This window comes from Metarhizium album, assembly GCF_000804445.1.
Source record: "Metarhizium album ARSEF 1941 chromosome Unknown scaffold_7, whole genome shotgun sequence".
Taxonomy (NCBI): domain Eukaryota; kingdom Fungi; phylum Ascomycota; class Sordariomycetes; order Hypocreales; family Clavicipitaceae; genus Metarhizium; species Metarhizium album.
This window is the reverse complement of record NW_024467581.1, coordinates 759,071-811,693: the sequence shown is the minus strand read 5'-3', so window position 1 is coordinate 811,693 and position 52,623 is coordinate 759,071. Positions and strand designations below refer to the sequence as shown.

General features: G+C 47.9%; 13 protein-coding genes across 13 annotated transcripts in view; 8 read left to right on the top strand and 5 right to left on the bottom strand.

Moving 5' to 3' along the window:
• Window positions 1–10,732: 10,732 nt before the first annotated feature.
• Window positions 10,733–11,527, top strand: MAM_03700 (uncharacterized protein; the record flags this gene model as incomplete). Its single annotated transcript, XM_040822499.1, has 1 exon — window positions 10,733–11,527. The coding sequence occupies one exon, from the start codon at window positions 10,733–10,735 to the stop codon at window positions 11,525–11,527; it is 795 nt and encodes a 264-aa protein (XP_040679642.1).
• Window positions 11,528–12,468: 941 nt separating this feature from the next.
• Window positions 12,469–14,121, top strand: MAM_03699 (Diacylglycerol acyltransferase; the record flags this gene model as incomplete). Its single annotated transcript, XM_040822498.1, has 3 exons — window positions 12,469–12,511; window positions 12,697–12,800; window positions 12,874–14,121. 3 exons carry the CDS (start codon window positions 12,469–12,471, stop codon window positions 14,119–14,121), a joined length of 1,395 nt encoding a protein of 464 aa, XP_040679641.1.
• A 481-nt stretch (window positions 14,122–14,602) lies between these two features.
• MAM_03698 (DNA lyase) lies at window positions 14,603–16,149 on the top strand (the record flags this gene model as incomplete). Its single annotated transcript, XM_040822497.1, has 3 exons — window positions 14,603–14,918; window positions 15,043–15,654; window positions 15,734–16,149. 3 exons carry the CDS (start codon window positions 14,603–14,605, stop codon window positions 16,147–16,149), a joined length of 1,344 nt encoding a protein of 447 aa, XP_040679640.1.
• A 411-nt stretch (window positions 16,150–16,560) lies between these two features.
• On the bottom strand, window positions 16,561–20,207 carry MAM_03697 (Mitotic checkpoint serine/threonine protein kinase, Bub1; the record flags this gene model as incomplete). The annotated part of the gene is made up of 3 exons (XM_040822496.1): window positions 16,561–18,665; window positions 18,721–19,123; window positions 19,218–20,207. The coding sequence occupies 3 exons, from the start codon at window positions 20,205–20,207 to the stop codon at window positions 16,561–16,563; spliced, it is 3,498 nt and encodes a 1,165-aa protein (XP_040679639.1).
• A 558-nt stretch (window positions 20,208–20,765) lies between these two features.
• Window positions 20,766–22,314, bottom strand: MAM_03696 (Enolase; the record flags this gene model as incomplete). Its single annotated transcript, XM_040822495.1, has 5 exons — window positions 20,766–21,561; window positions 21,617–21,667; window positions 21,731–21,822; window positions 21,880–22,133; window positions 22,191–22,314. 5 exons carry the CDS (start codon window positions 22,312–22,314, stop codon window positions 20,766–20,768), a joined length of 1,317 nt encoding a protein of 438 aa, XP_040679638.1.
• Window positions 22,315–23,500: 1,186 nt separating this feature from the next.
• Window positions 23,501–24,394, bottom strand: MAM_03695 (KH domain containing protein; the record flags this gene model as incomplete). Its single annotated transcript, XM_040822494.1, has 3 exons — window positions 23,501–24,058; window positions 24,121–24,263; window positions 24,319–24,394. 3 exons carry the CDS (start codon window positions 24,392–24,394, stop codon window positions 23,501–23,503), a joined length of 777 nt encoding a protein of 258 aa, XP_040679637.1.
• A 407-nt stretch (window positions 24,395–24,801) lies between these two features.
• MAM_03694 (mitochondrial distribution and morphology protein) lies at window positions 24,802–26,998 on the top strand (the record flags this gene model as incomplete). The annotated part of the gene is made up of 2 exons (XM_040822493.1): window positions 24,802–25,546; window positions 25,659–26,998. 2 exons carry the CDS (start codon window positions 24,802–24,804, stop codon window positions 26,996–26,998), a joined length of 2,085 nt encoding a protein of 694 aa, XP_040679636.1.
• Window positions 26,999–27,884: 886 nt separating this feature from the next.
• MAM_03693 (Translation initiation factor eIF3 subunit) lies at window positions 27,885–29,046 on the bottom strand (the record flags this gene model as incomplete). Its single annotated transcript, XM_040822492.1, has 4 exons — window positions 27,885–27,900; window positions 27,960–28,654; window positions 28,736–28,830; window positions 29,025–29,046. The coding sequence occupies 4 exons, from the start codon at window positions 29,044–29,046 to the stop codon at window positions 27,885–27,887; spliced, it is 828 nt and encodes a 275-aa protein (XP_040679635.1).
• A 1,490-nt stretch (window positions 29,047–30,536) lies between these two features.
• On the top strand, window positions 30,537–33,186 carry MAM_03692 (arginyl-tRNA synthetase; the record flags this gene model as incomplete). The annotated part of the gene is made up of 12 exons (XM_040822491.1): window positions 30,537–30,809; window positions 30,883–31,009; window positions 31,060–31,121; window positions 31,175–31,301; window positions 31,376–31,614; window positions 31,687–31,756; window positions 31,875–31,916; window positions 31,972–32,125; window positions 32,183–32,240; window positions 32,318–32,496; window positions 32,562–32,711; window positions 32,769–33,186. The coding sequence occupies 12 exons, from the start codon at window positions 30,537–30,539 to the stop codon at window positions 33,184–33,186; spliced, it is 1,899 nt and encodes a 632-aa protein (XP_040679634.1).
• Window positions 33,187–34,062: 876 nt separating this feature from the next.
• Window positions 34,063–35,272, top strand: MAM_03691 (Alternative oxidase; the record flags this gene model as incomplete). Its single annotated transcript, XM_040822490.1, has 3 exons — window positions 34,063–34,485; window positions 34,545–34,976; window positions 35,063–35,272. The coding sequence occupies 3 exons, from the start codon at window positions 34,063–34,065 to the stop codon at window positions 35,270–35,272; spliced, it is 1,065 nt and encodes a 354-aa protein (XP_040679633.1).
• A 4,359-nt stretch (window positions 35,273–39,631) lies between these two features.
• MAM_03690 (C2H2 type zinc finger domain-containing protein) lies at window positions 39,632–41,883 on the top strand (the record flags this gene model as incomplete). The annotated part of the gene is made up of 2 exons (XM_040822489.1): window positions 39,632–40,844; window positions 40,922–41,883. 2 exons carry the CDS (start codon window positions 39,632–39,634, stop codon window positions 41,881–41,883), a joined length of 2,175 nt encoding a protein of 724 aa, XP_040679632.1.
• Window positions 41,884–42,579: 696 nt separating this feature from the next.
• MAM_03689 (uncharacterized protein) lies at window positions 42,580–44,317 on the bottom strand (the record flags this gene model as incomplete). Its single annotated transcript, XM_040822488.1, has 2 exons — window positions 42,580–43,493; window positions 43,561–44,317. The coding sequence occupies 2 exons, from the start codon at window positions 44,315–44,317 to the stop codon at window positions 42,580–42,582; spliced, it is 1,671 nt and encodes a 556-aa protein (XP_040679631.1).
• Window positions 44,318–49,130: 4,813 nt separating this feature from the next.
• MAM_03688 (uncharacterized protein) overlaps window positions 49,131–52,623 on the top strand; it is a gene marked incomplete at both ends in the record, with an annotated part of 5,803 nt that continues 2,310 nt past the window's right edge. Inside the window, 2 exons of the mRNA XM_040822487.1 lie at window positions 49,131–49,295; window positions 49,368–52,623. The exon at window positions 49,368–52,623 is cut by the window's right edge and continues 225 nt beyond it. Coding sequence (XP_040679630.1) covers window positions 49,131–49,295; window positions 49,368–52,623 — 3,421 coding nt within the window. The remainder of the gene's footprint in view (window positions 49,296–49,367) is intronic.

Sequence of the window (52,623 nt, the reverse complement as noted above, 5' to 3'; positions counted from 1 at the left end):
TAGGAGGGATAGAATAGTAAGTATTAGCTTTCTGCTATATTTATTGCTTTTATCTCTATTAATTCTAACTAACTAGACTTTATTATATCCCTTAAAAATTTTCTCCTACTTACTTATCTAGTTTACAACTATAGTTATAAATATAGATTATTAAAGCTCTACAACTATAGCTATAAATATAAATTATTAAAGCTTATTAATAAACAACTAAAGCATTACACTTAGTGTAGATTCTTTTAGGGGGAAAATAGAGGTACATAAAAAATAAGTTTGCTATACTATAATTAAGTAAGAAGAAGCTTAGAGCTTATTAAAGTAAGACTAATATAATTCTGCTATACTTATTAGCATAGAAGAGTAGAATATCTAGCAATATAATACTATAGTGTAATGCATTCTTATAGCACTAGTATATATACTAGGCTGCTTTAGACATCTTTTTATAAAGCAACTTAATTAGCTTAGAAGATAGATGCTATTAATAGTAAGTATTTATAGTGCATATAATAGTAAATACAATATAGATAACATTATAACAGAAGAACAATATAGTATTTTAAGAGTAAATATAACTTAAAAGAAAGACTAGTATATTCTTTTAATATATATTATTAAATTCCTTATGTTTTTTCTGATTATTTATATTAGTTTTAGTAGAATTTAGTGTAGTTTAAACATTATAGTTTTTTTGTAATACTATAATTTTGCATTATAAACATAAAATATAGCTTTATTTGCTAAAAAACTCTAGAGGTAAGTTTTAAGTATATACTATCTATCTAGTATATTTTTTACTAGACTTTTAGAAATCGCAAGATAAAATAAGCAATTTAGTGCTAATATAAGTATTATTTTCCTACTTTTAAACTTAACTATTTTTTAACACTAAAACTTTATTTAAAAACTATATTATAAAGCTTTACATCTATATTAATATAAGTACCTTAAAGTACTAAAAACTCTAACTCTTAGCTAATATAATTATATAATTAGCTATAGAATTATTTTAACTAATTTTACAAACGCTATAATAATATATTATTATTATTTATTAAAAAAAACTTTTCGGCCTTTAGTCTATAGTACTGCTGCGCTAGCTTAAGACTGCCTCTAAAATACAAACTAATATAAGGACCTTCTTTCTTGCACTTAATTGCCCCTACTTATAATGCTATATAGCAGCTACACTAGGGGTAAAGCAGTAGAGAAGATATGTAGAGAAGATACTAATAGTTATTAATAGTAGCAATAAAGAGCTTGCTTAGAGTTACTACTACTTAAATATAGAAAGAGAATAGTTTAATAAATAAGAACTAAGTAGTAATAAGCTGCTTATAACTTAAGACTAACTTAATAATACTTAAAAAGAAGTATATAATAAACTTATAGACTATATTTTAAAGAGTAATACTTTTAAGAGAGCTTAGGCAATACTCTAAGTATATACTAAGGTAGAGGTACGCTAAGCTATAACTAAAGCTATAATTAACTGCAATAATACTTTTATAACCTAAGGATAGTTATAAAAAGCTATAATAATAGCAGTAAAGAAAGCTATAAAGACAGCTAAAAGACTGTAATTATAAGCAAGCATTACAGCTAGAGTATATTTAGCTTAAGCTCTAGCCCCCTCCCTCTCTCTATTTTAATATAATAATATTATAAAGTGCTTATAAAGAGAGATACTATTATAAAAGTGTATAAAGAGTAGGCTGCTGCTAATATAGTATTAGCTATAAACTAGGCTATTAGCTATAATACTACTATTACTATAAGGCGCTTATTAAGTAGTAATACTATAGTAACTTTCTAAAGTAAGGCAAAATAATATTAAGAGGAAACTAGCTAGGTTTAGGCTGCTTTTAGCTTAAATATAACTATATATTAATAGTCTTTTAAGCTAAGATATTTAATACTAAACTATATAATAAGGCTCTCTACTTAAGGTAGTGCTTTAACTACTATAGCATTAAGTATATAGCTAAATATTATAAAGCAATACTAAAGTATAGCTAGTATACAGCTAGGCGCTATATAGATAGAGAATAATTATATTCTATAATTATAAGTAATATTAAGGAAAAGTGTGCTCTATATAATAAAGCATACTTAGCTTAGAATTAAGCCTACTTTATTCTAAAAAAGCACTAGAATAAAGCTAAAGAGAGATACCTAGAATACTTAATAAAGTTTGCAGACTACTAATACCTAGACTACTACTACTAGTAGATTATAATTAACTCTAACTTAAAGTTAGGCAGAGAATAGCCTGCCTAGAAGAGAGGCTATTTACTAGAGAGTAGAAATAGAACTAAGAATATAATACCTCTAGCTTAATAACTAGCTAGCATTCTACTATATATAAGCTGCCTTCTATTGCTAAGAGATGCTATAATGCTAAGAATTAATATTATTCTACTCTCTTAGAATACTTAAGATACTATATTAAAATGTTAATAAAAAGAATAACTTTATTTATATAGTACTTTACTACTAGCTTAATATTAACTTAATAGTAATATAAAAATAAGAATAAATAAAATAAAGCTAGCCTTCTAGCCTAGAGCTTAGTAGCTATAAACTAGTATATTACCAAGGTAGAAATATAGTATATATCTATACTTAGTATAAGCTTAGCTTATAGTTAGTTAAGAATAGTAGTAAAGACTAAGCTAATATAAGAATTAAGGGAATTAAAGTTATATTACTATACTTAGAGCTCTATAAAAGCAAGGAGTAGAATATACCTCTATATAATATAAAGGCTAGAGAGGCCTAGAATAAGTATATATTAGTTAAGGACTTTAACCTTAAGCACCTGCTTTAGAATAAGCTAGAGAGAACTAGCTAGAGCTATAAAGAACTATTAGCAATAGCAGCTTAGTAGCAGCTTAGCTTAATAATACTAAAAGAAGAACTTATAAAGTAAAAATATAAAGATAGAGATAGCACTATTAACCTAGCTTAAGCCTTATAAAGCCTTAGAGTTATATACTAAGAAGCTATAAATCTAGCTAAATCTAACTATATTCTATAGTTAATTTAGGTTAATATAGAGGCAGATAATAAGCCTCTAGTACCTATAAGGTACTTATAAAAAAAGCTTAATAAGAAATTAGCTAAGGCAGAGGCTAAAGTATAGTTTTAAGGCAAGGCAGTAATATAGCTGCTCTATACCTAGGCTAATATTAATAAATATATAGACTAAATAGTATAATAACTTTAGAAGATAGCAGATAATACTGCACTAAAGAGAGCGCTAAGGCCTTCTTACTAGAAATAGTAGTAGAGCTAGCGCATAATAAAGGCAGTATTAAATATAAGAAGAGCAAAATAAGTATAGCACTATAGATAAACAACAGCTAACTAGAAATACTGCCTAGAGGCTAACTTAGCATAGAGCTAGATTACTACTAAGAAATATAGAAGCACTTAGCGTAAGACTCTCTACTATATAAATATAAGAAATAATAAGATATAGTAGCTAGAAAGATAAGCCTACTTATATAGCTATATTCTACTTAAACTTATATAGCTTCTAGCTCTACTTTATAATAGAGAACTTAATACAGCTAACCTAGCTATATACTTAGAGGAGAAAGCAGACATTCTTGCTGCAAGATTCTTCCTAGAGCTAACTACTAATATTAGTAATATAGTAAACCTAGCCTTTTGCTAGCTTAATAGTATGCTTATACTAGTAGACTAATAGTTTATAAATACTAATATATATAAAGCTCTTATAAAGATAGCAAGCTAGAAAGCCTCTAGAGATAATAGAATACTAGCTAGCCTTCTAAAAGCTTATAAGGCTCTTTTTATAGATATTCTTACCTACTTACTAACTAGAGTAGCTAAATATACTTATTTTCTAGCTTAGTTCTAGACTGCTAAAGTAATTATTCTCTATAAGCCTAGGAAAACGCTTATAGACTTAAGGCAAGCTAGGAGGTAGTGCTCTATATTACTACTTAATATTATAGGCAAGGTATTAAAGGCTGCAATAGCAGCCTAAATTACAGCTGTTGCTAAGGTAGAAGGCATACTACTAGATATATAAATAAGTAATAAAGCTAATAAGTTAATAGAGGTTGCACCAAGAGTAGTTACTAAAGTAGTAAAGACAGCTTAGAGCTAGTATAGTATTGCCTTACTACTATAGCTAGATATTAGTAGAGTATTATCTACCTAAAGCTACTTGCTATACTACTTAAGGTAGAAGTACTAGAATAGCTTATAGCCTGCATTTAAGCTATTATTAACTTAAGGATAAGCTAGCTCTACTTTAATAAATAAATATTAAGAGTATACTAAATTCTAGCTAAAGTACTATAAAGCTTACCTCTATTGCCTATTCTCTTCCTTCTATATACTATACTACTATATGCCTAGCTCTAGGCAGCTAATATAACTATAGTAGTAGGCTTTACTAATAATATAAATATTCTAGTATTTAGGAGAAATATAGAGCAGACTTAAAGGCAGCTTAAGAGCGCTTAGAATATATATACAGCCTAGGTAAGGGCTAGAGTTAAATTTAACTTAGCAAAAAGCAAGTTGCTATACTTTAGCTACACTAGAGAGCTGCACTGTAAAATCTAGATATAGCTAGGCGCTAATAAGATTACACTAAAGAAAAGCTATAAGTTCCTAAGCGTTTAAATTAATAGAAAGCTAAAGTAGAACTATTATAAAGCTTAAATAAAGAAGAAATTAGCTATATAGCAGCTTGCTCTTACTATACTCTTAGCCTTAGCTTAGAGCAGTATATACTTTAGCAGATAAGCTCTTTATATAGCAGTAGTCTAGAGCATTATTGCTTATAGTATAGGTATATTCTATATACCTACTTAGGTTTAAAGCAAGCCTAGAGGGGTTGCTAAACAACTTACAGTAGAGTAATTATAGTGCCTTTAGGCTGTTACTAAAGTATATAAAGCTATACTAATTCTATACCTAGAGGCAGAGGCAGTAGTCCTCTTACTAAACCTCTATCTTAACTACTTAAAGTATAAGTTTAAAGATTAATTAAAGAAGATAGATATAGTAAGTTAAATCTAGACTACTTGTAATATAGTAGCAAGAGTCCTAAAGAAAAAGAAGAGGCTTTAGCAGAAACTAAACAAGAAAGACTAGTAGTAAATATAAGCCTAGAGCTTAGCTAGAGCTACTAAGGCTATAATATAGTAAGAATAGCAATAGCAATAAAATAACTAGCACTAAAACACTAGGCTAGCCTGCTAATAGTATAGCTAAGAGGCAACTAAGAATATACCTCTACTAAGCACACTAAAATAAATAACCTAGCTATATAAAGGCCTATATAAGCATAAAACTGCTATACTAATCTAGCTATAAATAAGCAAGATAGAGCTAAATAAGTTCCTCTACTATAAGCGCATACTAAGCGAAATAAGTTTCTTTACTATAGGTATATACTAAGCGTAGAGTTGCCTCTATATAGGTATAGAACTAAGAAAGAAGATATATACTATATTATTTTATTATGCCTACTTTATATAAATATAAAGCTACTAAATTAGCTGCAGAATAATAGAGAGGTTAGATAGGCTTTAGCCTGCTCTAGGCTAGCTGTAAAGCTAACTTAGTAGTTTATTAATATAGACTAAATAACTTATTACTAACTAGTAGTAAAACTAGCTAAAGAGTAGAAGGTATAACTGCCTAACTAGACGCTTAGAGTAGAATTATAGTAATGCTAATAGAACGCTAGCTTATAGGCATAATAATAAAGAAGCTAAAAGTTATTAAGTTTATTACTATAGAAAAAACAAAAAATAAGAAATACTAAGCCTATAGTATTACAGCTAGTAATACTACTAGAGGCAGCTTAATCTTAAGCTGCTCTTTATTTATCTATCTACTTTTCCCTCCTTAAATTTTCCCTTCTTTATCTTAAGAAGAGTTGCAACCTCTTTAGCGCCTCTTTACGCTAAGTCTAGCTGTAAGGCTCTCCTACTTTATTATAATAGTATAGGTACTTATAGTTTAAAGTATAACCTTTATAACTAATAAATAGCTTTTATATTATTTTAGAATCTAGACAGCCTCTACTTTAGACTTAGCTATAGTAGCTACTAATATAGTAATCTCTTTTAGCTGCTTTAGAATCTTCTTATAATAGTCTATACTATTATTAAAACCTCTAGCTAGTGCTAAGCTAGCTTAAGCCTAACTCTTCCCCTTCTAATTATTAGCCTTCTCTAAGGCCTTAAGATTCTTAAAAAATTAAGAAGTAAATTAAGACAACTAGTTAGCAATATTAAGCTAGAGATAAAGCAGACTACTTACTATAATATAAAATAGTATTATCTTAGTAACTACCTTTAGCTTCTTCTAGAGGCAGGGAAAAATAAAATAAGTCTTAAATATTATATTATACTATAGCTAAATTAAAGCTAGAGAAGGTTTAATATTAAGACTACTTATAGAAATATAATAATTATTATAGATATAATAGTTAAAGTATAATACTATCTTTAACTTAATAATTTTTTAGTATAAATAAGCTTAGAGCTTATTTAGCTCTAAGCTAGTAGTAGTAGTAGTAGCTAAGATCTAAGCAATATATAAAATATATATAACTTTATAGGCAGAACTAAGCTATATATAGAGTTAGAGCTAGAATAAAAGTAGAAATAGAGATATATATAGACTTACTAGCAACTTTTTAGGACTAGGACTTAGTTATTATTTTGCCCTTAAAGGCACTAGAGGTCTTTATAGTAGTTAGCCTCTAGGCAGAGAATAAGCTAGCGCTAGCTTAGACTTACTATAACTTTCTCTATATTATTAAATTAGAAAGTAGATATAATAATAGCTACTAATAATAATTAGTAATTTTCTAGAGTTAGGCTTAACATAAAGTAGATATAAAGTATATATATATAAATAATAAGTTCTAACTATATTTAAAGGCAATAGCAGCAGCAGTAGAGGCAATAAAAATAGTTCTAGCAAGAAGTTAGCTAGGATCTATATAGAGACTAGCTTAGGCTTAGCTAGATAGTAGGTAAGGCTAGTATATTAGCAAGATTTAGTATATATTAAGAGCAAGAGGTTAAAAGAGAAAGAAAAAAGAGAAGAAAGTTAGAGAGAGTCTAGCTAGCTTTATATTTAATAAAAGCCTAGATTTAGTGTAGCAGCTGCACTAGCTATAGCTAGCTATAAGGCTAAGAGGTAATTTATATATAAGATAAATATAAGGTAAATCTAAATATACAAGCTATTGCAGCTAAACACTAGATATTTACACTAGCAGCTATATAATAGTATAGAACTAGGCTAGCCTACCTCTAAGAGAGCAACAAACGTTATACTACACTAAGATAGTTTATATCTCTAAGAAGCAGGGATAATTAGAGACTAATAAGTAGAATAGAGAATTAAGCAGGCGGAGAGGACAATTAAAGGCTAGAGAATACAGCAGGAGAATAGACAGAAGTAGTATAGCTCTAGCATAAAGCTAGAGGCAGGCTTAGTTTTTAGGGGTTATTAGCCCCTCTAGAATACAGCTAGTAAAGCTAGCAATATTTATGCACGCGCAGAAGACAGGCAGATTCTAGCTAGCATAGAGCTAGAGCTGCTCTAGAGAGCGAAAACAGAAGTAGGCAGAGTTTTTCTTCCTACTAAAGAGTTTTCTAGGCCTAATATAAGAAGAAGATGTACTAGTTATATAGCTTTATAGCTATCTAGAGTATTTAATATAATATTATTATTTATTAATAATTAAGTCTAGGCGCAAATAGTTTAAATATTTCTATTATTAGTATTATAGTAGCAATATTATTCTATAGACAGCAGATAAGACTTATAATAGTATAAGAGTTTAGAAAGCAATAAGAATATATTTATAGTAATAAATTTTATAATAGAAAGTTTATTTCTTTATATTAAACTTATATATATTTATAACTATTACTATATCTAGTGCTACTATAAAGTATATAGCTTTAATAAGCGTAGAACTATTATAATAGTCTAGAGCAGTTATATTACTACTTAAATTGTAAATTAAAAAAGTGTATTATATATAATAGACTTACATACTACTATAATATAATTAATTTACAATAGAATAGTCGCTCTATTATAGCTGCAATATATAGTTATTATTATCTAGCTACCTTATTCTAGTTATATTATAACAGAAAGCAATTAGAATTAGTTAACTAATAATATTATAGTGCAACAAACACTAAGACTGCTGCCCCTATAAGTATTGCTACTGCAACAAGCTTAATACATTTAGTAGTCTTAAAATCACCCCTAGAGTTACGAACAAATATACTTTCTATTTAATTAGCTATTATAAGACTCTGCAATCTTAGCAACTATGTTTAGGGATTAACACAGTCACAGTAACTGTCACTATTAACAGGGGCCGCGCGCGAAGGTACTTAGAGGTACCTAGGTTATCTCAGGCCTTAGGGAATAATAGTAGGTCCAGGAACAGCAGGCGGTAAGCATAGCTCTGCGCTGACTCAGGAACCCATGCTGTTGATCACTACATGTACATATATAGATGCTCCCTCTACATGCAACCAGTAACGTTAAATAATTTAAAGAAGACATACAGAGTATTCCGCAAAGTCATCACTAATTCAATGGGTTGCCGTTTGGGGTTCATCATAGAATCATAGAGAGATGCGATTGAACGATTGAACTAGGTAGGGATGAGATCAAGTAAGCAGAATGGAACGATTGGAATTGTCTTCGTACTGACAAGGTTCAACTGGTAGTGGCGGACCAAAGTGGCTGGGAAGTAGCCTGGCAGCCCTTTTAGTTTGCCCAAGTACGATGGTCATAGAGCTAGAGCTGGCTGACCTCCTTGACGTGTGGCTGTTCGTCGTCCCCACATTGCGCACTCAACCCTCGGCCTCGTCTTTTTTCTTTTTACACTGTCCGCTAATGTTAATGCCTTCTTAGATACCTAGATAGGTAGCTTCCAGGTAGATGCCAATTGATCTTAGCTGCCAGCTGCCAGCTGCCTGTCCAATATGAAGAAAAGCCTTGTCAATTGTTAGCTGGCTACTGGCACCTGGCCGTGGAGCCGTGGAGGCACACGCCACATGCAACACTGGCGCCTTGCAACTAACTTAAGTAACTGCCTGCGCCGGCCACCCTGGCCCTGCTTGACCCGGCTCTGGCGCTCACCTCCTACTCCGTAGCACACTGGGTTTTGCCAGGCACTGGGCCTTTACGGAGTACTGCGCCCCGGCCACAGAAGCCCCAGGAGGTGTACGGAGTAGGCATGAACCAAGACGACCAAAACATCTCTGGTGGACTCTCGCTCTCATCGCCATCAACTCATCTTAACCATCACTCCACGCGACATTTTCCATCAGCCAGTAAATGACCCGGGAATTTCTTCGAAACCACCATCTCCTGACATTAAATCCCATTAGGTCGCAATCCCTACACTTAGCCGGTTTGCCATCGCTTGTCGTTCACGGACGTCCAAAACAGGACGAAAGAAAACTCAAGACTAAGAAGACAAAAAAAAAAAAACAAAAAAGAGGCTCCAGCTCTCGCCACGTTCTCCAGCCACACCTCGACAACGGCAGCCTCAACATGCTTCGATTATCTTAAATACGCAGAATTTCATCTGTAAGCATCATCTGGCATCGTCGAATCTATTCCTTCAATTCGTTACATACGACAATTTCGGACTTCTATGGCATCAAATGTGGCCAGTCTTGCAGCAGAAGCCCCGCCTCTCTGTCAACAGAATTCGATTTCTTCAACCAGCGCCCCATCCGACGACATCGTGAGACTAATTAAACGACAACGCGATTCCGAGTCCGTGTCACCGCGATCTGGTGCCGCGCGGCTTCCCAATCCATCCGGCTCCCCCTCCAAGGTCGCCCGACTGTCTTTTGCGAAGACGACCCGACCCGCCGTGCCTCTCACAGGTGCCGCGGCTCTAGAAGACGAGCGTCGACGAAGGGTCGAGGAGCAGGCTGACAATCCTTCTTCCATTAGCCCTAACCCGACTGGTTCATCTCTTGAATTCCTAATGTCTGGTGTCGCCCAAGCGATGAGCCGTCCTTCCGACGCTATTCAGTTTGCTCCGACCGCGAATATGGAGCCTGTGACGAAACCGGCGACTGAGCTCTCTATGACAGCCGGGAATGCTGTCCGTATAGGCGACAATGATCGTGAAGAAGGCAGCCCCCCTACAAGTGCGACTACAAACAAACACATGGTACCGCCTGCCCCGGTTGCAGAGAGCCCTGTCGCGATGGAGTTGGATTCCAAGAAGAATGACCAAGTACAAGCTCAACAGCTTATGTCATCAGAAGAGAGAGCTCAATCTGGCTCATTGTCGTACCCTGGATCTTTGCAAGCTGCGGCAAATCTCTCTGAACAATCGAGCAGAGGCATGAGCTTCTCAATGCCAGGTCAGATTCAGAGTTCACCCACATCATCTGGTGGTGGCAAAAAACACAAGTGTCCGTATTGCAGCACCGAGTTTACACGTCATCACAATCTCAAGAGTCATCTTTTGACACATAGTCAAGAGAAGCCATTCGTCTGTACGGAGTGTCAGATGCGATTCCGCCGGCTTCATGATCTAAAACGACATGGAAAGCTCCATACGGGAGAGAAGCCACATATTTGCCCAAAGTGTGACCGAAAATTTGCGCGTGGAGATGCTCTAGCGCGACATAGCAAAGGAGCAGGAGGTTGTGCTGGTCGACGAGCTAGCATGGGCAGCTTTGCTGACGGCGACGATTTGGATGGGACCATGGGCGAAGGAGATGACTCAACTATGTCAGGCGTGGCCTACGATGGCGTAGAAGATGAAGAGTTCAGACGTCAAAGTCTTCCAAGCATGGGTGTACAACAGTCTTCTGGCGACCATTACGACGCGCACTCTCGCACATACCCCCCCGCAGTTTCGCGGGCGGCAGCGAGCGGCCTATATCCGCCGAATGTGAATCCCAGCCAGGTTGGCACGGTTGGCACGGTTGGCTCATCCAGTGTTCCTGACAGCATGGCGAGCAGCCACACAGCAAACACCAGCGTTTCCTCTATCCCCGGCGGTACCGGAGGCTCGGGAATGTACTCGCAGGCAGGCATGACGGAGAGCCCGAAGCCCCTAAGCCCCGGTCTTCCAAGTCACGATTCCGCCAACCTGGCGAGACAACGATCACCGAGTATGTCTCAGCAATACCAACAGCAGCAGGTTGGCAGGGCCTCATCGGACCTGCAATCACCACACAGCAGCAGCCAGCCAAGACCAAAACTACCAGGTCTGTCACACACAGGATTTGTGGCACCGAATTCTGGCACATACTCTCACGACCGCACGTCAAGCGGACCCCAGCCTTCTGGAGATAGTGGCAATATGTTTGCTCAAAGCGACCCCAGCGTTTGGGAATATATACGTCTGCTAGAGGACAAGATCAAGTCTCTGTCGGATAAAGTTGTGTCACTAGACCAGGAGGTGGCTGGCCTGAAGAAGCATTTTGACACTCGGGAAGGTGCTTCGACGACGTGAGGTTCAGCCACTTGACCTTATCTACTTCCCTATTTGACCTCTATATGATCCGTTAGCTGGAGTGGACTGATGGAAAGGCTGAGCAAGTTGGGTCCTGTAAGAGAGGCACCCCTTTAGAATTGCTCATGAGTCGGCGTTTGGATTTTCTCGGATTCTGGGACGGGTATGGGATGACGAACCATTGTGACTAAAGGGGCGGCTATCGGATGTTACATTATGGGTTTGAGAGATGAACTGGTCTGGAAATTGTACACTGTGTACTTTTATAACACGGGCGTTTCTCACATATGCACTTGGGCTTATCCGTGACGCAGTGGAATCTACTCCATTTCCGTGCCGACCAAATGAGTGAACGCTTCCGTGGCTGTGCTAATATCACATTTGAGCATTTGAGGAGTACACAGCCCCCTTCCTCACTACTTAAGTACATAGTACGTAGTAGTGTTTGACGGGCCCCCGCGAACATGCGCAGGTAGCAGTTATAGTGGGCCACGCGTATCTGGGTACCAGGCGTAGCGGGTACCTTAACAGCAAACCCCCCAGGCGTTGCCGGGTACTCAAGTACGTGCCGGGTCCAGTACTCCATAATCGTGTCTCGTACGTCATTGGGTCAAAACGCATAATGGCACGTAAGCCTGCGAGGAGAGCAAGAAGAAGCGTTGACGTCTATCCGTGCCCGCAGCTGCGAGGCACACTTCTCTCAGCCGTCCACCAAGTCCAAAGTAGCCCGCCGGTGGAGATTCTCCGATCATTTGATTGTGAACCTCTTTCGAAGCAGGTGCGCATTCGTCCGTTGTGCCGCCTTCCTGCATCATTCCGCCGTGGCCAGAGGCGTCATTTCACACACATAGCAACTTTGGCGGGCCAGCAAGATTCTCCTCCCTACCAAGACGAGTACCGGTGGACTGTGTTGGAATTCAGTTAGGCAGGGTGGGAAAGCAATGTCCACCGTGGATGGCCTGCAAGGTGCCCTTCTGCCTGGGAGTAAGTCGTCTTTACATCGTCGTGCCGAGTAGTCCCGTCCAACTGCCGCTTTCAAAACGGGGAGCTTGCTCCTGACGTTTGAATAGCCTGGGAGTCGCCTGAATGCGACAGAAGCTGGGTAGCCAGACGAACTACTTCTTCTTCTTCTTCCTTTTTTTTTTTTTACTGACATAACTTTGCGGCAGTTGACCATGAAACGAACGAAAAGGTTGTCGTGGTGCCAAGTCCAGAGAATAAACCGGACTCTTCACTCCTTGATTTTAAAGATTCGGACATGACAGTTCCGACGGTGAGGAATATATAACATACTTTCTGCCTAATCTGAGCATTGTCTAATATTCAAGCTAATCCGACATTGTGAGGTCGGACAGGACCCGTTACGTGGTGATAGACTGATAGACCAGCTTGAAGCATCAGACTTCAACGTTGTGGCGCAGGACAATGACAAGTCATACGCGGCAGCTCTAAAAACCGACAAGCCCGAAGAGCGAAAAAAGGTCACCAACGGAAGTTACATGCCTTATCCTACCCTCAACAGTGGCAGATTGCGCGACGCGCACGCCAGAGAAGCTTGGAGAGCCGGGGGCATCCGATTCGCCCCCCTTCGTGTGCCATTCAAACGTCGAATGCAGACCGCAGCAGTGCTGTTCCATTCCATGTCGATTGTTGTGCTAGTGTCCTGTTTCTGGTTTAGCTGCGCGAACCCTTTGACCTGGCCCATCCTCGTTCCCTATCTTGTTCATCTGTCGTTCTCCAATGCAGCGGTAGATGGGAGACTTTCTTACAGATCAGAATGGCTTCGATCGTTGCCGCTTTGGAGGTTGTTTGCGGGATACTTTCCAGCCGAGCTTCATAAGACCTTTGACTTGCCTCCCAACAGAAGGTACATTTTTGGTTATCATCCGCATGGCATCATTTCCCATGGTGCCTGGTGTGCCTTTGCTACCAACGCATTGGGTTTCTCGGAGAAATTCCCTGGTATTACCAACAGCTTGTTAACACTGGATTCCAATTTTCACCTTCCTTTCTACCGCGACTGGATTTTGGCCATGGGAATTCGATCTGTTTCAAAAGAATCCATTCGAAATACCTTGTCGAAAGGAGGAGCTTTCAACGACGGGCAGGGGCGGGCAGTCACCATTGTTATTGGCGGCGCTCGTGAATCTCTACAAGCTCAACCCGGAACACTTCGCCTCATTCTCAAAGGGCGCAAAGGATTTGTCAAGATGGCCCTTAGATCTGGAGCAGATCTTGTGCCAGTGATTGGTTTTGGCGAGAATGATTTGTACGATCAACTGAGTCCAAAAACGCACCCCATGGTCCACAAGATGCAAATGACGCTCTTGAAGGTTTTCAAATTTACGATCCCGGCTCTTCATGGTCGTGGACTTCTCAACTATGACGTTGGTTTGATGCCTTACCGACGGGCCGTCAATATCGTGGTGGGGCGGCCAATTGAGATCAATGAGACAATTCAAGAGCAGCCGTCTCAAGAAGTTATCGATAAATACCACAAGTTGTACCTGGAGGAGGTCGAACAGCTTTATGACGCTTATAAGGAGGAATTTTCGAACTTGAATTCCGTCCCTGAATTGCGCATTCTGTCTTAGGAGCCACAAAAGCCATGACGCCTTTCAACGTTGTCATCTGTTGTGTGCTTGATAGTGTTTCGATGTAACCAAGTCAATACCACTCACTGCGTACTCTTTGGAGGATTCAACCCACCAACCATTCTTGTTATTATTAACTAGTAGTAGTTAACTTGATACGGAATATGTGCACACAAGTTAGACCCGTGAACCTATGACTAGCGCAATAAACACACTGCTGGAAAGTGTAAAAGATTGAGAGCACTGGATGAGTGTTTTCTCTTTCCTCCTTGCGTTTTATTCTGTTACCTGAAGTGGCTGCCAAACGAAACGGTGAAGCTAGTTTCACCCACGTGACCGCGCGTTGACGGTCTCAGGTTTGCGTCGCGTCAAGGACTGGGCAACGACGAAGTCTGCTGGTCTGCTCTGGCCGGATCTCGCCAGGGAACCTGGATTGGCTGCACCAAACCACTCAATCTATGCCAAGCTATTTACTGACGAGATGCCTCGTCTTTCGACTCGGAAGCGGCAAGTGGTAAGCTACGACAACGACACTAACGGGGCGGCTCCCAAAACCACCCACAACTTAAAGACAGACGTCAGGGAACTGGTAACGAAAACCGTCGGCAAGCGAAAGTTAGACTCCGCAACTGAAGGGGAAGAGGGCACGCAGAATAAAACACAAGCTAAGAGACCTAAGGCGAAGGCAAAGGCGAAGGCAACGGCTGAAGACAGCACAATGAAGTTGGCTGAAAGGACGACCGTATCTTCCCTAGCCAAGGCCATGTACATTGGCGCACATGTCAGTGCCGCTGGAGGTGAGTTATAGGCAGAGCTGGCGCGAGTCCATTCGTACTTAGTCTTTCCCATCTGCCGCCTTCTGCAGAATGTGAGAGATACTCCGTCGGGAACTAACCACCATGTCGCCATCTCTTCGTCTAGGGGTCCAAAACGCCGTCTCCAACGCCGTCCAGATTGGGGCCAACTCATTCGCCCTCTTTCTCAAGTCTCAACGGAAATGGGACAACCCCCCAATCTCCACCGAGGCCCGCGACCTGTTCATTGGCAACTGCAAAGAGCACGGTTACGCTGCCGCAGAGCATGCCCTGCCGCATGGGTCGTATCTCGTCAACCTGGCGCAAGCGGACGAGTCCAAGGCCGCACAAGCCTACAAGAGCTTCGTCGACGACCTCGAAAGATGTGAACAACTCGGGATCAAGTTGTACAACTTCCATCCTGGCTCAACCGGAGGGGGAGCCCGACCGGCGGCGATTGGCAGAATTGCCGCGCAACTAAACCGGTCCCACAAGGCGACAAAATCAGTGATTACAGTCCTGGAGAACATGGCTGGTGCGGGCAATGTCATAGGCTCGACGTGGGAAGATTTGAGAGACATCATCGCGCTGGTAGAGCAAAAGGATCGGGTGGGCGTCTGCATAGACACCTGCCATGCATTCGCAGCTGGCCACGACTTACGGACCGCCGAGGCGTTCGAAAAGACTATGAAGGCATTCGACGAGGCTGTCGGGTATGAATACCTCAAGGCGTTCCATCGTAAGCACGGCCTGTTTGCTCAATCACCGTCGGTAGCACTATGCGTTCCTCGCCGTGCAGAGCTAACATACTGTCCTAGTGAATGACAGCAAAGCCCCCTTCAAGTCCAATCGAGACCTGCACGCAAATATTGGAACGGGCTTTCTTGGCCTCCGCGCTTTTCATTGCATCATGAACTTCGATGGTTTTCGTGGCATGCCCATGGTCCTCGAGACGCCCATCGATAAGAAAGGCCCCGACGGAAAGACAGTCGAAGACAAGCAAATCTGGGCCGATGAAATCAAGCTACTAGAGAGCCTCATCGGAATGAACCCAGAGAGCAATGAGTTCAAGGAGAAGGAGCAAGAACTTCAGGTCAAAGGTGTAGCAGAGCGCAGCAGAATTCAAGACCAGGTTGACAAAAAGTCAGTCAAGGATGCTAAGAAGGGTTCAAGGGTGAAGTCCCTCGTGAAACCGCGGAAGAAGGGGCAAGATTCGGGCGAAGAGAGCGACTAGATGAGTCCAAAACTTCCCGCATGGAACATTTAAGCGTAACTTCTACAGACTAGCTATTCATCGCTACTGCAGCGTGTACTGTTACGGGTCAAGTCAGGCGATGAAGCCCACAAGTCACGACATGCTGGCACGATTCGGGGATCGAATAAGCATCTCGGTGTGGTCATGATCGTCCTCTCTGTGTACCAGACTTGGATGCAAATGTACTATTAAATGGACCATCCGCGTTCAACAGATATTACTCATCCATCTACTTCTGTTGACCACTGCAAACGCTCAAGAGAAACGCCAAATAATGTCCGCCCTATACGCCCAATGATACACAGGAAAATGATAACTCTTTCTGACTCGGACCGAGTAAGGCCTGGATTTGATACTCTACCAGCGACGAGACCACATCAGTGCCTCTTTTTACCTGCGAGATTTCGCGTATCCTTCCAACTTGCTAATTAGAGATCGCAAGCCAACACCACGGTCACAGTTTGCCTCAAGCCACTGCTCCATTCTTTCCCGCACGCTCTTTAACGACTTCAGCACCGGCATTTTGCACCCGTCTTCGAATTCTAAAAACGACCCGGGGTTGAGCAACACCTCAAAGCACTCGGACCAAAGATCTGCCTGCCAGTATCGCTTAAGGCTTTCACGGATCTTGTACTTTCTGCCTGTACGACCAAGCCCACCTTGATCACACCGCTGTGTTTCAATGTACTTCCCGAAGAGGAGACAGTGAATGATACCCGCCAGACCATGGTAGTCAATTTGCCATGTCCAGGGGCGTCCCTCACGCATCTCCGCGCAGTCCTGTGATGAAGTCTTCCAGTCTGCGATGAACTCCACATTTGGCACAAACGCCTTCATATCAATGCCTCGGCCAAAGTCGATGAGAAAGATGCCTCTCGAGGCCCATCCGCCACTGCCGTCCGCTTTCCATGGCATTGATAGAGGCTGCTCCGAAGACGTGGCATCCAGCCGAAGTAGACAGTTGTCGGCCTTGAGGTCGCCATGCAGGATGTTCTTGGTATGAAGGGCCTCAACAGTGCGCACAAGTTCAATGGAAAAGAACATGGCGAGCTGCTCATCCATCACGCCAGACGGCTCGGTTCTGAAGATGTTTACGACATCTAGAAGTGTTCCATGAGGGTGGTACGGGAGAAAGAGGAATCCCTCGTCCTGATACAGCTGTAGCTCATGCGCATAAGACAGAGAAGCTGCTGCACGGTGCTGTGGACCTAAACGAGAGTGCGCAAGCCTCATAATGTAGAATTCCCAGGGCGTGGGCGGTGCTTCCATCTTGAGTGCCTCCAATTCATTGCGGTGACTAACAGCGAACATGCCTTTGCCCATAGTGACTACTGCATTGTCGTCATTTTCATCCTCTTGCGGACACGAGTTTTCGACCAGATATACGGGGGCAAATGCCCCTGCACCAAGCTCCCGTTTCAAGGTGTACACTCGGCCTGTGCTCGGAAACTCAATTGTGACTGGAGCTGGGAGAGGTCCCGTCTTGTCAGTGCCGCCCTTGCTCAGTCTGTTCAAGGCCTTGATAAACTTGCGAATATCAGCACCACGTTCGTACTTTTGCTCACTTCGGTCGTGGAACCCAGGGTACGACCGCAGAGGAGGCTGAAGGTTGCTTAAAATTTCTTCACGGATAGAGATGTCAACGGGGTTGCACTGAACATCCTTGATCACGGGGCCTTTTTGGCGAATAGCGTTGGCAGGCGGTTTGACAGTAGATCTGGATTTCGGGACCAACGCATCAGGAATTCTTGGCGGGGGACACTCGCCGTCGACAATTTCTCTCAGAGGACTGCTCAAGAGCTCGTCGTCAGACTGATCTTCTCTCATGGCCTCGGTAACGCTGTCTCGTCTGCATGGTGTTTTGAATGTATCGCGACGCTCCAGGTCAACATCAACTGAGCATTCTGTCCGTTCGGTAATTGGCGTCATGAATGGGAGTCGATTATTCGCCACCTCCGCCGGGTCCCTATACGGACGTGTCGGGGGTTCATAATCTTCTGGAGGAATGGGAATAAACGCCGTGCGGGTTTCAGGAGGCGACTGCTCATCTATAGAGCCATCTATTGTCTCTTCAATCGGACATGTGGGACAGGTCTGCTCCCCGGCTTCTGGCTCCTCGTTATGGCCCTCATCATCGCTGCGTGTTGGAAGAGTACCGTCTGCAACCTCTTCCCCAACGACTGCGATATGTCTTTGAGCTGGACAGTTTGACCACTCGGCAAGACTCTTTGCGTCAGCGGTCGCTTCATCGCCAGGTTGACTCGTAGCATCGAGATGCCTAGTTGTGCCAGTACTTTCGCCGTCAGTGGTATATTCGCCATCTGTTTCATAATCATCATCCTCTGCACTTTCATTTCCGTGAAGAGGCTTAAGAGGAGCGTTGAATATGTCGTATATGTCGTCAGTCGCCGCCTTGGTATGCAGCGTCATTGTAGGCTCAGACGTTATCTTCTTGCGGAATTTGGGCCCTGACGGCGAGTCCAACTTTGCCTTGACTACGAAGTGTGAGCGCTTTCGAGGAAAATGAGCCAACTTTAATTCATGACTTACTGATTTGAGTCTCATTGACTTCCATGATCTTCTTTTTCTTGGCAACACGAGGCTCTTGGTGCTCTTTCATCTCCCCATTTTCATCAAACTGCATTGGATCTCGATGGATAGCAAGCTTTTTGCTGACACCACGACTGATCTCCTCAATCTCATTCAGATGTAGTATCGGCTCCGGGACAAGATCTTCCTCTTCCTCCACCGCCTCATTATTCCAGGACCGACCTAACCAGCCCCGGTTCGCCGCGATGATTTCTTCGAAGCTCAGCTCCGAACCGGGCTCTTCTGGAGTTGGATACACAGCCGCAAGGTCAACGAATATGTACTCTTTCCTCCCTGTTTGAGGGTGGACAGTCACTTGGCTTTTGAACCATACAATGCCGATGTTGTTTATTTTAGATAACGACTGAATTCAACGAATACATGCCACGGCCAATAAATTAGTCCTATGCTCATCAATATACGGGCTTGGATAGGGTGTATTCGATTTGAAAACTTACCGGATCCCTGAACACTGCCATCTTTGGCGCAGCGCTCTTCTTTCCTCCAGCTTTCAACGTCTCACCAACCCATGGCATCGGTTTCAAGGCGTTTTCTTTCTTACGATCAGACAATGATCCAACTGATTCCCACCCCTTGGATTCCACTCCCCTGGATGATAGAGGCGCTGGCTTAGCATCTGCATCAGAAAAGATAGCAAGCTTTGATTTGGCTGGCTTTGAACTAGCGCCGCCGACACTGCTACTAGGCCGCGGCGCGTGAGGATCACTGGGCCGAGACGAAGATCCAAACGGATAAACCTTTGCTGCCAGCGCTGGACGAACGGTAGGAAGGGCTGGCGAGGACGGCTCGAGCGCGCGAGCAGGCTGCTGTGCCATTCGTTCCTCAAACTCCTTGTACTTTCGCATCAATCTCTGGACTGGCCTGCTCTCACGCTCGATCCCGAGCTTATAGACTTCCTGTGCTTGCGCCCATCTTCCTGCAGCTTCCAACCAAGCAGCATACTCCTCATAAAAGAGGGCCAACCCTTCTCCTATCCCATGACGAGAGAGAAACATGTAGGTCTCTCTGGGGGAGTCTGAAAAGAAGTGGATGTAATGAACCCAGAGCCTCAAGTAGCGAGGATCGTTTTTATATTGTGCAGAGGTGATGAATGTCTTTGTGGCGCGTTCAAGCAACGTGTGGAGCTGCGATTGAGGAGTTGCCTGTGCTGTTGGGTATGCATCCAGTGTCCATCTGACGTACCGGTCGAACACATCGAGAGGATCGTCTGAATCGGAGATATTTTGAATCTCTGTCTCGTACTCGGCGCGAATGCAATCGTGGACATTTTTGGTATCTGAAGGAGTGGGTGTTGCGAGTTTGTGCAGTGGTGATGGCGAGTACAACTCTGCTAATTTCCTTGCCGATCGTCCACCGGGCAACGACTGAATGTTCTCCTTCTGTCCTTCGATTACATCGAAATCGATGAGGTTATTTGAGGCTGCCATAATATGTTAGTGTACCCGGCAACAGTCTGTTCTTCTTGAACTGGGACTTTTGATGTTGGATGCCAGCTTCTGGAATCTCGCGCCACATTGTTTTCATTACCTACCGATGTTGTGTTTGAGGGTTGCTGTGGCGACAGCCACAATGTGGCTGCGGAGGGTCGAACCTACGCCACACAAAACAAGCCATGGTTGCCAGACGGGTCGCTATGCCGTTAAATTAACTGCTAGCAAAAGGGAACGCTCCGCAATTGTCACTACAATTGCGACCTATGTCATAGATGCACACAATCAATGCGCTGTAATTTCTGCTGACAGATATACTGTTCTTGTTGAAACACGATGCAATGATGGCAACGACCAGCAGAAGAACTTTGATATCATTGTGATATTTGCCTATTTTCTCTGGCGTCACCTATTTTTGTTTTGATCTATTTCCATCGCCGTTTCTTCCTCGCACTTTTTACCTCATCAATTGTATTTCATTCTTCATTACAGCTTGTGAACCACTTTTTCATCCATGGCCGCAATCTGCCAGCAATAATGGTGGATACTTAATATTTAGAGCGTGACCGACTTGCGGAAGTTAGAGCCGGCGTAAATGGCTTGGTCTCCGAGCTCTTCTTCGATTCGGAGAATCTGGTTGAGCTTCGCCAGACGCTCAGAGCGGCATGGGGCACCAGTCTTGATCTCGCCAGATCGGATACCAACGACGATGTCCGCAATGGTGACATCTTCTGTCTCACCGGATCGGTGGGAGACCATGACTCCCCAGCCGTCAGCATAGGAGTCCTTGGCTGCTTGGATAGACTCCGTTAAGGTACCAATCTGGTTTACCTTGAGAAGCAAGGCGTTGCAGGCCTTTAGCTCGATAGCCTTCTTGATGCGGAGGGGGTTGGTGACAGTCAGATCATCACCGACAATCTGGATATCTTGGGTCTTATAAAAATAGCTCCAGGCCTCCCAATCATCTTCGGCGAAAGGGTCCTCAATACTGACAATGGGGTACTTCTTGCAGAGATCTGAATACATAGCAGCGAGCTCTTCGTAGGTGATCCATTTGGTTGGGTCGCTATCAGGGTTCTTGAAGTCGAGATCGTACTTGTTTGCGTCAGTCTTGTAGAACTCGCTGGACGCAACATCCATGGCAATCTTCATTTTGCCAGTGTAGCCCGCCTGCTCGATGGCATCGGTAATAAGCTGCAAGGCCTCATCGGCGGTCTGGATGTCGGGAGCAACGCCACCCTCATCACCCACGTTGCCGGCGGACTGGCCGTACTTCTTTTTAGCTAGAGACTTGAGCTTCTGGTATACCTCAGCACCCTGGCGCATAGCTTCGGAGAAACTAGCAGCCTCACTACAAGCTTCATTTAGAGCTAGACCAAGTAATAAGACAATGCTGTATGACTTACGAGGGGACAATCATGAACTCCTGGAAAGCAAGCCGGCCGCCAGCGTGAGAACTAGTCCAGTCAGCCTCCATCCCGCAAATTTGACCGATGAGGTTCAACCCTAGTATTACTTACCCGCCATTGAGGACGTTCATGAAGGGGACGGGAAGAACGTATGGCTTCTTGGTCCCTGCTAGATCGGAAATATGAGCATACAAGGGAACACCCTTGCCAAAATTAGCTGTTGGAATTTCAAATGACCGACAAGGATGTAATTATCCTACTTTCTCAGCAGCACCGGCCTTGGCAATAGCCAGACTGACACCCAGAATGGCATTGGCACCAAGCTTAGTCTTGTTGTCAGTGCCATCAAGGCCATTGAGGAAAGAGTCCACCTTGGACTGGTCCTTGACATCAATTCCTTCCTTGATCAGGGCAGGGCCAATGATTGTGTTAACATTCTCAACAGCCTTGCTAACGCCCTTGCCGCCCCACTTGGACTTGTCGTCATCTCGAAGTTCACAAGCTTCGTGCTGACCTGGGTTCTATGTTATATATTGCACCAGTATTGGGGCTGGAGAGGATCGGGACGAACCGGTAGAAGCTCCGGAGGGAACGATAGCTCGGTGCAGGCCGGTCTCGGTGACTACGTCAACCTCGACGGTGGGGTTACCACGAGAGTCGTACACCGACCGCGCGTGAACTTTGGTGATGGCCATTTTTAAAGGCGAACAGCTGAATATGATTCTACAATAGAGAGAAATGAAAATGTTAGCCAAGACTGAACCGACAGTGCAGCGTTATGGTGGTAGGTAGGTGTTGCAAACAGAGCCGTTAAGACGGCGCAGGCAACAAATAGATCATGTCATTATCCTGAATGATATGTTGCAAATTTACTCGCTCCAAGAAAAACAACATGTACCCGAAAAGACGTATGAAAGTAATGACAAGGGCCCAAGGGCTGCTCCAAATATGCCTCAAAGACAAAGCTTGGGACACGATCCGTTGAATGACAGCTCACATGGAGGGGTAGAATGGCAGCCAGGTGTAGCGCATAGAAGGTGGGTAAAGGGCGTGATGAGTTGAGACCAGGCAAAAGCTCAGACGCGGAACTACTTACCAATTCAAGAGATTCGATGGCAATATTTCGATGGTTTTTCACGAAGGAATTTGTGAAAGCTTTGTAGGAGGATATTTGTTGAGGCAAGGTGGGAGATTTCTGGTTCCAGCCAGGAAGATTGCTGTGGTGAACATGCCTAATTGGATCAATCCGAGGGGCGAGGTGGGGCAGCTACCAACAGCGGAGGGGCAACATTCACCTCCAGACGAGGAAAGGGCGAGGAGCAAGACAGCACGTGCACGGGTAGGGTGGTTGCGGAACAGAAAAAAAAGGACTCCTCGTTTCACCACCTGTGCAGCGTTCAATGATAGCAAGCACTACAGTTACAATTCGAATCGAGGGACTACCTAAAGTAGGTAGGTAGGTAGGTACCTCTAAGTTGAAGTACTAAGTAGCTAGTAAGACCTTCGCAGTTCAGAAATAGCTCCCCATGAAGCCGTTGACCGGCCAGAGCTGCCTACTTACTTAAAGTACTTAGTAAGAAGCACTTCACAAAAACGAAATTGAAGTATTTTGTATTATACGGTACACAGTATACTCTGCAGTAATACCTGTATTCCTCCACAAAATCTTCAGGAACGTATGAGTCATACCGGACATCCTTTCCAGCGTTTTCCTGCGTCATTCCTGTTATTCAAGTAACTTGCGCCGGACCCATTGCATATATTGTTCATTCCCGATGCTACCATTCATATGACAAAGATCATTAACAGATTGCAAATGCATGCCTACCCTTAACGCCATTGTGTGGTTACCAGAGCCATCATTCTGTGATGCTCAAGCCGTCAAAACCTCTCTTTCATCCTGGCAGCAACGGTTCTCAGGTTTCCGTATACTTTGCCGGGCGGCTTGCCAAGAATCAAGCTCACGACCGACTCTCGAGCCATGTGAATGTTCTTGAATCCTCCGAGAATGTGAATTTTAGAGTCAGCCAGAACAATTCGAGTTCTGCTGGCGTTTTCAATTGCGAATTTAGTTTTTCCATCTTTGCCAGCAATACGGCCTATCGCACGTGCTTGGCTGTCACCGTGCATGGTTCTGACGTCTTTGATCTCGAAGGTTTCGATATAGAGGTCATCCAATCTGAGTAAAGCAACAGCGTCGTCAACGTCGAAACCGAGAGTGAAAGCCTTCACAAAATCCTCGCCTTTTTGCAGCGCTCCAGAATCAATTGTATGTTGTGAAGTCCTCAACTCTACCGTCTTGCGTTTAACGTTCATTCGGCATTGTAATTTCAGGTGTTCAACGAGCGGAGGATAAATAGACGGCCATGCTTGTTTTAGCGGCGTCATTCGATGGGGCGGCACTGGGATCTTTCGAGTTTCGACTTTCGTCACAGGGTCCTAAATTTATATTAGCCAACATCCAATCTAGATCGGCAGTAGATCGTAAGTGAAATACTTACAATATCTCTGGATGGAGCGAAACGCGGCCTACCCTCCTCATCAATTGCCATTGAATCATCTTCTTCTTCGTCTGCTGCTGGTGCAGCATCTGCATCTCTGAGCAGAATATCTGGTTCTCCAAGGAGGAATGCTTCCTCCATTTCTTGTGAAAAACGGTCAGCTAATTGAAAGAGATTATACAACATCATAAAAAATACCTGGCGTCTGGCGCGAAGACTCCGCAGTTTGGAGCAGGGTTTCGTCAACCTTTTTTAAAGCTGTAGGGGCAGGCATGATAGTTGCGCCTCGAATAACTTGGTTCATGAGATTTTCAAAATCCTTCTTTGCGTCGTTATCAAAGTAAAATAAGACTTCGATGCCTAAAAAATGTCAGTGACCAATTTTTACGATTGCTGGGATCTGAGCAAAAATTTGTGGTAGCTTATCGGAGCTTATCTATTGGCCAGCCCTTTAGCTACCGGAACGTACCTAGGTAGCCAGGCAGGTACGTAGGTACCTACTATCAACTTCAGCGCGTCATCATAAACGAGCCAGGAGTTTTATGCACTTCAAGCAACCTTGATTCTCGTCATAGTATCGCCTGCCCCTAAAGAACATTCAGTACAGGCGAAGACGATCGAACCAAATATTAAAACTCAACGCCTGGGATTCGCTCCTCTTAGGCGCCATGATCCGTAAGAATGTCTAAGGCCTCTTCATCGCGGCTCCTGGGAAGCCGTCTTTGGCCGCAGCATACAGCACCTCCTGGAACTGGATTTCTTCGACAGCTGCACCTTCAGAGACCAAGTCAACAACCGCAGTCGATATCGATACATCGAAACTTGCCGACATGGTGGCATGGGCGCCATAATCAAGTAGTACCGGTTCTGCGCTTTTCTTCACCTTACTCTACAAAGTTCACCGTCCGTTCGACCGGGGTATTGGAGGCATCTTATAACGCGCCAGCTCTCAGATATCACCATGGCGGACCGGTGCCAGCTTTTACAAAGCTACTGCGAGAACAGCAGTACAGCTACTCCAGTCAAGGAAAGACTGCACAAGAACGACCGATAACAAGAAGATCCTCTGAGTCGCTTGAAAGCAAGCGGCCGCAGTCAAGTCAACAGCAACGGCAAGCCTCAGAACCACAGAGTAGCGAAGATAATGTTGAATCGATAGCAACTTCGGTTTCCAAGTACCTCCATCTGCCGAAGTTACCACATCGACCGGCAAAGGAGGAGCTCTTGGCTGCCGCAAACGGATTCTGGGAGAGGCTCAAAGTTCGATTCAAATGGATGTCTATCAGAAGCATGCGCCCATGGAATGCTGATGAATGGGGGGCTTTTGTGTCTTGGTTCATGTTGGGGCACATTGTGTGGATTCTTGTAGGGACCACAACCTTCTTTTCTCTTCTCATCTTCTCCATCAATACCGTCTTTGCACAAGGTAAGCGATATACCAATGCTTCACTAGATCTGGTGACAACGCTGATAGCCATACCTAGAAACCCTTGCAAAATGGGTAGGTGATTACTTAACACAATCTGCCGGTGTTACAGTTGTATTTGAGTCGGCAATCGTTCCCAAATGGAAAAACGGAGTGATCGCATTTCGAAACGTGTTTGTGTCTCGCCGACCGGGCCAGGTCAAGTCTTCTGTGAGCAAAGGCTCGTCGGACGCTGCTGCGGTGGCAGCTGCTGGCCGACAGGCACACTTCGTCGAGTACTCTGACCCAGCAGATGATGGTAATTACACACAGTTTGATGTTACGATTGCTAACGTCAATGTCACATTGTCGTTTCTCAACTGGTGGAACGGCAAGGGTTTACTCAAGGATGTTGAGGTAAACGGGGTAAGGGGCGTTGTAGATCGTACTTCAGTACACTGGCCGATGGAGGAAGTAGACCCTCTTTCATACCGACATGAACACCAGCCTGGGGACTTTGAGATCGAGTCATTCAAATTAGAAGATCTGTTGTTAATCATTCATCAACCTGGCGGCTTTCGGCCGTTCTCCGTCAGCATATACTCTTGCGAACTCCCACGACTGCGAAAACAATGGCTCTTCTACGATTTTTTGTCCGCAAATCATATGTCCGGATCATTTGACGGCTCCCTTTTTACCATACACCCCCGTCAAGTCCATGGCATTGTGTCCCGCCAAAATCAAGAAGCTATGACGAGGTTGGGAGAACAGGATGCCTGGGAAAAGTTTAGCAGGCTACGCATTGATGGCCTAAAAATCGATCATCTGAACCGAGGAGTCGAGGGGCCGTTCGGGTGGATTTACGAAGGAAATGTCGACATTGTGGCTGACTTAATGCTACCCGCTGAGACAGATGAAGGAATCACGAAAGTCATGGCCGATTTCTATGACCAGCTCGAGGAGGCAGTCATTGTGAACAAACAGCGATTACTACAAAACTCTGCCGACAACAGCCCCGTCTTGCTCCAATCTGGACATCTCTCGGAAGCCGGCCATGTTGAGACTGCTGGAACAAATGAAGCGGGCGGACCCGGCGAAGAAGATCGCCGCTATCTCATCATGGACATGCGCATTCACATGAATGATGTGAAGGCCGCAGTACCTCTTTTCACAAGGGACATATCCTATATCAATCAGGCACTTGTACGACCAATTGTGGCCTACATCAACGCCAAGAAGACTTATATTCCAATATCTTGCCGCATAGTCAAACGTCTCAGCGATTTTGACGGAAGTTGGACCGTGTTTGACTGCGGCTTGATGAATGACGCGTCAGTTGAAACGTATGACGCCTTTGCCAAGGACGTGGAAAATCAACAGAGCCGTGTCCGAAGATTCAAGAAGGTTGGGTTCTGGACACTGTCTCTTGCTGTCCACGCTCTGTTTATGGGGATGGCGGGGAATGTGGTTTGATACAATACTCCTCGATGTCTCTACTCGATCAGAATGGCATTTTGCCGATTTTTCTCTTCCTCTCTTGCAACATCTTTCGCACCCTTGACGAAACACGAATGGGCGCTGATCAAGCGAATGATATTTGTTTACAGTGACGGTACAAGGCTTGAACGGTGCAGCGAACATTTGGCCTATGGCGTTGAAACTAGGCTACATGATTTGGTTTTTACCCACATTGGCGTTGTAGGAAGAGTATATTTTGCTCGTGCATGCGAACCGGACGGGAATGACGCTGAACATGGAATCCTTATAGACGTGTGATGAAAGTTATTTGGAATACATGGGTATGGCCCTGGACACAAAGGGTCAACGAACATTGCGTGGTTCACATGTGTTTTTGACTTCCGAAGCCTAATATTTCAGTCTAGGTAGTTATAACAAATACCTCAGCTGTATCTACCCCAACTAAATCCCGCAAGATGAGGCTAACTCCCTGACAGGGCAAGTATAGAGCTGCATATATTCGTGTGCCGAGTAGGGACAAAGAGTGCATGAATTTGCCCACGACATGCGCATAGCCCGTCAAGTATCAAACTGTGTCCTTCCGAGGTGTATCATTCTCCAAACTCCGTCTCTTCCCATCCGTCCCGCGGACCACGAAGCAGGCCGCGAGAACGACTTCCCAATGACGTTTCTAAGGGCAGATATGTGAGCATAATTTATGCACTCGACACGACCGAACGCATTACTAGCGGATAGGATTCGTTTCCACGCAGTCTTGACACGAACGTTCGTTGTGAGAGAAGACATTCGTTCCTGCTCAACAGGCTTTTAGGATGTCCATAATAGTGCCAAAGTGGTGGCGACTCGAGCAGCTCTGGTGCTAAATCTGCAAAGAACTTCTTCACATGAAGTCATCACTATAAAAACAGTCAGCAATTCAAAACATATGCAGAGGGGTGATGTGATGTGGACATACTCCCCGAACGCATCGTCATCATATGCTGACATATCCGTGGCATTGGCACGGTTGGTGACAAGTGAAGTTTTTGTCTTGGCGGCCTTTGTTTTCTTGCCCCCTTTATCGGAGGCTTTCTCGTCCTTCATCTTCTCGTTGCTGAGGCGAGTCAGTGCGCTGGCAACTTTCTTGACCTGATCACTTGACAGCTCCTTTGCCAGGTCCTTGACGAACTCCTCAAGGAAGAGACTGTAGTGGGCCTTCTTGCTATTCCCATTGATGATAGGCGAAAGTGTAGTGCGCATAAGTTCAAACTGCTTCTTTGTCTGCGGATTTAAAAGTGGTAGAGAAGCAAGATTCACAGTTTTGGTCGGGTCTTGTTCGTCGACAACAATGGCGGCGCCGATAGTCGGAGCCTTGCGGCCGCTACTGATACCAACGCTGCCGAACAGATCTTCGGCATGACGCAGATCCGCCTCTTGCTCCGTACGACGCAGTCTCTCGCGGCGCTGTGCTTCGGTCTCGTCGTCCTCGGTCTCATCGTCCTCTTCCGCACGTTGACGGGCACGGTTGGCCTGGTGCTCGGCGATTATCTCAGTCTTGGACTTCTTGTTGAGGGCATCTTCAGCAGCAGCCTTTGTCTTGGCTTCTGAGGCCTGGCGCTCTTTCTCACGCTCTACCTCTGAATCCTCGGCGGCGTCCCAAGATTCGAGCACCTGAGAGCAACAAATATCAGCCTCGTTCAAGCAACGCGTTGGTAGGGCCATAATCTGAGAAGCAATAGGCGACACACTCACATCACTGTCGTCTTCCTCATCTTCAAACTGGCGCCGGCGAGCAGCGGCAACAGGAGGAGAAGAAGGAGGAGTGCTGGAGTCGCTTTCCTCCTCGTCTGGGGTAAGGAGCGGTCAGTCAGATGCAGTCCAGACACAGGAACAAGCGCACAAATGCTGGTCTAGAATCGTATGCAGTCTCCATAGAGCCGCATCGTAAGCAACGGGGACTGTCCTATCTGTAGATCTGGATTTGATATCTTGATACGCGGGATGTGCGCGTGCAGGTGCCAAAACGTTGAGAAATCCTTACCCCACTGCTTTTTCGCAGGCATGATGTCAAAGGTTCAGAAGGCCAGGCTGAAAGGTGTGACTGCGCAGCAATGACAACGATGGCGTTACGAGCGGGTTAGGTAGCTACCTAGGTATGTTGCTGGCGGTTGCGACGATACAAGCTATGCATGCGTTGAGCGTCGCGGGCAGGAGGAGATATGAGAGCGTCGCGGGTAGGAAGAGATATGAGTGCGTTGAGTGCGTTGAGTGCGTTGCGGGGGAAGCGAGGTTGACAGACTACGGGGCACGTAGGGATGTGAATTTTTTTGTGCGTCGCTCGCCGGGAGGGGAGGGAGCACGATTACTACTGCCACGGAAAGGGAGGGAGGGGCCGGCGGCGCCCTTTTTTATTTTTTTAATTCTTTTTTTTGGCCCGTCAGGTGCCAGGCCACAATGCTAGGCAAGGAAGGGCAAGACCTTTTATTAATACTACGTACCACGAAGAGCAAGATTCGGAAAGCGGGTTGCAGTTGACAACGGACAGAGTTTGCGTGACTACGAGTAACATTTAACATTTATTCCCATATTTCCCTCTCACGCTAGTCACGGCTGCATATTGTCGCACCAGACCACACAGTCGAGTCACATGCCGTCAATCCTGGGCCCTGACCATTATCAACCTTCTTTGTTCCGCAGCCATACATACATGCGTGTCTTTCCTGGGACAGCTATCAACTTAAACTCGCAGCTGTCATTGTTTAAATGGCCCTGGGCTCCCTACTAATACTAAAAATATTTGATGCTTTTAGGTCGTCCGTACTTGCCTACTTGGTGGCATAGAGTGAGTGACCTGGGGGGTGTCCATTGCCTCCGAATTATGTCTTATCTGGGTACTCCGTACTTACCTAGTAATACGTTACCTCAAATCGCAACGGGGTAAATACTCCGTGCTTGTCACCTAAGCAATGTGACTTGGCGGTAGATATAGTTGCATGTGCTTCAATCGCGCTGTGACCGGTAAATGGTGTGGGCAGTCTGGGGTGCCAACTTTAGAACGGCGGAATGAATCGCCGCCCCGACCCAAATCATTTTCTCTACACTGGTCTCGCCCAATGATACTCCAGTCCGGTGACCGTGGCGCTGTTGTGACTTCGAGCTCTGTGCCTGCCAGCCCTGCCTATCAAGCTTCAAGCCCCTCTATGTGGTGGGGAACCAACCAAAGAGGCATTTGAGTCACAATTGCTTGCAAGTGGGAAGAAAAGTTCATCTTGGGCGTCCAAGCCTTTCATTCATGTCAGCGATTTCGTCTCCTAGCCTTCCCTTAGGTGTTCCCGCTTCATTCTTTCCGCGACGATCATTATACCAGGCACGACACTGTTTCAATACAATTCCTCGATCCCCACGATTCTCGACCGTCCGCGTTGCAACTCCCACGATTACCGTCATAACCCTAAGCACATCTACTTGTAGTTGGGGGTTTCAATCGAGATTTTCATCCCGGTCTTGTCTGCCTTGCACGATGAGCACATCTGCCTTGGCTCAGTCGAGCATCATGGATCAGCTAGCCCAGCGGGTGGAGGGTTTGACTCTACCTGGTCTGGCGCAGAAGTACCCTTCTGCTCATCCTGAAATCAACCCTCTTGATCTGTATAGGGCACATCTGAGCGATGTCCTGTCCGATATTTCAGGTGTCGAAACATCTATCATTTATTCTGTTGTGATGTGGACGCAGAGCCTGGACAAGGGCGACTTCATGGTTGCAGTTCCGGCCCTTCGAATCAAAGGCAAGAAGGCCGACGTTTTGGCCCAGGAATGGGCTGAAAAGGTACGGTGACCTCAAATATTGGTATGAGAATATACGTGTGGGGCATATAACGTTGACGCACGATTTATCGTAGTTCCCAGACGATGACCCTCTCTTCAAAAAGCCCGAGCTCAGTGGGCACTTTATGTCTTTCTTCTTCAAAGGAGAGCCCATGATGCAGTCAATTATCCCTCTCGTCAGAAAAGCTGGCAAAGAGTTCGGTTCGTCATACACGAAATGGAATTGCGTAATCAGAGACTGATGATTGTAGGTAAAAATCGATTCAATGGCCTTCGGGATCCGAAAGACCCAGGATCCGGCAAGAAACGTATTGTAAGGGTCTCATACTCCACTGCTGTCACCTTAAACCATTAATACCAGTTTAGATTGTCGAGTTCAGCTCCCCCAATGTCGCGAAGCCCTTCCATGCTGGTCATCTCCGTTCCACCATTATTGGCAGTTTCATTGCCAATCTGTACGAGGCGAACGGTTGGGACGTCGTTAGGATGAATTGTCAGTGCTGGTGTTTCTTAGTCAAAGAAATCTATATACAAGGCGAAGAAAGCGAGTTCTAACTGCAATTTTAGACCTTGGAGACTGGGGGAAGCAATATGGACTGCTGGCCTTGGCGTACGAACGAAATGGAAATGAAGAAGAACTCAGGAAGAACCCCATCGACCACCTCTTTAAACTTTATGTTCAGATAAATGCAGAGATGAGTGCCGAGAAAGAGGCCATCGAAGAACAGAAGAAAGAGGGCAAAGATGTCAGTGCCTTGGAAGCCAACAGCCTGGATGAACAGGCCCGCCAATACTTCAGGCGCATGGTAAGACACCGCGCATTCTTTACACCAGAAACCACAATCAAATTATGGTGCCACTAATAAATACGCAACTAGACCGATAGGGACGGGGCAGTTCTGGCTCAGTGGCAGCGATTTAGGGATCTCAGTATCGCTCGTTATAGAGGTACGCTGGCAAGCTTTTGGCAATGAAATCGGATCTTGTCTGCGTCATTTCAATATTCACCTATTCCACTGCCGTTCACGAGAGCTGAATAGATACACCATGTTCTAACACCATGTAGAAACATACTCCCGGCTCAATATCCAATTCGATGAGTTCAGCGGTATGTACAACAACGAGCGCTCGCAAAACACCCGTCACTGAACTCAAAACATTAGGTGAGAGTCAGGTATCTGAAGAGTCAATGTCCAAAGTGGCCGATGAGATGAAGGAGAAAAATATTTGTCGAGAAGACAACGGTGCCGTCATTGTTGACTTCACCCAACTCGTCCCGGGCAAGGAGGGAAAGAGACTGGGATCTACTGTTCTCCGGTATGTGCCCATGACTGACAGGTCAGGCAGAACGAGAGCTGATAATTATACGTACAGAAAACGAGACGGCACTGCGCTCTATCTGACTCGTGATGTTTGCGAACTTCTTGGCCGCGTACGCATTCTCCGCCGTCAACACGGCTGCGCCAGTTGGAACGCGAGCATTTATTGGCTGACAACCCATTCCTATAGTATGAAAAGTACAAATTTGACCACATGATTTACGTGGTTGCTAGCCAGCAGGACCTCCACCTGAAGCAGCTTTTCCAGATAATCGAGCTTCTTGGATATAGCGACATTGCCAAGAAGTGCCAGCATATCAATTTTGGACTGGTCCTTGGCATGAGCACTCGAAAGGGAACCGTTAAGTTGTAAGCTTCACACTGCTTCACTGTAGTCCCTTTCCAGGAACGGTACTAACGAGGGCGATAATTAGTCTCGATGATATCCTCAAGGACTGTGCGGACCACATGCACGAGACTATGAAGAAGAATGAGGAGAAATATGCTCAAGTTGTGAACCCAGATGCCACAGCCGACACGCTCGGCATCAGCAGTGTAATGGTTCAGGATATGACTGGCAAAAGGTGAGTGGCGATGGCTTTAGGGGCCTGGTCGTCCCAAGTAACTAATGTCGCAACTAGAATCAACAATTACACTTTCAACATGGAGGCCATGACGTCCTTTGAGGGAGATACCGGTCCATATCTTCAGTATGCACATGCCCGATTGTGCTCCATTAGGCGCCGAGCAAACCTCACGGATGAGGACTTGGACAGCGCCGACTTGTCTCTTCTGAAGGAGGACCATGCTGTCAACGTCGTGCGAATGCTGTCGCAATGGCCCGATGTTTTACAAAACACACTCAAGACATTGGAACCAACAACAGTTCTCACCTATCTCTTCAAGATGACCCACGTTATCAGCAGCAGCTACGAGCACTTGCAGGTGGTTGGTAGCGAACGAGAGCTTATGAAGGCTCGTATGGCTTTATACGATGGAGCCCGTACTACGTTGGCCAATGGCATGCGCATCCTTGGTTTGACGCCACTCGAGAGGTAAGCATTGAGCGAAGCCCGGGGTACCGATCTCGACGCTAACAGTGTGCTAGGATGTAAACAAGGCAGCTTGTTCGACGCATGGATAAAAACAGTTGGAAAAGCGGGAGGTGTTTATAGTTGGAGGCTTGGAGCCATTATCATGTCGGACATGGCAATTACAGGGCAAATGACAAACTCGCCAAGCCTACAACGTCAGGCATGATGTGACTGGACTCGAATCCCAAGGTACACATCAATATATTATTCTAACCGGATCAAGCCATCTGCTGAGCTAGAAGTAAGGTGGAACTTGGGTGGCTCGAAAGTGTTTGTAGGGCTCCTCGTATCCAGTAACTAATATAGAAAGTCCGGACGAGGATGAGTCAGCCCACGTGCCACTGCGGTGTTGTCGGAAATAGAGGTGTCATGCTCAATCATGGCCTTACTTTTCAGGGGATTCCGGATCCCAAACACAGTACGGAGAGATGGAAAATATCCTTCATGCTCGTGACAGATGTAGCCTTGCTGACGAGAGACGGTCCACTAGAACCAGGCATGAATGGGACACGACACGAGCACCGCCGGCCTGGCGGGATAAGCCGGAACATTTCATGATGGCCCGGAAGATCCCGATGTGTTGAATGGTTTCAACTGAGTTTAACCCGCCCCGATCAAAGCAGGCCTCCCTGGTTTGCCGTCTTGTTGGCGTCGACTCCGATCCGTCCTCGTCTGGCATTACCTGGGTCGGATACCGGTTGTCAGTTTACCAGACTCCAAGACGTATAAATCCAGCCCAGCCAGTCAGTTCCCACTGCCACGGACGTAAAACACCATCAAGGTGGCCGACACGATAATATTGCCTCACATGCTTTCCACCACCGCCCAGACCCGATCCCACATGTCCCGGCAGGCCGCCAAGCTGGCCCGACCTGCTAAATTTGCACTTGCTACATCACCACCTGGTCTCAGGCTCGCCCGCCTCGGTCACGTCCAGCATCGTGAGATAATCGCCTCGCCGCGACTCTTCTCCACGACACCCAAGAACGGCCTCCGAGACTTCTTCCCCGCCAAAGACACGCCGCACATCCAAACCACAAAGGCAGCATGGCCGCACCCCGGGTATACCCTAGAAGAAATGGTGGCCGTCGAGCCCGCCCACCGTGAGCCCCGAAACGTGAGTGACTGGGCCGCCTGGAAGATTGTTCGCTTCGCGCGCTACTGGATGGACAAGGCGACTGGCATGGCCCGGGACCAGCAGGTTGATAAAAAGCATCCCACCACATCAGTAGTCGCGGAGAAGCCACTCACCGAAGCGCAATGGGTACGTAGCCACGGGAGTCTTCAGACAATCCAAGAGGGAAACAAACATGGCGTCCCCAGTCCCAGCCCGCCGCTAACGCGCCCATCACCCAGCTCGTCCGATTCGTCTTCCTCGAGAGCATAGCCGGCGTCCCAGGAATGGTGGGCGGCATGCTGCGCCATCTCAGCAGCCTCAGGCGCATGAAGCGCGACAACGGCTGGATCGAGACCCTGCTCGAGGAGAGCTACAACGAGAGAATGCACCTCTTGACCTTTATGAAGATGTGCGAGCCCGGCCGCTTCATGAAGCTCATGATCATCGGCGCTCAGGGCGTCTTCTTCAACGCCCTCTTCATCACCTACCTCCTCCACCCTCGCATCGTGCACAGGTTCGTCGGCTACCTCGAAGAAGAAGCCGTCCACACGTACACTCGGGCGATTCGCGAAATCGAGCACGGCCACCTCCCAAAGTGGGCAGACCCAAAGTTTCAAATCCCCGATATTGCCATCCAGGTGAGGCATTCGCGAAATGAACGCCGACGCCGCGTCTAAGAGGCCTGTTCCTTTGTGAAGCAAAGCGGCTAACGAGTGGACTCTAGTACTGGAACATGCCCGAGGGAAACCGCACAATGAAAGACCTCATACTGTACATTCGCGCCGATGAAGCCGGCCACCGTGGAGTCAACCACACGCTTGGAAACCTCAACCAGAAGGAGGATCCTAACCCGTTCGTCAGCACATTCAAGGACAGAGAACCGCCGAGACCGGCTTTAAGGGCCGCTGGTTACGAGCGATCTGATGTCATTTGAGAACAATCATGAAAAGAGCAAAGAGAGGGGTGGGGGGCAAAGGGGAGCATCAAAAGACCAATACCCTACGGCGTTGCATTTCGGTCTCAATTTCCTCCGTATAACATGGGACTTATTGGTTTCTTTGGCCGTTATATTTTTTTTTTGCGCTTCCGTCGATTCGGGCCTACCCTAGGGTAAACCCCAATATATGCTCATGGGGGCGTCTAGAGTTGATTTCAACTAGATTTCTTCATTTCGTCTCTTTTAGAAGGATGGTGGGTAACTACCACGGTGTACTTTTGGCGATTTGGGTAGGACGTGGCGATACCTCTCGGCTCATAGATTTACTGCACGGCGACTTTGCATACACTTCTTTGTTCATTTGATTTCCCTTCTTCCTTGTCTAAGCATACCGTCTCGGTCAATAGAACTGGTGTGCAGGAGGTGGGATTGGCGAACAGCTCCAAAAATCACGCAACTAGTGACGTGACTGACTACTGGACCTGAGAGTACCAACCGCAACGTAGGCCTCGTGGTGGAATCAAGCCGGTCACAACGGCCAGGCCAAATTAGCCTATTTGTGACGTGGCAGCGGATAGGCGATACTGATGATTGATGATACGACCTCGTCCACTGGTGCTCCGGAGCCACGGACAGACGGGCCAAGTTGGACCGAGACCTTGGCCATGGCGATGCGCCACCGCCTCAACCTCACACTAGACTTCCTCGTATGTGTAGAGCACGTAGAACTTGGAAGCAGTCTGCAAAAGGCGCCTTCGTTGGAGCTGTCCTTTCCTTTTCTCAATTAGCTGGCAACTCTCCTTCCAGGGCGCTGACGAGGGCGTTTAAACTTTACAGCATCCTCCTTGGACCTTCGAGGGACTCATGTAGACTGTGCCTATTGACAAGCTTGACTGGGTTATGGCTTTTTTGTTTGTTCAAGGTGAATTCCGGACCACAGTGTAGTGATCTTGTTGTCAGCTTGCCACGCTCCTTCCTGCACGTGCACGTGCTAAATCGGCCGGAAGGACGGTATGGTTGCTGAAGCCATGACGCGTCTGCCACGCAAGGTTTGACGCTTGGCTTGGCTTGGCGACAAGTTGGAGAGATCCACCAGGTGGGTCCCTCGTCGTCGGTCAGGTGGTGGATTGGCGGGTTGGTTTCGGTGCCAGCCCTTCTGAACTTCCTTCGCCAGTCCGAGGCCATCATCGATCACCGGCATAGGGCTGCCTCTTTTTGAGATGCAGCACTCGACAGTTCCCACGCAACAGCATACTAACCCTGATGTTGCGCTCCATGGTTCGTCTGGTCGGGAGTGGACTCCATGGTGTCTGGATATAGCTGTGTCGAGGTATTTTCGGGTGGCCAGTCCTGACGGCTAAGCTTGCTTGCTTACCGACGTCCAGGGACAAGAAGAGGCTAGGCTGTCGAACCATGCTCCAGCTAGCCCGCATCCCGGCTTGGTAATGCTTGTCTGTCTCGCAGGGCAATTAGCACTCCGTGCGGAGTACAGAGTACTCTGATTGCCAATGTCAATGATTGTTGCTCCGTATGCTGATTCGATCCCGCGCGAGTCAGGCGGGTTGGTTTGTCGATGCGGGCTGGGCGGATATAAAGTAGACGCAGGCCAAGGCTCGGCCCAGGTTAGCGGGATGGGGGCGGATGTAACGCGCGTTCCGGGTCACCATGGACTCCTCGTACCTTATTACATACGGAGTAACTAGTACGTACGGAGTATAGCTCTCCATCTCGGCAGTGACACTCCTCGGCCGGCGGCTCATCACCATGTCCGCGAGCACCGAGCTATAAGGCTGTGGCGGCCCAGTCAAGGGTCGCTGGCTACATTACATTACAAGCCTGAATATGTTTCGGGAGATTGGACCTGGTTTATCGAGGAGGGCTGGTGCAGCCTGCAGGAGAGGCTGACTGCATGAAGCAGAGTTAGCGGTTGAATCTAGTGTTTTGTCCATGATTCATGTCAACAACCAGCCAGGTTGCACCTCGGTCGTGTCGCCCAGCTGTGGACATTTATTCTCGAGATGGATGATGATGATTTCTGACAGCAGCTCGGAAAGCACGCTACTTGCTCTCCAGGTCGGAAAGCCGGCGACAAGAAGGTGAGACGGATACGTTGGGGGGGGAGGGTTGGCGAGCAAAAAGCTCGTGCCGCATCCCGGACGTCACAAATTGATTCGTCCAGACTGATACGACTCAGTCGCCATCACGGGTGGTGGTGGTGGGTGGTGGTGGTGGTTGTTCAATGTTGATGCGACTGGCCGTCGGCGTTCACGGCGCGCTCCGCAGCAGGAGCAGGCTTGACAGTCACTGAAGATGACAAGTTGAGATGATGGGGGATGCCCGCGCCAGGACAAGAAAAGGCCATCTCGTGGCTGTTGTACGCAGGCAGGGGCGGCGGAAAGGCAGCCATTGAAGTAGTTGTGATTTAACTACTCCGTACCAGACGCAAGTACAGTATCACGGCTGATCAGACACGACCCGTTTGACCGACGGACCCATGAGAACGACCGGGCCCGGAGGGTGCCATCAATATTGCGACAAAGGCCAACCTGTCGAGCTAGCCGTTTCGTCGGAAACAAGATGGTGGTGTGTTGGTGTTAGTTATTGTCCGGACGCAGGGCAGCATTCGGTTGGTTTCCGAGTCCAACGTGGTGGCCTGGCACTTTTTGCCTCGTCAGGCAGGCTGAGGAGCAGCCCAGGTGCTCCAGGCTCTTCCGACGCCTGTCCGTGAAGCCATGTCAGTACGGAACGGAGTACAGTAGAAGAACCAAGCCGCCTGCCTTCCAAGTTTCTTTGCCTTGACGCTTTGGGAGCCGGTTGGGAACGTACCGGGGCACCCAACGTGAGCAGGCATTCCATTGTTCTGGTGCATGTTCAGAAAGTTCACGGACAGTTCAGTCCACGACAACCTCATACCGGGGCTTGGGAAGATCAGACCATGGCGTGAGATAAGTATGTGCCTTGGGAGCGATTCCCACGTCATCCCCATGCCAGGTTGGGGGACACGGGAAGTCGGGCGATTGTGAGCAAAATCTCGGTCCATCATTAATTACAACCTCTGAATCATGGTCTTTCTTGGGCGTAGTACTAGTCCTTTCTTGGATGGCGGGCCCAAGAGGTTTCCACCTTGCAGCCGGCCGGGATTGCTCCGTACAAGAAGCGGGTGGTGATGGTGGTCACTGGTCTCAACCCACGCGCCCGAGGTTTTCATTCATCAGTCAAGTGTCGGTCTGAAACGACCGACGACTTGACGCTAGTGGCAGATTGTCGTCCACCAGCCGAGAACCGCCGGTCCGCGGCAGCGACATTTGGTCCACGCACATGGAATGCCCTGGCTTGGCCCAAACGGCGCGTCACCACGACTCGTCAGATTGAAACCGCAACCCAGGCAGAGCAGTTGTGGCTGCGACTGCGCGATCAAGATGCCTGCGGTGACGAGCTGTAGGCCATCCCGATTCCCGAATACTCTAATCACTTTGTGACGTGCCGTGCGGAGCCTTGCCGGCACGGATACTCGTGCACTTGCTGCACCGCGTCACCGGCGCCTCTGACCAAATTGGACACATGTCCGTACTTGACTACTTTGTCGTGTCTCGAGTTCTACAGAGTACCGTGTCCACGACCTCACATCACAGTAGAAGAGGCCAGGACGGGATTGCATCGGCCGGGTTAACACAGCACGCTGCATAACGTTAGTTAGCAGCTGGCACCGCACCCTGAACCCCAGCCTGCCGCTCCAACAAGCGCCCCCCCCCCCGGAGCCCCGGTGTCGAAGCCTCCCACCACTCGTGACATCCTGCCAGCCCTACACTACCTCAGGAAACAACCTTCTCTTCTCTCGCTCCTCTGCCACACTACTAAATCTTCGACCTGTCTACACCCACGCGCTGGCGCATGTGCGTTCTCCTACGCCCCACCCCCCACCGGTCCTCTGCTTCTTTTGTTCGGCTCTGCCAGACCTATTCGGCTCCCCGGACGTCGACTGCCACGCCTCTCTTCCCTGGTCCCTTGGTCCTGCTTTGGGATAGGCACGCCACGCCCGAACCGCATCGCGCCAGCGACAACCCGACACACCATTCTTCAGTCACCCATCTGACATCTAGTCCAAAAAAGTCTCACGCCCCTCTCCTCTCTTCTCTTCCCTCGCCCGCCATCGTCTGAAACGGGGCTGCCGTTGAAGACCGACTCGCACCACGTCCGCGCGACCGACTTTTGCCCCCAGTACGACTACACATCGCACCACTTGCACTTGTAGTGCTGCTGCACAGCCTCCCGACCCCCCTTGGCTGCCAGAAGGCTGCCTCGGGGAAGTCTGGTCTGCCTCGCGATCACATCTCTACACAGCACGGCTCCAACAAGATGGATCAACAGGCCCACAACGGCCAGTCATCCTCGACGCCCAGTCATGGCAAGGAGCAACAGCCTGATATAAACCAAACGGGTCTCGCGCTCTCGGAACCCGGAGTGGGTGGCCCGGAGGACTCGTCCGTCGGCTTGGGTCTAGATCTCGATGCTCGACCGCAGCAACAACGGTCAAGCTTGACATTTCCCGGTACCTCGGACTCGGGTTTCGACTCATTTGGCTCGAGCACTGACCTTCTCGATTCGCGGCAAGCATTCAGCCAAGCGAGCGTCTCTGATCCGGCTGCCTTCGATCCTGGCGCTGGTTTTGCCCATAGGCCCGCCTCCGCTCCAGGTGCCGACGGCGCATTGTCCTTTGATACCCAGTCGCAATCGACGACGGCGTACATGTCTCCAAATCTCAACGACGGGGACTTTTCTCTCTTCCCACCGGGCAACCAGGGTGATCAGTTCAACGCCCCGCTCTTTGAGCCGTCAAGCCTCGACCCGAATGGCATTAATAGCATGGCCTCTCCTCCATCCCATCACACACCCATCCCTCCAAATCTTCTCCAGCCAGACAGCCTCCAGCCTGCTTCTGCTCACCAGTCGCCTCCCTTCGGCCGGCATCACCAATTTTCTCCTCCGCAAAGCAGCCATTCAAGGAACGCTTCCCTGGGACCAGAGGCTGCCTTGCTCCCGAACCAGATTGGCGACTGGGCACAGCAACCTCAGTTCCAGGGCCACCGCCGCAGTCCCTCCGAATACTCGGATGTCTCGTCCGTCTCGCCGTCTCCGAATTTGGCCAGCGCAGACTCGTTTGATGACCATCCAGGCCACTCGCCTTTGCAAAGAGCCTCGGACGGCAGTCTCTACCAAGACGTCTTGAACATTGAGTCCTTTAGCATCGGCGACAACATACAACACGGCAGAAGCCCTTCTCACAGCCCGGCCATAAGTCCAAGAATAAATCCTCAGCAGATGCCTGACATGAATCAACCAGTATTCGTTCTAGCACCCCCGAGCGGCGGCTTTGGCGGCGGCATGGGTTACCACAGCATGCAACCTACGTCATTTCCTTCACTGGCTTCGCAAGAGCGAGGCGACATCTCTCACATGGCGCCGCCGGCCATCAATATCGATTTCGCGCCCAACAATGCAAAGCAAGGTCCTTACGAATCTGTCAAGCCTCGCATTGACCAGGACTCCTTGACGCCGCCACCTGATAGAGGTATGTGTACTCTTTATTTCCACGACTTGGCAATGCTCTCAGTTTCAAATTTAAAGAGTCTAACGTCAATGCTCCAGGTCGACCTAAATCACGACCTCGGTCTGTTACAGACCCTTTCCGTCCAGGCGGCGTTGCCTTCGGTCGGCCCCAAAACTCCGCCAGCCTTTCGCCAACTTCTCAGCTGTCTGCTCGGTCCGAGTCCTCCCGCTCTCCGTCAGCCTCAAAACGACAGTCTGTTTCGTCACCCTCGCGTAGACGCCAGTCTACGTCTTCCGTTCCCAACAACGCCATCGCCTTGCGCTTGGCTGATCCCGAGTATCAGAATAGTCCAGAGTCAGGCACTGCAAAGCGCGTCCAAAAACACCCCGCTACATTCCAATGTACGTTGTGCCCCAAAAGGTTTACACGAGCATACAACCTGCGATCTCACCTGCGGACTCATACCGATGAACGCCCCTTTGTATGCACGGTTTGTGGGAAGGCATTTGCTCGCCAGCACGACCGCAAGAGACACGAGAGCCTTCATTCTGGAGAAAAGAAGTTTGTGTGCAAAGGAGATCTGAAAGGCAGTGGTCAGTGGGGCTGCGGCAGACGCTTTGCCCGTGCCGACGCTCTCGGCCGTCATTTCCGTTCTGAAGCTGGCCGTATTTGCATAAAGCCGCTGCTGGATGAGGAGATGGTCGAGCGACAGAGAGAATGGCAGGAACAACGACTTCAACAAGACATTGCCCAGAATATGGCCCCACAAGTGACACTGGACCCAGCAACTGGCTATCCCATGGATTCCAGTGGAAACTACAGTCTGCCCGCGGCCTTGTTGCAGCAGTATCCTGCTTTGGCCCAGATGAATTGGTCTGCCCCTGACGCAGGGGGTGCAATGGAGGATGATCTAAGCGGTCGGTCGTCGTTCGATGCCAGCGACTACGATGAAGCCGAAGAGACGGGCTATGTCAGCGGATCCGGTACAGGGTATGGAGAGGGTGGTTTGGGCCAAAACTTCGGAGAAATTGGCTATGCTAGCGATTTTGGTGGATGCTGAACTGGGGGAGGAGGGTGAGAGTCTCACAATTTCTAGTGCTGAAGAGATGGACTATACCTGTGCGGAAAGATGATGTTGAGATCGGAGCGATTTCTTTCCATGTAAATCCTTGGGTTTTGGTTTTCTTTGTAGACAAGATGTGGTTACTTGTTCGGCATTGCAGGACTGGGAATGGGACATGCACGGCAGCAGGGCACTGGGTAAGGCTGCTTCTTAGAAGATCCCTGCAAGTCTTTTGTGACGGCAGAGGGAGTTACTGGCGTTCATTTTGAATTCGACTTCGATTTTTGCCCAGGTATGAGCGCAGAGGAATCAGGATAGACGTGCCGCAAGTATTAGATGTGGAGCTTGGAATACATCGAGCCCGAATTTATTATGACTTTTTCCACTCCGTCCGTGCATACTGCCCAGGTCCTAGAAGCCACTTGACTGATGAAACAACTAATTCGCAACGACGGTGAGGGAAGAAAAGCCATGGCGTGAGATTGAGAGTGAAAGGAAGACAGGCTATATGTACCATTGATAGAAACCAGTGGCAACCACCCACCCGTCGGGGCAGTTTCTCGATTCATGTCACCTCAATCAGGTCTGAATACACATCAAAAGGCACAGCCCAGGCAGTGTTTCATGTCAAGTACAAGACAGCAGTTGAGTGAATGACCAGTCCATGAAACCTACCACGGCACTGGTCATGGCTCACAACTCCTCCCTCAACTCCGACTTCTGTCCGTCACAGTCGTTCCGACCCAGGTTTTTCCAATCCTGCCATTTATTGTGCCAATAGCCCCTCTCGAGGAGATTGCCAGTTGCGCTGCGAGCATAAACGCGTACGCCATCGCCCAAGAGCACGGCGCCGGGCGAGCCCGTTATTTCCCCTCCAAGATTTCGCCAATTTTTCAGCCAGCGACGCTTCTCATACGACAGCTCGACGAGTTCGTCGGCATGGTTGCGAGCGTAGACGCGGATGTTTTCAGCGTTGCTGGAGATGGCCGCCGGCGAGCTGCTAATTTGGCCGCCTAGATTTTTCCAGTCGTGCCAGTCTTTGCCCTGGTAACTCTTCTCAATCAGCTGGCCTTGTCCATTTCTTGCGTAAACCCGGATGCCCGCGCCCGCGCCCAACCAGACAGCCGAAGGGTCTCCAAAAATGTAGCCGCCTAGATTTTTCCACTCGTGCCATTGGTTGCCCTGGTAACGCCTCTCAAGCAGCTGGCCTTCTCTACCTCGTGCGTAAACCCGGATGCCCGCGGCGCCCAGCCAGATAGCCGAAGGGGAGCCTGCAATGTCGCCACCCAGGTCCCCCCAGTCGATCCATTTGCCATTATATATGCCCGATGCCAAAAGGTGGTTGTCAGCGCTGCGTGCGTAGATACGCAAGTCGCCGTTGCTGATAAGCATGACGGCCGGGTCGCCCGCAAGTGAGCCTCCGTAGTTGGACCAGCCCTCCGACCACCTATCACGGTTCCATGACCTCACAACTAGGTTGCCCTGGCCGTTTCTCGACAGGACGAGGCTCTTCCCAGGCGAATAGAGCGTGGCAGCGGGACGACTGAAGTCATCAACTCCACACTCGTGGCGCAACAACATTTCCCGGGCTCGCTTACACTCCTCTCCTACGGCAAGACAAAGGTGTGTCAACGGGAGAGTGTCTACTGTATTGGGAAGGGGGGCTGTTCATACCGGGAAGCGTTCTCTTATACTTTCTGCTAGACTTGCTGCTCTGCGTCCAGGCATCGTGGAGGACTTGAGGACAGTCAATGCCGTCGAAATCTCCATTTTTCACGCGCAGCTCGACCAACGCAGTAGACGTGGACGGTATCGAAGCGTTGATATTGTTTCGCAGCCCACGCCGCAGGCGAAACTGCACCTCATCCAGCAAGGCATTCTGAACGGTCATCTCGACGCTGTTTCTTTTGTAGTCCTTAGCGCCCCACCGAGGTTTCTGCCCCAGCTCGTCTTGGACAGACATTTGTAGGAAAGTGATCAACGTGCCCGTCCTGCCATGTCCGTAGCCGCACCACACGAGCGTGCCATTGCGATGCTTCACAAAAAGAGCCCACGCCAAAGCCAGTTGGTCCAGCGTGGGGGCGCCGAAGTCCTCGACAGGTAGTGGCAGATAGACCAGCCCCTGCTGGGTCAGGGTGTTTCTGAGATACTCGTCGCTGGCCTTGCTGTTGAGAGAAATAACGAGCGTGATGCCCCGCGCACGGAGACAATCCATCGTGGTTCGAGTCACGTGCTGGTCCGAGTCCTTGGAGGTGTAGTACGGGGCGGAGGCGCGAAAGACCCTCTCGTTGGCGGTGAGATTATGTTGCACCCTAATGAGCCGTTGAAGCCCGCCGCATTCCGGTGTATAACTCCGTCCCGTCACCGCGCCCTGAACAGCGACGGCTAGCCCGACAAGGCTTGAGAGCGCTTTACGCGGAGATGGTGCCATCCCTTTTTTAAAAAAAAGCTTTTTTTTTAAAGCTCCGTGTAAGATAAGCTAGACAAGATGAGAGGGAAAAATTATCAGCTAAAAGGAACGCGAAGAGGGTCGTAGAGCGTTGTGATACTCCGTAGAGCTTGTATATAGACTAAGAGGTGCTCTACTGATATTCTACCAGCTAAGTGTAAGGGTGAACCTAAGAGATGGGACGATTAAGTAGGGAAACGGAGAAGAACTTGAGTCTGAGGTATCTTTTAAGTTATAGAAACATGACTAAAGCTTAGCTAATTGCTTAATATTTAGACTAGTTGCTTTATATTCATGCTACTTAGAGTAAGGCTTGTTTAAGGTAATATTATAGGGCCCTACTTACTTATTTCGGCTAATATTATACAGTCCCCTATTCTTGTTATCTGTGATGGACTAGCCCTATTAGGCCATAGCGGGTGCCAGCCGCAGTCATCCCGGTGGTTTGCCGGACCCCTTGACTGACCGTTGAGTCAAAAGGGTACGTATTGAACAAGCTGTCCACAGCTTGCTCAATCTGACACTATATAGGTCCTGCACGGGCTTATGTCCCCCTATCGCGCATTGCAGTGCAGTGCATCTATTGCAGCGCATCCATTAAGGTCGAGCTATAGCTCAGACCATGACATTATCACAGGAATCGGCCTAGTATTATAGGTGACTCTTTTCTCTTCGCCTTGCAGTTATCTTGCTTATTGTTATAGTCTGAGCCCTGCTCGACCTAGCGAGCGGGGCCATAGCCACCCTTTGTGACCTATATAGTGCCAGATTGAGCAAGCTTGGGGCAGCTTGTTTATTACGTACTCTTTTGGCTCAATGGTGGCCGGGGTGCCTGCCTCCAGTCGGCTCTTGCAGCAGCGGGTGGTCTGATTGTCAGCGGGCGGGGGTCGGGGGCCAAGAGGGTCCGGCACACACCGGGATGACTGCGGCTGGCACCCGCCATGGCCCAATATGGCCTGTCCATCACACTTATTAGAGTTATTAGGCAAGAAAGCTGTAGTTAAAAAGCTCGCAAAGGCTTTTCAGGATTCTATCTAATAATGCCCTTAATCGCTAGCTTTAAGCCTGTCAATAGCGTTAGGGCAATGTGTGTAATGTGTGATGGACTAGCACTGTTGAGCTATAGCGGGTGCTAGCCGCAGTCATCCCGGTGTGTGCCGGACCCCGACCGTTGGGTCAAAAGGCATGAATAAGCTGCGCTAAGCTTGTTTATCTAGCACTATATAGGTTGTCAACAAAGAGGCAGGCCATGTCCCGCTCGCTGGGTCGAGCTACAGCTCAGACTATAACAGTGGGTAAAGTTTTGATTTATAATTTACATTACTTATTAGCAAGAAGTACTGCTACTTCTATTTAAGTATGTAATATTTAGCAGCGTATAAATTAGTCACTAATATACTATCGTAATATTATTTAGGACTGGCCTTACAAGCGTCCGCACGTAAGCGTTACTAGCATTGACTATGAACTTGTGCTGACAGCTCGAGTCTACACAAGGCGCTGCTATGCATTTGTATGAAACACGTAGCATAGGGCATACTAAGGCTGCTAGACTAAAACTCAGGCGTGGTGGCGTGTTGAGCGACCCAAGCAATTCACACAAACGCTAGGCAGCCAGCTCATCAACCTCTTGCCGAAGAATGCGGATGCTCAGGGCTCGGATCCGTCAGCGAAAACTAGAGGCGGTGAGCGTTTTGGCGGTGCGGAACCCGCCTAGGACCGGATGACTAGAGTCTCCAGAACGTGGCCAGGCTTTTCTTGTTGGTCCCGTCGAGACACGTTGTGCAAGTGGGAATGCCTGATAACTTTTAGGTAGCCCTCGTCACACACTACTATGTAGTACTAACTAGTAGTTCCCGATGGCTGACGGCCCGCGTGCTCGAGTGGATGGACGCCAGAGAGGAGCGGATACGGACAGCAACCAGATCAGAAGGATAACTCACATGCCCAATGAAGATGGATGGATGCACATGCTCGAGTGCGGCTGTGGTGATGCTTGTAGTGGGATCCTCGCCAGATCGACACGGCTATCGTTACAAGTGCTCCGTACCCCGCTAAAGGACAGACATGTATGTATTGATATTAATACTAACTAGATGACGGACGCGTTCGATTATCAACGTGGCGCGAGGAGGGCCATGGCCATGGCTGGCATTTGGTTTGACGAGGTTACAGCCGAGATAAGGGCAGGGCAGGGGCATTTGCACAATTCGCGATACACAAAATCGAGAACACGTACATTTCCGTTTTTGCCTTTTATTTTGGATTTGAAAAAGGACCACTGCCAAACCGGGGATTGATGCTGATTCGGACGAGGGGACGAGCGGACAGGCGGACATGGCTACATCACAAAATGCAAGGATTGCATGAGGATTCGTCCGCCCCGTGTGTCAAGTCACCAGCTGCCTTCAACCTCTGATGTGCCTTGGTAGTGAAGTGTTCTGACTCCTAACGCTGCCGTCCTTTGTCTGCACGGGATGGACCGTGTAGTATGGCATATGTGACGCTTAGCAACCTGTACGTACTGCAGGAGAAGATTACAAGCCGAGTGTGGGTTGGCCAAAGGGTTTCACAGTCCCCAGTTCCAGGATGGGTGGCACGCAAGATTAGCGTCCTAGAAAATCATTATTGATGGTATTGGGACATTCTGAATCACGAGCGGATAACAATCGGTAAGAGGTGTGTACTTCCTACTGGCGGCAAGAGTCACAAGACGACATCTTGCAGCTCCATGCCAGATGAGCATGGCCAAGGCTGCGCCGCTAGAGCTGGTGGTGAGAACGAAGATTGCTCGGTACAACTTTTTGCTTGGGGGTCCCGACGCACACCATGTAGGTACATGCGTACTAGTGGTACGGCGTGCTGCATACGCCGTACCGCTCCCTGTACACCAGACGATCAGGTCTGGTGACGGTAAGGCCCAACGTCTCCTCTTCACGCCACCGCTAATGCCTGAAAGGCGCCTGGTCCCTGCCAGTGTGCCCCACCTAGCCCACCCCCAGCCATCCTCTTTCGCCGGGCAAACAAGGGTCAACCAACAAACAGGCTGGTGCATGACCAAGTACTATTGCAGTCGGCACTCCGTAAAACAAAGTACCAACTACTCCGTACTGCCCCGGAGAACATGCCAAGTACCTAGCGAGGTACTTGCTTGTTCTTGCATTCTCCAAGTATCAATCCTTTACCACGCCCGACTTGCAGCTGCGCGCCATGATTGCTTATAGGCGATTGAAAAGAGGCGCGTGATGAGTGACAGATGTGCTTCGGCGAGGGGACATTTTTTATATTCTCCTCCCCCCGGGCTCAAGTCACCCCATCCATCGGCTTACCTCACCAGCATCACTTTTGCATCCAGTGTCCGTCCCCCTTTGCCTGACCTTGCCACATCAACACACCTTGCATCTTGATTCCTGCGGAAAGGGGGCCGTCTGCATGATACATCCTGCACCCTGCACTGCACACTTCTTACTCACGTACGCTGAAAGTTTGAGGCGCACCTGCGTGCTATCCTATCCAGGTCCAGCTTCCGAGCGGTCTCTTGTTGTGCACAGGGAGAGAGACGGCGTGCGTCCTGCTCCTCGCCCACATGTCAGTCATCTCGTGTGTCCTGCAGCTGCTTTCTCTTCCGTGTTGAAAATCGGATTATCAATCTACTAGTTACTCCGTACTCCGACTTCGTAACTACCTGGACAGTTGGTATGCCCAACCACTTACCAGCTCCCCTCCCTCACACCACACATTACATTCGTCACGGGGTCCGTTGCTTTATGTCAACTGGTCCTCTTTTCGTGTGCAGTTTACTCCGTACGCCAAGTGGCCTGGGGGTGAGCCAAGACTTCAGCCAGCTTCATTGGTTCCTCTCACGCGTCGCTCGTCGCCTATCACCGCTTCTCTCCAAGGGTTGGCCTGCGGTACGTGCTACGACTCCCTGTTTCTAAATTTGACTTTTTTTTTCCTCATCCACCGTTTTTATTTCTTTTATTTCTCGTCTCCAGCTGTAGAGAGGAAAAATACGTTACGAGGTCGATCAAGACCCTTGGACCACGTCTTTCGTTCCGTCTCGCTCGCCAATGTCGAACTGCCGGACTGTCATGTGAGTATCGTCCTTCACAGGGCGGCTGGAAGAGGCGTTGAAAGTTCCGCTCTGGTCTGGTCCATATCGCCTTCACTACAACAGAACCTCGCATTCCTCCTGTGCCAGTGGGACGTCCGGGATAATAATCTCAGGCTCAATTCGACAACTTGAAACTACGTGCCCACATCCAATACACCGCGCGAAGCATAGCGTTCCGCCTCCCGAATTTCGCAAAGCCACCGAACCAGCAGCCTCTGGTGCCGCACAAAGGCAGATATTCTATTTACCGGACTGGGAGCCCTGCCATCGGATTAAATCTCCGTGGCTCCGGTCAAGTGTCATCTTATCCAAGCCCAAGTTTTAACAAAGCTCCCAGATCCCTTGTCAAATTTACCTCCTAGGACTCTGAGCGTCTACTGATCTCTTTTTCCTTCATCGCCTTGACCTCTATTCCCCTCCAAGTCTGGTCTGAAGCCCCGGCAGGCAATCACATAGAAGCACTTTGCGCAAGTCTTAACACGACATATTCTTGGGTACTAATTCTAACGGCAAAACCGACCCAGGCTTAAAAACGGTTGCAACGCTCTCGTGTCTCCCGCTACAGCCATCGACAACAAAGAGTAGTAAAAGCTGCCGAGTTTATCCTTCTATAACTCTTGGAACGAACAGCTTCCATGATTGCGCCGTCGATTTGCACTTTTGAAGGCTTCAACTTGCACAATGGCTGCGGCCGAAGTTTTGGCGTTAACAGAAAGCTGGGGAGGAAGCGGACACGACTGCTCTCGAGCATCAGAAACCTCAAAGACTGTCTGGGATAAGAAGTCATTGCGGATTCAATTGACATGTATTTCCTTTGCATGGATGAATAGCAGGAACTGTTCTTTGGTATGGATTGGCTCCGCTGAATTTTGACGCTACGACTCTGGTCCCGGATCTAACTCTTTCAATTGCCTGCAGGCTTCAAGTTTGAAACAATATCCAGGCGGTCGGCCACTTTTAGTACCATCCTTTTGGTCAAGAAGGTCTAACGGGCTGCCGTCTGATTCTCCATCCTTTGATTCCGGATTTGATATATGCGATCCTGACGAGTCATCCCGCCTAGCTCGCTCACGAAACCCGGTTTACGACCATCATCTTCCTTTACAAAAACCGGACGAAAGTGCACAGAAACAAGGCAGATCTGAAAATGATCTATTATCAGACCCGGTCCTAGACGTCACTGTGGACTTTGACTCTCGGCATGGCATTATCGAGGCTAAAAAGAGGAAGCCCAGCGCCCAGAAAGCTGCTGCTCCAGCAAAAGCGTTTGAAGATAACAACGGTGGCGATAAGAAGGGGGACGGCGAAGAAAATAACAATGGCAGTGGAGACCAAGGCGGTGGAGATTGCGGGAGTGGTGGCACTGCAGGTGGTGGTGGTGATGGTTCTGGGGATGGCAATGGAGATGAAGAAAAGGACAAGGACAATGACAAGGGCAAGGACGCGCCCGGCGACGCGAAGGAGGAGGAGCCCCTGGATGATTTCATGCCGGCCAAATCCAAGAAGAAGAAGGGAAAGAACAACGCCGACGCCGAAGCAGAGGCGGCGTCGGCGACTCCTGCCATAGGCTTTGGAGCAGAGTCTTTCCAAGAAATCAAACTTGGCGACGATTCTGGAGGCAAATTGGACATCAATTTTGGCTCTACTGACACAAAAGACAATTTTGGAGCATGGGGCACAAAATGGAATACAGGCGGCAGTAATTGGGATTGGTCTGGCACAGGCGGCGGCGACGCCGGAGCTGCGACCGCCGACAAAAAGAACGAGCTTGACCCTAATCCGTGGAATAACAAAGGCACAAAAGCCAAAAATGGCAAAACTACGTTTTCTTTTGGGTCCATGGATAAACCCGAGGCTGAAACGGGCGAGCAAGGCACACCTGAGCCCAAAGACGACGATCTCGGCTTTGCAGTCGCCGGCGCTGGCAAAAAAAATAAGAAAAAGAAGGGGACCAGCATTTGGGGCCCAGTTTCTAATGAAGAGCCAAAGGACGCGGTAGACGACGCTGATGCTGGCACACCATCGGATCCTTGGGGCTGGACGTCCACCAAAACAAAAGCAAAGAAAGAAGAGCCCGAGCCCGAAGCGGAACCGGAACCGGAAATGGAATCAACTTCTCCCGCACCAGCGGCGGATGACTGGATGGCTTCTCTTTCGAAAGGCAAGAAAAAGAAGAAAGGAGCTGCCGCTGCTCTTGTTGAAGAAGAGCCCCCCAAGCCAAATCCCGAACCCTCAAAGAAAGATGACGCTGGTGATATCTGGGACACCTGGGGTACCGGGAAGAAGGACAAGAAGAAAAAGAATGAAGAAGCACCAGTTCCGCCGCCTGAGCCAGAACCTACGGCTGATGCTGATGTCTGGGGCGCTACAGCTACCAAAAAGGGCAAGAAGAAAGGTAAAGCAGCCGTCGAACCAGAGCCGGAGCCGGAGCCTGCTAAGGAACCTGACCCGGAACCTGAAGCTGAACCCGAGTCTGCAAAGAAGGATGAAGATAGCTGGGGTATCGCGACGGCCAAGTCTAGCAAAAAAGATAAAAAGAAGAAGAAGGCCACGATGTGGGATGATGCCGAGCCAGATGCGGCGGCCGCCGTGCCTGAGCCTCCGCCAGAGGAGCCCCCAAACGACAAGGAAGAAACCGACGATATCTGGGGCGTGACTGGCAGCTCGAAGAAAAAGAAAAAGAAGGGCAAGGGCTCAGACCCAGACCCAGACCCCGAGCCCGAGCCTGAGCTCGAGCCTGAGCCTGAGCCTGAGTTCGAATCCATACCTGAACCTGAGTCAGAGAAGAAGAAAACTGAAGACGTCTGGGGTGCAGTCTCCTCCTCGAAAAAGGATAAAAAGAAGAAGAAGAAAGGGGCGACTGAGGAGACCATCATAACAGAACCAGAGCCTGAGACGGAACCGGCGCCGGAAGCTGAGGCAGAAAAGAAGTCAGATGACAATTTTTGGGACAGCCTGTCTAAAAAAGAGCAGAAGAAGAAGAAGAAGGGTGCTGTCGAGGAGCTGAAAGAGGCCGCTCCCGTAGAGTCAGAGCAACCTGTCGACGATGGATGGGGCGCTTGGGGCGGGAGTTCCAAAAAAGACAAGAAGGAAGACCTCAAGGAAACCCCCATGAAGGATGACATTTGGGGCTTCGGATCTAGCTCTAAATCAGACAAGAAGAAAAAGAAGGGTGCTACCGATATGGGCGACACGGACAAAACGGCCTCCAACGAAGAACCCTCCAAGGGTGCTGCGGAAGCGATTGGCGATGAAGATTTCTTTAGCTCCTGGGGGACCGGCAAAAAAGAAAAGAAGAAAAAAGGATCCGATGACGCATCTTTGAAGCCCGACAGCATCGAGGAACCCATGGACGACGCCTGGGGCGCCATCTCCAAAAAGGACACAAAAAAGAAGGGCAAAACGAAAGACGATCCCGTGGAAGTTAAGGAAGACACAACTGGTGAGACAGTCCAACCCGATGCGGTAGAGGAGACCAAGGACAGCAAGGTTGATGATGATGGCGACTGGGCCTGGTCATCATCTACCAAAAAAATATCAAAATCATGCAAGGATACCTGCAAGGATACCTTGGCTGACCCCCCCCCTCCCGCGCCCACCCCCCCTTCCATGGACTTTACTGAACCTGAAGATCAAACAGGACAAGCCGATACCGATTCATGGGGTGACTTGACTACGTCTAAATCGAAGTCTAAATCCAAAGACAAAGAAGCAGAGAAGGAAAAGGGCAAGTCGAAGATAGAAAAGGAACCAAAGCTGAGTGAGAAGGAACTTAAGAAACTTGAGAAGGAAAAGAAGAAGGCCGAGAAAGCCGAAAAGGAACGTCTGGAGCAAGAAGTTAAGGAGGCTGCTGAACGGGAGGCTGAAGAACTTGCGGCTAAGGAGGCAGAAGAGAGTGCAAGGCTCGAAAGGGAAGAAAATGCTCGAATCGCCTCAGAAGAAGCTGCAATTGTCCAAGAGGAGGAAGAGCTTGCCTCTCTAGAGAAGAAGAAAGCGAGTAAAGGCAAGCTAAGCAAGAAGGACACGGAGAGGTACAATCGCTTGAAAGAGAAGATTGACAGGCGAGCAGAGGAAAAGGCTACCCAGGACGCTGAAGAACAGGCGGCAAAGGAGGCAGAGGAACGGGCCGCAAAGGAAGCTGAAGATCAGGCTGCACGGGAAGCGGAGGATGATT